The 50954-nt window shown below is 41.5% G+C and overlaps 1 protein-coding gene across 1 annotated transcript; it reads left to right on the top strand.

Annotated features, from left to right (window-relative positions):
• Positions 1-21587: 21587 nt before the first annotated feature.
• Positions 21588-42934, top strand: LOC135526106 (uncharacterized). The gene is made up of 3 exons (XM_064954211.1): positions 21588-21927; positions 35334-35469; positions 41229-42934. Exons 1-3 carry the CDS (start codon positions 21721-21723, stop codon positions 42350-42352), a joined length of 1467 nt encoding a protein of 488 aa, XP_064810283.1. The 5' UTR covers positions 21588-21720; the 3' UTR covers positions 42353-42934.
• Positions 42935-50954: the final 8020 nt, after the last annotated feature.

Here is a 50954-nt window from a genome sequence, read left to right as displayed (position 1 = left end):
AAGACTCTGGACTGCAGATCCTCGCCGTAGGCCCCGGGCTGGGAACCCTCGCTGCGTGGATCGTCGCTGGATGTTCTGGACTGTGGCCCGTCGCTGGAGGCCCCGGACTGTGGCCCGTCGCTGGAGGCCCCGGACTGTGGCCCGTCGCTGGATGTTCCGGACTGTGGCCCGTCGCTGGATGTTCCGGACTGTGACCTGTCGTTGGCGGTTCCAGACTGTGGCCCGTCGTTGGAGGTTCCGGACTGTGAACTGTCACCGGACGCTCAGGACTGGGTACTGTCGCCGGACGTTCCGGACTGGGTACTGTCGCCGGACGCTCCGGACTGGGTACTGTCGCCGGACGCTCTGGACTGCCGAGGTGCACAGTAGGCCTGGTGCGTGGTGCTGGCACTGCTGGTACCGGACTGGGGACACGCACATCAGGGTGGGTGCGAGGAGCAGGAACAGGGCGTACTGGACCTTGGAGGCGCACTGGAGGCCTGATGCGTGGTGCCGGTACTGTTGGTACCGGGCTGGGGAAACGCACCTCAGAGGGAGTGCGGGGAAGAGGGACAGGGAGTGCTGGACCCTGGAGGCACACAGGAAGCCTGGTGCTTGGTGTTGGCACTGGTGGTACTGGGCTGGTGACACGCACCTCAGGGTGAGTGCGGGGAGGAGGCACAGGATACACTGGACCGTGGAGACGCATTGGAGATCCATAACATAGAGCTCGCTCAATACGTCCTGGCTGGATGCCCATTCTGGATACACCATGCACATCTCTGCATAACACAGTGCCTGACCATTTACACGCTCCCAACAGTAAGCATGAGGAGTTGGCTCAGGTCTCCTACTTGACTCATGCAATCTCCTCGTGTGCCACCCCCAAAAAATGTCTTGGGGCTGCCTCTCGAACTTCCATGCTAGCCGTGTACCTTCATAACATTGCTGTTCCTCTATTCTCCTGTATTTATCCTCGTAGTATCGCCGTTCCACTTTTGCCGCCTCTAACTCCTCCTTAGGACGGTGATACTCCCACGGCTGTGTCCAGGGTCCTGCTCTATCTAATATCTCCTCCCAGGTCCATTTCCCCAATTAAGTACTGTTCCTTCTTTTCACGCTGCTTGGTCCTGGTTTGGTGGGTTATTCTGTTACGTTCGTCATAACGAGGAGACCAAGGCGCAGCGTGAGATGAATACATTGTTCTTTATTTAAACAAAGAACACTAAAACAAACTAACAAAATAACAACACAAACGTGAAGCTATAAACACGAGTGCTGACATGCAACTAGACAATAACCCACAAAACCAAAATGGAAATTTCAACCTAAATAGGATCCCCAATCAGAGACAACGATAAACAGATAAACAGTTTTGTCAGAGTGGTCATTGGGTTCTTGGTCACCTACCTAACCAAGGTCCTTCCAGCCTGGTTGCTCAGTTTGGCCGGACGACCAGCACCAGGCACCAGAGTCTGGGTAGTTCCATATTTTTTCCATTTCCCAATGATGGAGACCATTATGTTCTAGGAAACGTTCAACACTAGAAATGATTTTATACCCTTCCTCAGATATATGCCTCATCACAATTCCATCTCGGAAATATACAGACAGTTCCTTGGATTTCATGGTATGGTGATGCCAAAACATTGGTAAATACCCATTCAATTGCTGGAGGATTATACATGGGGTGTGCGACTTTCTTTGTTTTGATAGTTTATAGTTTATTCGCCGTTGGACAGCACCTCCACACAAACTATTGTTCTGGGTGTGCGCCAGCTCATGTTTTTTTATGCTTTCTGCCCTAACATGCATTGTCAACTGTGGAACCTTATCTAGAAAGGTGTCTTTCTTTCTAAATCATGTCCAAATAATTGAATTGGCCACATGTGGACTCCAATCAAGTTGTAGTCACATCTTAAGGATGACCAAAGGAAATTTGGTGCAACTGAACTCAATTTGAAGTGCCAAAGCTAAGGGATGTGAATACTTGAGGTTGAAGTCAGAAGTTTACATACACTTAGGTTGGAGTCAATAAAACCTTTCAACCACTCCACAAATTTCTTGTTAACAAACTATTGTTTTGGCAAGTCGGTTAGGATATCTACTTTGTACATGACAAGTCATTTTTCCCACAATTGTTTACTAACTCACTGTATCACAATTCCAGTGGGTCAGAAGTTTACAAACACTAAGTTAAACAGCTTTGAAAATTCCAGAAAATTATGTCATGGCTTTACAAGCTTCTGACAGGCTAATTGACATAATTTGAGTCAATTGGAGGTGTACCTGTGGATGTATTTCAAGGCCTACCTTCAAACCCAATGCCTCTTTGCTTGACATCATGGGAAAAGACCTCAGGAAAAATAATTGTAGATCTCCACAAGTCTGGTTCATCCTTGGGAGCAATTTCCAAACACCTGAAGATTCCACGTTCATCTGTACAAACCATAGTACGCAAGTATAAGCACCAAGGGATAATGCAGCCGTCATACCGCTCAGGAAGGAGACACGTTCTGTCTCCTAGAGATAAATGTACTTTGGTGCGAAAGTGCAAATCAATCCCAGAACAACAGCAAAGGCCCTTGGGAAGAAGCTGGAGGAAACGGGTACAAAATTATCTAAATGCACAATAAAACGAGTCCTATATCGACATAACCTGAAAGGCCGCTCAGCAAGGAAGAAGACACTGCTCCAAAACTGTCATAAAAAAGCCAGACTATGGTATGCAACTGCACATGGGAACAAAGATCGTACTTTTTGGAGAAATGTCTTCTGGTCTGATGAAACAAAAATAGAACTGTTTGGCCATAATTACCATCCTTATGTTTGGAGGAAAAAGGGGGATGCTTGCAAGCCGAAGAACACCATCCCAACCATGAAGCACGGGGGTGGCCGCATCATGATGTGGGGGTGCTTTTTTGCAGGAAGGACTGGGGAACTTCACAACATAGATGGCATCATGAGGTAGGAAAATTATGTGGATATATTGAAGCAACATCTCAAGACATCAGTCAGGAAGTTAAAGCTTGGTCGCACATGAGTCTTCCAAATGGACAATGACCCCAAACACACTTCCAAAGTTGTGGCAAAATGGCTTAAGGACAACAAAGTCAAGGTATTGGGGTGGCCATCACAAAGCCCCTCAATCAAATAGAAAATCTGTGGGCAGAACTGAAAAAGCATGTGCCAGCAAGGAGGCCTACAAACCTGACTCAGTCACATCAGCTCTTTCAGGAGGAATGGGCCAAAATTCACCTATCTTATTGTGGGAAGGTTGTGGAAGGTTACCCGAAACATTTGACCCAAGTTAAATAATTGTAAGGGAACACCCCCCCCCCTGAAATGGACAAAAATGAATGGGAAGTCATTGGCACTGGACAAACCATATACACGGTGTCCAATACCACTCAATCCGGCGTCGTTTCGTTCAAAGTTGATTGCAAATGCCATATGGCAAATGCCAGGTGTAACACTTTAAAAATCCAACCGGTGGCGAGTGCGATCCACCTTGGTTTTTCATATTGCAAATGTAACACAAGTCAAAATCCAAAAGTAAAACTTTGAAAAAGTGAAGAAAAAAAAATCTAAAACTTTTTACCCCCTTAAAAAAGTGCTTTCTGGACCGTTTTTCGAAATTCTTTCGATTTTTTGTCAATTACACATGTGTAAGAACTGTATGAATATACTTTTGTCCAATTTTATTATCATTATTTTTTATATTTTTTTTTACTTGTGCATAAGGCATATGTTTTGTCCATTTGCAATATGATTTCATAGGAAGTAAAAAGTTGAAAATGTGAACTTTTTTTCAAAACATTTACATTTACATTTAAGTCATTTAGCAGACGCTCTTATCCAGAGCGACTTACAAAACCTTATCACCCCTTAAATCATTTACCTTTGAAGAACTATTTTTTTCACTCAGGAGACTCCCAGTTAGATAGCAAATGTTCTAATAATCTGTAACTATAGCTGTTTTCATAACCCATCGCCTCACTTTCAAGTGTCTGTAATTCATGCCAGCAGCAAGGCAATTTATTACTTTCCCAAACAACTATTGTTTTGACCACTAAACAAGCAGTTGCACAAACATAGTTTGGCATAAAATCTTCCTCTACTTCTCTGCTTCTCAAGGGCAGAAACGCCTTTAAAATTGGGTCTACCGTTCTCGAGGGAGAGCGATTTAAGAAACCCCTCACCTGCTCTTCACTAACAGCTCTCTGTGTCAATTCTGATATTCCAAAAAGGAACAGTTGGCTAGGATACTCGCAGACGCTGCAGGGCCAAAATCATGAGGAGACACTCCTCCTACACCTTTTAAGCTAGAAATGCCGTTCCAATATCAACAAATTCGCAACGGTCTCGATCAAGTTGTTTGTATAGAATTTTTGATATCTGTTATACTGTTTACGTTTTTCACTTTCTTGTCCTCTTTATGTCCTCCTTCCACTTTCATTGGCTCTCTCAAGAAAATCAGGTGCCCCATTGTGACATCTTCACTTCAAATTGACATTATTTGTAAGTGAAAACAAGCAATTTTTGACACAAATCAGTTAATGAATCCACTTTTCAACCACTTAGACAAGACTTGTCAAGTGTTCCAGCTTCGTCTACTTCTCTGCTACTCAAATCTGGAGTTTGGAGGCAAAAATGATATTCGCATCAAAAGTTACAGGAGTTTAAGTAACAGCACCAACATCAGTTTCTGTAACAGTTTGGCAAGCAGTGTCTATTTTGACCAATACTGCAACAAGTTAGACAAGACGATAGAGTGAATGGGATATTCGTCTACTTCTCTGCTATTCATAGCTGTGTGCAGAATCAAAATATTCCATACGGAACTTACGGTACAGCTGTTTTTGTAACTACAAACGCACTTGTTCTTCAACCTTCCCAAACAACGGTCTTCCCCTGCTTCTCTGCTCTTCATAGAAAAAGGCGGATTTCAAATCGGGGCTACCAATCTGTAACTATAGACGTTTTCGTAACCCATCGCCTCACTTTCAAGTGTCTGTAAATCATGCCACAGCACTATGCACCCGCACTGGGGACATCGTGCGCTCCACCACATAACACGGCGCCTGCCCGGTCTCTCTCGGCCCCCGGTAAGCACAGGAAGTTGGCGCAGGTCTCCTACCTGGCTTCGCCACACTTCCTGTGTGCCCCCTCCAATAAATTTTTGGGGCTGACTCTCGGGCTTCCTACCGCGCCGCCGTGCTTGTCTCTCCAACTCCATTCTCCTATACCCCTCTTCGCACTGCTCCTGCGAATCCCAGGCGGGCTCCGGCGTTCTTCCTGGGTCGACCGCCCACCTGTCTATTTCCTCACAAGTTGTATAGTCCATACTCTTGCCGTCCAAAACGTCCTCCCATGTCCATTCCTCTTTTCGCTGCTCCTGCTGCCACTGCCTGTCACCACGCCGCTTGGTCCTGTTGTGGTGGGTGATTCTGTAACGGTTTTCTTTACTTGAAGGAGAGGCGGACCAAAACGCAGCGTGGTGGTTATTCATGTTTAATTTATAAAGAAACTATACATGAATAAACTAACAAAACAAGAAATGTGAAAAAAACAAAACAGCCCTATCTGGTGCAAACACAGAGACATGAACAATCACCCACAAACACACAGTGAAACCCAGGCTACCTAAGTATGATTCTCAATCAGAGAAAAACTAATGACACCTCTCTGATTGAGAACCATACTAAGCCAAAACATAGAAATACCCAAATCATAGAAAAACAAACATAGACTGCCCACCCCAACTCACGCCCTGACCATACTAAATAATGACAAAACAAGAGAAATAAAGGTCAGAACGTGACAATAATGTTGAAGAGTTTGAGTATAGCCCATATGAATTTCTGGTTGTTTTTTTTTAAATATTTTTTGAAATATTTTATCATTTCAAAAAAATACCATCAGCACCACAGGCCTTTTTGGGTTGGAGAGTGCGTAGTTTTCCAATAATTTTTCTTCTGTAATTGGGGTATCCATAGGATTCTGATAGTGTTTGACTACTGATTCAAGGATTTGTAATGTTTCTTGTATATCTTTTTGTTCTGGGCTCTTAGTTATATTGCTGTAGAGGTTTGCAACTTGATTTATCCACATATCCCCATTTTGGATAGCCAATTCCTCCTGATGAGGTTTGTTTAATTTATTCCAATTCTCCCAAAAGTGATTTGATTCTATGGATTCCTCATTTCCATCCAGCTGTTTTCTAATGTGCTGTTCCTTTTTTGTTCTTAGGGTGTGTTTGTATTGCTTCAGTGTTTCCCCATATTGAAGGCGTATATTTTTGTTGTCTGGTTCTCTGTGTTTTTGATTAGATATATTTCTCAATGACTTTCTTAGATTTTTGCAATCATTATCAAACCATTTTTCATTTTCTGTCATTTCTGGTTTGCTCTTATATTTCTTTAGATTAGCCAAGGAGCCGAATTTGTCAAATATAAAGTTTATGTTCCAAACGGCCAAATTTACACCTTCGTTGCTGTATGCGAATGTTAAGGCTAAAAAGTTGTCCAGTAGAGATTGTATTTTTTGGCTACTAAATGCTTTTTGGTAGATGTCTGTACTGTTTGCACTCCATCCTTAGGCCTGTTCAGTACCATGCTTCATTGTTGGGTTCCGCTCTTCTCAGATACACTGTGATTTTACTGTGGTCTGAGAGAGGTGTTAGTGGGCTGACTTTGAAAGCTCTGAGAGACTCTGGGTTTACGTCGGTGAGGAAGTAGTCTACAGTGCTGCTGCCAAGGGATGAGCTGTAGGTGTACCTACCAAAAGAGTACCCTCTCAGCCTACCATTGACTATGTACAGACTCAGTGTTCGACAGAGCTTCATGAGCTGTACTCCATTTTTGTTTTTCACTTTGTCATAGTTGTTTCTGTGGGGGTATGTGGGGAGGGAAAGGTTGTTGCTTCCTGGTAGTTGTTTATCTCCATGACTGTTAATAGTGTCTAGTTCTTCTGCTGTTCTAGCATTCAGGTCTCCACAGACCAGTGCATTGCCTTGAGCCTGAAAGTGACTAATTTCCCCCTCTAGAATGGAGGAACTCTCTTCATTGAAGTAGGGTGATTCTGGGGGGAATGTATGTGGCACAGAGGAATACGTTTTTATCTGTCAAGATAGTCTCCTTGTTGATTTTTAACCAGATAAAGAATTCTCCTGTTTTGATCAATTCAATTGAATTAATTAGTTCAGATTTAAACCATTTAAGCATTCCACCTGAGTCTCTGCACTGTCGGATTCCTTTTAATTTAGTGGATGGTAGGATTATCTCCCTATAATCTTGTGGACAGCCAGTGGAAACATCACCTCTGCACCATGTTTCCTGTAGTAATACCTTATCAACATCATCAATTTCTTTCAGGAAGTCTGGGTTCCTGCTCTTTAGCCCAAAAGCAGAGGACTTCAATCCTTGTAAATTCCAACATGCAATGTAAAAAGATTTCATAACTTAATTTTTTTCTTTACCTTCAAAAACACTCACAATCCAACAAGAACTATTAAAATAGATGTTTTCAATTAAAGTAAACTTGTATTATGCAAATGTGATTTGTTTATCATTTAAGATAGCATTTGTGTCATGCCACTTGGGTGGATGTAGTGTGAAGATGGTGGAGTTATTGTGCTCATCTTACCATGACCCTCGGCCTATCCGCTCTCTCCTTAATGGTCTGAAAGTCTGTTTCAAACAGCCTAATGTTACCTTACACCATGACAGTCCCAGTATTGTAGAGGTTGATTGTCATCATGGTGCTGTCAGGGTCGTCTGTCTCTTTGATTTTCAGCTTCCACCCATTACAGATTCCCTCTTTCTTTATGGATGGGTAGTGAGAGCAGACTGCTGAGTGCCATGCATTTGGCTGGTCAGTGAGGAAGATGTGATTGCTCACATCACTGTTTTTGTAGAGGTCTGCAAAAATGGTTTCTGGCCTCCCCTATAGTAGTGTCTGTTTAAAAGCTTTCCTCGTTGTGTCACTTTTTGCTTCTGGAGGGTAGAGAAGGGATTCAGTGCTGAGGGGGAGTAGCTCTGCTACTGCTGCTGCTGCTGCTCTGTTCTGCTGCTCCGTTGCCATAGCAACCAATTTGTTTGTCTGCTGCGGTTGCTAGCTAGCACTAATTTAGTTCAAAAACCAGCAAAAAGAGGGACAAATCTTCACACAAAAAAACAGAAGATATGTTTAAAATTAGTTCGTTCTCCTTTTTGGTTTACTCACTCAGTTTGGTCATTTGATGTAGTTGTATTAACTCCCCTTGTTAGGTTTGTTCTAGCTCGTTTCTTCTGGCTAGCTTGTTAGTCTGCAGGCTAGGTCTTTGTTGTGTAGCTAGCTAGAGTCAAAACTTCTTAATTGGAGGTGCAAAGTTACTTTTTTTCTATTCTGAATTAATTGAGTTGTTGTTCATCACTTCTTGTCTGGAATTTTCTTTTCGATTAGAGTGTTTATCTCATTAAAAAAAATCTCTCTCACTCTCTCATTGCTATGAGGTTTCTGCGTTATGCACTATAGCCCATTACCATATATATGATTGAATATTATCTGCCGTTGGCTTGTGTGGATGTATGTATGTGTTATGCAACATAGCTGACTTGAAACATTGTTAAAAGTATCAGGGCCATGGGACTTTCTCATGATGGAAAAATATAGAGAAGCATGAAGACAGGAACTGTTCAAATTAGTTGGGGGGTGGGGTGTTGCGAGAACAAGCGGTCTTTTGCTAGATAACAGGAGCCAGGTGCGAGATAACGGTATGGAGCATGAGAACCTGGATGTTCTTCACAAGCAAGTTACATCTATCAACAGAAGCGCCAAGAGGCGGGGAACCGCCTGAGCTCCTGCAATAGGCGGGACAAGTTTAAACCACGCCCAGTCTCTACTGTGATAGACACTTCCAACCAGTCTGTTGGCCTATCACAGTATAAATAATACTGTTTTACATACGTCTTGTCAGTTCTCTGTTCTGCCCTGCGTGGTATTACAGTGAGCCCGTATATATACGAAAGTTGCATTTGCCACTTATTGCTTAGCTAATAAAAAATACATAGTATACAATCGGTGACTCATTGTCATATTTATCCTGATACCAGATTCGAATTGACGCAATTCTAACATTGCGGCCAAGTCAAAGTCTAGACCTGAATCCAATCGAGAATCTGTGGAAAGAACTGAAAACTGCTGTTCACAAATGCTCTCCATCCAACGTCACTGAGCTCGAGCTGTTTTGCAAGGAGGAATGGGAAAAAATTTCAGTCTCTCGATGTTCAAAACTGATAGAGACATACCCCAAGCGACTTACAGCTGTAATCGCAGCAAAAGGTGGCGCTACAAAGTATTAACTTAAGGGGGCTGAATAATTTTGCACGCCCAATTTTTCAGTTTTTGATTTGTTAAAAAAGTTTGAAATATCCAATAAATGTCATTCCACTTCATGATTGTGTCCCACTTGTTGTTGATTCTTCACACAAAAAATACAGTTTTATATCTTTATGTTTGAAGCCTGAAATGTGGCAAAAGGTTGCAAAGTTCAAGGGGGCTGAATACTTTCGCAAGGCACTGTATATCTATATTCATGAAATCACAAGTTCAATATAGCAAAACACAGCTTAGCTTTTTGTTAATTAATCTACCTGTCGTGTTAGATTTTGAAAATATTTTACAGCGAAAGCAATCCAAACGTTTGTTTAAGTTTATCGTTCACTAGACAAAACATTATGAACACCTAGCATCAAAGTAGCTTGGTGCCGAAAATCAGAAAAGCAAATTAAATCGCTTACCTTTGATGATCTTCGGATGTTTTCACTCACGAGACTCCCAGTTACACAATAAATGTTCCTTTTGATCCATAAAGATTATTTTTTATATCCAAAATAACTCCATTTGTTTGGTGCATTATGTTCAGAAATCCACAGGCACGAGCGGTCACGAAATTGCAGATGAAAATTCCAAATAGTATCCGTAATGTCCACAGAAACATGTCAAATGTTTTTTTTTTGATAAATAATCCTGTTTTTAAAATATATAAATCAATAATATATCAACCGCGACTGTCTCTTTTTCAGTAAGAGGGTGAGAGACAATGGCAGTCCTCCCTGGTCAAATAAAGGTGGAATAAAACATATATAAAAAATACACAATGTAGGTTTCCACCACAAACTGGAGCTTAGATTAAAAAAGGATAAAAATGCAGCATATGTGACTCGTTTCTGTAAGTATCGATGCTGGAGATGAGAAGACGGTACCGGGAGTGAACATTTTATAACCATGGACAGGAACAGAATACGGACAGCGTCTGGACAGGGGAAACGGACACTACAATAGTGGTGACACAGAGAGGAAACAGACAGATATAGGGAAGGCAATCAAAACGTGAAGGAATCCAGGTGAGTCCAATGAGCGCTGATGTGCGTAATGATGGTGACAGGTGTGCGTAATGAAAGGCAGCCTGGCACCCTCCAGTGCCAGAGAGGGAGAGCAGGAGCAGGCGTGACAGTATCTCCCCTAGAGGCGCTACCCGGTGTCCCACCTGGGTGAGCCTGATGGGCCGGCCGAGGCATGGGCGCTAGACAAGCCGGCTGGGGCGTAGAAGCCAGATGAGCCGGCAGAGGCGTGGGAGCCTGGCGAGCCGGCTGAGGTGTGGGAGCGTGATAGGCCGGCTGAGGCATAATGTGGGATGGGAGCCCATTGAGCTGGCTGAGGCGTAGGAGCCCGACGAGCCGGCTGATGCATGACGTGGGATGGGAGTCTGCCGACCCAACAGGGGCAAGCAAACCTCTCGAGCCAGCTAAGGCATGAAAGCCCTACAAGCCAGCTGAGACACTCACTGGACAGAGTAGGGAGATTTTACTTGCTAAAAAATATTAATTTCCCCTGGGCTGTGCATTAAACCCGGAGCGATACAGACCAACATGAAAGTCCTATGTTTTATTGATATCTGTTGTTCTGCTCAGCAGTGAACAGCCTGATCCCTAGCTGCAGGTACAGATGAAGTCAGAAGTTTACAAACACTTAGGTTGGAGTCATTAAAACTCATTTTCAACCACTCCACAAATTCCTTGTTAACAAACTGTAGTTTTAGCAAGTCTGTTAGGACATCTACTTTGTGCATGACACAAGTAATTTTTCCAACAACTTTTTACAGACAGATCATTTCACTGTATCACAATTCCAGTGGGTCAATGTTTACATACACTAAGTTGACTGTGCCTTTAAACAGCTTGGACAATTCCAGAAAATTATGTCATGGCATTAGAAGCTTCTGTTAGGCTATTTGATGCCATTTGAGTCAATTGGAGCTGTACCTGTGGATGTATTTCAAGACCTACCTTCAAACTCAGTGCCTCTCTGCTTGACATTATGGGAAAATCTAAAGAAATCAAAAGAAAAAAGACCTCAGAAAAAAATTGTAGACCTCCACAGGTCTGGTTCATCCTTGAGAGCAATTTCCATATGCTTGAAGGTAACACGTTCATCTGTACAAACAATAGTATGCAAATATAAACACCATGGGACCACAAAGCCGTCATATCACTCAGGAAGGAGACGTGTTCTGTCGCCTAGAGATGAATGTACTTTGGTGCGAAAAGTGAAAATCAATCGCAGAACAACAGCAAACGACCTTGTGAAGATGCTGGAGGAAACAGGTACAAAAGTATCTACAGTGGGGCAAAAAATTATTTAGTCAGCCACCAATTGTGCAAGTTCTCCCACTTAAAAAGATGAGAGAGGCCTGTAAGTTTCATCATAGGTACACTTCAACTATGGCAGACAAAATGAGAAAAGAAAATCCAGAAAAGCACATTCTGGGATTTTTAATGAATTTATTTGCAAATAATGGTGGAAAATAAGTATTTGGTCAATAACAAAAGTTTATCTCAATACTTTGTTATATACCCTTTGTTGGCAATGACAGAGGTCAAACGTTTTCTGTAAGTCTTCACAAGGTTTTCACACACTGTTGCTGGTGTTTTGGCCCATTCCTCCATGCAGATCTCCTCTAGAGTAGTGATGTTTTGGGGCTGTTGCTGGGCAACACGGACTTTCAACTCCCTCCAAAGATGTTCTATGGGGTTGAGATCTGGAGACTGGATCGGCCACTCCAGGACCTTGAAATGCTTCTCACGAAGCCACTCCGTTGCCTGGGTGGTGTGTTTGGGATGATTGTCATGCTGAAAGACCCAGCCACGTTTCATCTTCAATGCCCTTGCTGATGGAAGGAGGTTTTCACTCAAAATCTCACGATGCATGGCCCCATTCATTCTTTCCTTTACACGGATCAGTCGTCCTGGTCCTTTTGCAGAAAAACAGCCCCAAAGCATGATGTTTCCACCCCCATGCTTCACAGTAGGTATGGTGTTCTTTGGATGCAACTCAGCATTATTTGTCCTCCAAACACAATGAGTTGAGTTTTTACCAAAAAGTTATATTTTGGTTTCATCTGACCATATGACATTCTCCCAATCTTCTTCTGGATCATCCAAATGCTTTCTAGCAAACTTCATACGGGCCTGGACATGTACTGGCTTAAGCAGGGGGACACATCTGGCACTGCAGGATTTGAGTCCCTGGGGGCGTAGTTACTGATGGTAGGCTTTGTTACTTTGGTGCCAGCTCTCTGCAGGTCATTCACTAGGTCCCCCCGTGTGGCTCTGGGATTTTTGCTCACCGTTCTTGTGATCATTTTGATCTTGCGTGGAGCCCCAGATCGAGGGAGATTATCAGTGGTCTTGTATGTCTTCCATTTCCTAATAATTGCTCCCACAGTTGATTTCTTCAAACCAAGTTGCTTACCTATTGTAGATTCATCTTCCCAGCCTGGTGCAGGTCTACAATATTGTTTCTGGTGTCCTTTGACAGCTATTTGGTCTTGGCCATAGTGGAGTTTGGAGTGAGACTGTTTGAGGTTGTAGACAGGTGTCTTTTATGCTGATAACAAGTTCAAACAGGTGCCATTAATACAGGTAACGAGTAGAGGACAGAGGAGCCTCTTATAGAAGAAGTTACAGGTCTGTGAGAGCCAGAAATCTTGCTTGTTTGTAGGTGACCAAATACTTATTTTCCATCATAATTTGCAAATAAATCCATTAAAAATCCTACAATGTGATTTTCTGGATTTTTTTGTTCTCATTTTGTCTGTCATAGTTGAAGTGTACCTATGATAAATTAGGCCTCTCTCATCTTTTTAAGTGGGAGAACTTGCGCAATTGGTGGCTGACTAAATACTTTTTTGCCCCACTGTGTATCCACAGTCAAACGAGTCCTATATTGACATAACCTAAAAGGCTGCTCAGCATGGAAGAAGCCACTGCTCCAAAAGCACCATAAAAAGCCAGACCACAGATTGCAACTGCACATGGGGACAAAGATCATACTTTTTGGAGAAATGTCCTCTGGTCTGATGAAACAAAAATAGAACTGTTTGGCCATAATGACCATTGTTATGTTTGGAGGAAAAAGGGAGAGGATTGCAAGCCAAAAAACTCCATCACAACTGTGTGGGTGTGCTTCGCTGCAGGAGGGACTGGTACACTTCACAAAATAGATGGCCACATGAGGAAGGACAATTATGTGGATTAATTGAAGCAACATCTCAAGACATCAGTCACAAAGGTAAAGCTTGGTTGCAAATGGGTCTTCCAAATGGACAATGACCCCAAGCATACTTCCAAATTTGTGGCAAAATTGCTTCAGGACATCAAAGTCAAGGTTTTGGAGTGTCCATCTCAAAGCCCTGACCTCAATCCTATAGACATTTTTTAGGCACAACTGAAAAAGCATGTGTGAGCAGGTAGTCAGACAAACCTGACTCAGTTACACCAGCTCTGTCAGGAGGAATGGGCCAAAATTCACCCAACTTATTGTGGGAAGCTTGTGGAAGGCTACCCAAAATGTTTGACACAAGTTAAACAATTTAAAGGCAATGGTACCAATTACTGAGTGTATGTAAACTTCTGACCCAATGGGAATGTGATGAAAGAAATAAAAGCTGAAATAAACAATTCTCTCTAATATTATTCTGACATTTCACATTCTTAAAATAAATTGGTGATCCTAACTGACCTAAGACATGGCATTTTTACTAGGATTAAATGTCAGGAATTATGAAAAACTGAGTTTCAATGTATTTGGCTAAGGTTTATGTAAACTTCCGACTTCAACTGTATAGGGTTAAGCAATTACTTATGTTTGATGTAATTCAATAGTAATTTCCCTGCTTTATACCCTCTTCAAAATATTTCTGCCTGGCCCTGAATAGAAAGAATTCCACTTTGAGTGAGGAGGGTATTGAATTCGTATTTCAACTGTGTCAGTTGCCTAAGATTAATGCTGGACATATTCTGTCTGAAACCTGATTATGCCACATGTATCTGTATTCCAGTTCTTTGGTAGCACTCTCCTTTTTGTGTGAGGCATGCTGGATTATGTGGCCCCTAAGGAAAGCCTTTAGAACCTCCCACGTCTCCCCAGGTGATGGGCGGAGGGCAGATTAATGTATTTTTCAAGTCAATTTGAGCTTTAAGAAAACCTGCAGTCAACATCCAAAAGATACTAGAACTAAGCCTTAAGCCTCCACCCATGCGATTTACTTGATTTAATTAAGGGTACAAAGCAAAGATTCATATCAGCATGATCAGATACCAGAATATTCCCAATTGTGCAAGAGAGGCTGGAGGAGAGGAGATGGACAGAAATGAAGAAATAGTCAATACTAGAATAAACATGATGTTGGGGAGGAGAAAAATGTATAGTCTTTTGTTGTAGGACTGAACATTCTCCACAGATCAACCAAACCTAGGGCCTTACAGAGGCTAATACCCCAACTGACCTACGTTGGCGGGAGGAACATGAGCTACTGCGGTTCAGAATGGGATCAAGAACCTGATTAACGTCTCCTCCCATTAGAATTGGATAACAACCCATCCCAGCCAGTCTGCGTTCTAGGTCCCCCAAAAAGATGGATCATCTATTATTTGGGCATATACACTGAGTGTACAAAACATTAGGAATACCTGCTCTTAAATAAGCCCCTAAATAAGATCTGGTGCAACCAATTACCTTCAGCAGTCACATAATTAGTTAAATAAAGTCCACCTGTGTGCAATCTAAGTGTCACATGATCTCAGTATATATACACATATTCTGAAAGGCCCCACACAACTAAGCAAAGGGCACCACCAAGCAACTGCACTATGAAGACCAAGGAGCTCTACAAACAGGTCAGGGACAAAGTTGTGGAGAAGTACAGATCAGGGTTGTGTTATAAAAAATCATTAACTTTGAACACCCCACGGCGCACCATTAAATCCATTATTAAATAATGGAAATAATATAGCACCCCAACAAAACTTCCAAGAGAGGGCTGCCCACCAAAACTCACAGAACATAGGAGGGCATTAATCAGAGAGGCAACAAAGAGACCAAAGATAAGACTGAAGGAGCTCCACACTCCACAGAGCTGGGCTTTACGGAAGAGTGGACAGAAAAAAAGCCATTGCTTAAAGAAGACAATAAGCAAACACATTTGGTGTTTGTCAAAAGACATTGTGGGAGGCTCCCAAAAACATATTGAAGAAGGTACTCTGGTCAGATGAGACTAAAATTGAGCTTTTGGCCATCAAGGAAAACGCTATGTATGGCGCAAACCCAACACATCACCCCCTACCCATTGTGGTGGCAGCATCATTCTGTGGGGATGTTGTTGTTTTTTTAAATCGGCAGGAACTGGGAAACTGATCAGAATTGAAGGATGCCACTAAATACAGGGAAAATCTTGAGGGAAACCTGTTTGTCTTCCAGAGATTTGAGACTGGGACAGAGGTTCACCTTCCAGCAGAACAATGACCCGAAGCATACTGCTAAAGCAACACTCAAGTGGTTTAAGGGGAAACATTTAAATGTATTGGAATGGCCAAGTCAAAGCCCAGATCTCAACCCAATTGAGAATCTGTGGTATGACTTAAAGATTTCTGTACACTAGTGGAACCCATCCAACTTGAAGGAGCTGGAGCAGGTTTGCCTTGAAGAATGGGCAAAAATGCCAGTGGCTAGATGTGCCAAGCTTATAGAGACATACCCCAAGAGACATGCAGCTGTAATTGCTGCAAAATGTGGCTCTACAAAGTATTGACTTGGGGGGGGGAGTGAATAGTTATGCACGCTCAGGCATATTGTGTAACTCAAATGATACAAACCCCCCCAAAAATCCATTTTAATTCCTGATTGTAAGGCAACAAAATAGGAAAAATGCCAAGGGGGTGAATGCTTTTGCAAGCCACTGCAAGTAGCATAGTTTTAATATTTTATTCCAAGAAACACTACATTTCTATATAAAAAGGAGTCTAGTTGAGGCCTACTTACAGCAAATATGTTCTTGGGCAAAACATGGACATCTATAAATTCTCTGTTCTTCCATGTGGAGTCCATGTGGTTCCTTCTTCCAGCCACTTGCTTTTTTATGGAACTACAACTTCCGTTTAAGAACTAAACGGATTCAAACCTTGATTTTCAAGCAGATTTAAGACCGGACTGAGAAAGACCCCTTAGGAACACTCATCGTCATTCTGGTGTGTCTTTGGCATTACAATGTGTGTACAGTCTGGACAAGACTCAGTTTGTTAATGCAATATCCGCCCAGAAATTGATCGAGCTTTGATTGGTTCTGTCACATGTTTTTTTTTTCTTCTGGCGGTTGCAACCTCTTTTTCTTTGAATTTGAAAATCCAACAGTTGTAATGGAAGGGGGCAGCACTCAGACCCTGTGTGTGGGTGTTTGAGTGAGAAAGACACAGAGGCTAATCAACCATTAAAAGCGGAGCCCCCTTCACTAACGAGACATCATGCCGACAATATTAAAGAGCCTTTCCAGACTATGAATTCAGGAAGACTAGGAGTTGTGTCAGCCAGACTAAATGCCATCTACTACACTGAAAACCTGACCATGTTGTATGCAATACCAGAAGTTTCAACTAGATGACACCATTCTCACAAAAGATAGAGGTGCAGTGTTACTGACACACATAGTGTCAATGCTTCAACAATAGATAATGTGTACGAATCAAATAATAACCGTTTCTATTTAATTGTGAATCTCCACTGAAGATGTGTCCTAGACAATAAAGGGCGGTAGACATTGTTTTGTGCTATATACATGGGATGTATACTTTGTGTGGGCTGCTCCTCTATGTGCATTTGAGCACGTACCCTACATTTTAATCTCATTCTTTTTCGAGAATATAATTTACATTCCCCTTACATATTTTAATTGTTTATATGAATAGAAAGTATTGAAATTGAGGCGTGAGAGGAATACATATTTTGTTGTGTTACCTATTAACTCAAACCCTAGCAACCTTGCTATGTAAATTACCAGTGGCCTGGCCTTGGTCTCAAATCAGAGCAGGTCCACTGTGAGACACAGGTGCCGTGCAGTGGAGGTGAAAACACAAAGTCTAAGCCTTTTTGGTAAAACAACGTGATGAGTCTCAGGTGGAAATTTGCCATTAGCTGTAGCAAGTGAGTGGTAGTGTATTGGTGAGAAGAATTTCACCAAATACAGTCAAACTCCAAAATCACAGTACAACTCCTTTAGCAGCGTCATCGGTCTACATTCATGAATCGTTGACAACCTCCTGAGGCTAGTTTGTAGCAGATTCTATAGCTGTGTATTCTTTACAACCTTTTGGGACTTTGCCACTGATAAATTAGGCCAATAAGTGAAAATATACATCTATAGGTAGAGCATTATTGGATGAACTGAGGACACATTTACATTATAACATGAAAGAAGTAGACAAAGTTTACAGCATTTGAAACATAATATATTATTTAGCATTTGTAACCACAGTGAGTGAGGTTAGGATTTGGAGGAATGTGAGTAATTAATGCATTAGTGTTCCTGCTTCACCCACTAGGAGTGTATCTTTGTATAGTATTTCTCTAGTTGTTTAATGGAGATTTAAGTGACACAAACATCAGCACGGGTCATCGTTAAACTTAATTATTGTTTACATAATAGGCTACAAGAGGACCACAATGACTTCTTGACCATAATAAGTCAAGAGGAAACAAGTCTTCTGACATTTTTGTGGACAGTAATATTTGTATATGTTGCCTGGTGTAACATTTTTATGTATTTTAAATTGTCAAATCAAATACAAAACCCTGATTGGTCAGCTGATTTTGAATTACAGTTGATATGGAGAGGGGTGGCTAAAGGTACTCACTGAGATATAGTAGGTGGTGGTGATAGTTTTATTTTTTTATTTTTTTACAACTTCTTCAAAAAGACCCATTCCCCCCATGGAGGTTCAAACACAAAACAGTATGTTACCAAAGGGTGATTTCCCTGCCCTATGCCTACCCCTTGTATATTTATTTTACATCACTGAATCTACAGAAAGACTCAGCAAAAACATGTAGCCCTGAACAGTAGCAGCATGATAGAACAAGTGTTGTCCTTGTTTGTTAGGGCTTGTTGTCACAATTCATAAAAAAGTAAGTACCTCAGTTACATTTTTCCAGCACCATTGTTAGATTATCTTGACTTCCAGACTGCCCATCCCAAATGCTTTCAATTCACAGTCAATTATTGTCTCAAATCGTTTTTGAAGGCTCCTCTTGTCATTTCCATGTAGGCTACCAATGAATTACACAAATGCTCTCAAATCAGACTTCATGATGTTTGTACTGACTTGTATGTTATTCTATGTTATTCTAATGTCACTAGCTATGTTTCCATTAACTTAGGTAGCCTAGTGGTTAGAGCGTTGTGCCAGTAACCGAAAGGTTGCTGGAATGAATCTGCAAGCTGACAATGTAAATATCTGTTGTTCTGCCCCTGAACAAGGCAGTTAACCCACTGTTCCCCGTAGCCCATCATTGTAAATAAGAATGTGTCTTAACTAACTTGCCTAGTTAAATTTAAAAATCCAGTGATTTCTTGTGGACATTACACAAGTTTGCTTAGACAAAAGATGTGACAATTGCCTGCTACGGTGTGTTTCCATTGAACTGTCTTGTGTCGATAAAAACAGCTGGACGTCACACCTATAGAAAAAAAAACTTTTTTGCAAAAACCTAGTGTTGAATAAAAATTAAGTGGTTGAAGTGTTTACATTATCCATAGCAAATCTGAAATAATTGGATGGTGAAACAACCAGAAAGCAAGTCGAAGCAATTCAGGCATTCTTGAAAGACAGGACAATCCTTCTCCTGCAATGAAACATTATTTGTGACCCGATTCAGGAAACTAGGCATATGTCGCAAGTCAGGACTTCACAGGAGCACCGTTTGAACGTAAAAAATATTTTTTTAATCAATATGCGTTTTTTGGGGGGCAGAAATGCCTTCTCGAACATGTGACCTTTCGTGTGCCTTAATTTCAAACTTGTATGCCATCTGTAAATACAATTGTTAAATTACGAGCCTAATTGGTTAAGCCACAGAAAAAGTGAGCAACCTTCCAGCTAGCCATGATTGCCTGAGATAATGAGTGGGCTGGACATGCCGAGAGATGAGTTTGGATTGGACTACCACCAAGCACACGTCTGTCTATTGGAGCTGGTGATTATGTTTACGTAATCGAGTCGAACGCGGCTTTAACTTTTTTTTATTGCGTAGTAAAACTGCATGAACCTAATGTTGAGTTAAAGTGTACAGTTGGCTGGCTGACTCGCTAGCTAACGTTATGTGAATGCTCTCCACTTTCTGGAGGACCGAGTTTTGAAATCAGTGGAATTCGAGTATTATAGCTAAGGAGATGGAGAAAATACCAGATTACATCTGGATTACATCGTCAAACTAAGGCAACCCTGCATGGCATCAGACAGGAGACACGTCCAATTATGATGTATACTACTGGTAAGATTCAGATATTACACGTTTCTAATTTTGACCAGAAGTGGTTTCATTACAAGTGTACTGTTAGCTCGCTAACATTAGCTGGCTAGGTCGCGAGCTAACGGTATGTGTATGAGCTTATTCTTCGTATCTCAGACACATTTACTTGACTAGTTATAGCCATAGAACCTGCTTGGTTTGCTGCCTGCATATTCACTCAGGGTAGTAACGTCATGAGATATTATTATGATTATGGTCCATTGTTTAGCTAGCTAACTAGCTACATGTCTTAACAAAAGACTCCACTCTAATTTTGACAAAGTATTTTAATTTCAAGTGTACTGTTAGCTAGCTAACGTTAGCTGGCTGTCTCGCTAACTAACGTTAACGTAAACTCACCCCATTCCGTACAAATGTGCGCAATATTCAAAAGAGGCTACAAAGAAAACTAATGGGACTGTAGCGAATTCAAAATCGGGGGTGTGAACTAGGTTTCTATTCAAGCGTTGATCGACATGGTAATGGCTCCATCATGGTCTGGGATGGTGTGTCACAGCATCATTGGACTGAGCTTGTTGTCGTTGCAGGCAATCTCAACGCTGTGCGTTACAGGGAAGACATCCTCCTCCCTCATGTGGTACCCTTCCTGCAGGCTCATCCTGACATGACCTTCCAGCATGACAATGCCACCGGCCATACTGCTCGTTCTGTGCGTGATTTCCTGCATGACAGGAATGTTAGTGTTCTGCCATGGCCAGCAAAGAGCCCGGATCTCAATCCCATTGAGCATGTCTGGGACCTTTTGGATCGGAGGGTGAGGGCTAGGGCCCTTCCCCCCAGAAATGTCTGGGGACTTGCAGGTGCCTTGGTGGGCAACAACATTTCCTCAGAGTTTCCCACTTGTAATTCTGATTTGGAGGGTCGTTCCAAGTCAAACTTCCCAGTCGGAACTAGGAACTTCCAATAACTCCGATAGCATGTGAACACAGCATGAGCTCCCACATGCTGACCTCTGACACCACCTACTAAGGAAATTATCTCGGTAACATCATTTTCGGCAGTTAAATGCAACAATAATTTGTCTATAATTAATTAATCACTATAATTAGTCTAAAGGCATGATAGCTGTACTTTAGTTTATGGTTTCCATAGCTTGTTGGTCATTAGCCAATCAGCGTTTCTCAACGAGTTCAAAGCATCTGAATGCATCCATCTGGTATTTAGGACTTCACAACTGGTAAATTCCCACGAAATGACGGATTGCCTCATCAGCTTGTCGTCCCCTAATGCCATAGTTTGTACATCTTAAATGTCATTAGAAACCACATTTTTTAAGTCAGTAAATGTGGCTGAATGAACTGTTTTGATGCTAGACAAGGCTGATAGCCAGATGTAGCAGTAGCATTATAGTTAAGCTATGTAATGACCTAACATGCCCTGCATACCTTCAACATTTTTGGGCAAATATAATTTCTTAAAAAAAAAAAAAACTTTCCATCATAATTTGTAGCAGGAAAGAAAGTTAGACAAAAGAAAAATCCACCTCTGTAGAACGGATAAAGATTTTGTAGATCTTTAGAAGAGTTCTCCTATAGTTGCCGTTTCCATTACCCACTGTTCACATGTCGCAATGTTGCTTGTTTTTGGCTAGTTGCTTTTGTGGAATAAACAATATCAATGGAAGGAAACCTGTCTATGGTAAAACTACACTTACCAGACGGCAAGAAAATCGAGGTTTCAGATGATTGGCTGAAGCTACCCACTCCCCCTCGAATATGGCTGCAGTGACCCTGAAGACGTTATGCGATTATCTGACATCACTATTGGATGCGAAGTGTCTTCCTTTGATACTTTTAAGTCGATAAACATCGATTTCCACAGCTACATTTAATTTATGCGATGGCTTTTCATGCCAGCAAGTGCTGCCGCATTGTACTGTGCAACCATTACGTTGTCAAGGCCCTGTCAACGCAGCACATGGAACTATTTGCGCCAAGCTCAACAGCCAAAATGCTGCGGTTCTATTCCAGTGATACGCAAGAGGAAAATGAACTTCAACTCGTAACTCTTGCACACTCAATTGCAGCTGTCACCGTAACGACACAGGTAAGAAAGTACACATACCGGCTGCCCAGGCTAGTAAGAAAGGCTTTACCAACATTTCAAACTATTTAAGTTATAACTCATTTCTTGCTAGCTGTCAAATTTACCAGTGGCGATTTCAGCATATACATATTGGTGGGGCAACAACAACAAAGTGGGATGCATGCCAGCAATGCCACTACACTAAACCACACATGAATTGTCACCATTATAGTGCAAACGGTGCCTACATAAAGCTGTCCCAAAATCTTAGCACTGCTCCATCTGGCCATCAGCTTTGTCTAGCATCAAAACAGTTCATTCAGCCACATTTACGGACTTAAAAAACATGGCTGACTTGCTTAAGCATGTGGTTTCGAATGACATTTAAGATGTACAAACTATGGCATTAGGGGACGACAAGCTGATGAGGCAATCCGTCATTTCGATTAAAAGACATTAATTACTGAGTTAGAACGGACGTAGTCAATATAACTTTGATTACGCACAATAGACTGACTTGGTAGGTGATTTCCAACAGTGAAAAGTCCAGCAATAAGATGTTCATATTTCTGTAAACTACATAAATACGGGGTTCCATGCGAACGTCGTCATATTCAACAGCGTTTAAGAATTATTACCATCAAGTGTCATCTTGTGATCAAGCCATCAATGTTTTGTGATTATTGATATCGTAAAAATATTAGCTTATGGGTCAGAAATGAACATGTTTGACATTTCAGTGGAAATACTCATAACAGCTTTTTGATAAAAGCCTTAGCAAAAATAAATAAAAAATACGTCCCGTATTATCGGCATACGGTCCCCAGTTATCGGCCACCTTACTATTTTGCTCAATTACAAGATATCTGTTTAATTTTGTTAAAAAATGATAAACCAACCTCGTATCCGAAGTGTTTATTAGATAGTTGGCTAGCTTTCCGGCTTGCATTGTCAACTTTGAATTAATTGCGTAGCCCAGTGCGCCCTCCTCTGGACTCTTAAATGGTTCTTCACCAACATATTGCTTACAACACAACATATTGTGTTGTTACAAAATAATGTCTCATTTGTTTTACATATTAATCTTGGTTTCAGAAAGTAGATAAGTTTAATACTAAAATAAACACGAGTTTAAAATAAATACAACTTCAGTCGTGCATTGACAAACAATTAAACCTCGGTTGGAGTTTGTTGCAGAGATGCACTTGGAAAGTAAAGGAAGAAATACACAAGATGGGTTGAATAAATATATTATTTTAGACATGTATTTTTTAAACAGACATTTCATATGAAAACAAACAATTACATCTTGACCTCCATCCCTTTATTGTCACAAAAATCCAGCTCCACCTCTAGATCCCACAGCACACACCTGTAGTGGAACCAGTACTGGCAGAAGTCACAGCACACCCATGGAACCTCGGACTTACACTCTTGCGGGGTGTTTGTAGGTGGATCACGCTCACCGCAGTGAGCACAGCAGGTGGTGTATTCTTTAATTTGGAGGGGAAAAACATTAAATTGATTGGTTCTGGAAAATGTAGAAGTACTACAGCAACAATAGTAATTGATATACAGTGGGGCAAAAAAGTATTTAGTCAGCCACCAATTGTGCAAGTTATCCCACTTAAAAATATGAGAGGCCTGTAATTTTCATCAAAGGTACACTTCAACTATGACAGACAAAATTAGAAAAGAAAATCACATTGTAGGAATTTTAATTAATTTATTTGCAAATTATGGTGGCAAATAAGTATTTGGTCACCTACAAACAAGCAAGATTTCTGGCTCTCACAGACCTGTAACTTCTTCTTTAAGAGGCTCCTCTGTCCTCCACTCGTTACCTGTATTAATGGCACTTGTTTGAACTTTTACATCACACACATTGAGAACAGTCAGTCCAGCATTCTACATACATAAACACGTAGAACACCAACTACCTGTGTATTTTGTATTTCATCAGCCTCTGTCTGGTGAAGGGGAACCCATGGCTGACGCAGTACTGCACCAGAGAATTTTCATCCTCTGGTGCAAGCAATCTGGGTGGTCCACTGTGACAACCATGGGTCACCCGGCCGCTCAGCCAGTCCACCAGGGTCTGACGAGGTACACCATGCACCTTGGTAGAAAATAACTGTTACTAGCAGATACAATTCACATACACGTGGTAATCTCCTAAAAACAAAAGATGCATAACCTTGGTAGCCTGGCAGATAGCCATCCCATGACCTGCCGTCCTCCGTGGCATGGTACATGTCCACCTCGCTCCACTGCTTCGTCTTGACATTCTCCATGCAGTGGTGGTAAACACGTCGCTAAATAACTTGGCAAACTATACACATTTTTAGAAAGATTAACTCAATCTGAATATGTATAAACATTTTACATTTCAGAGCTACGGCATTGAAAGGTGAACATTTTCACAATAACTGAAAGTGTACCCACTTTTTTTTATATCTGTATGAAAATTAGTGTACCAATAAGTTTAATATTGATGTAACATTTGACTCAGTACTGCCTCTTTGTAGCTGTTGTAAGATTGACACCTATCACCGTAGGCTATGTTTAACCTCTTACACCTATGGTGGCGCTATTTCATTTTTGGAAGAAAAACGTTCCCGTTTTAAACAAGATATTTTGTCACAAAAAGATGCTCGACTATGCATATAATTGCTACTGTTCGAAAGAAAACACTCTGACGTGTCCAGAAATACAAATATCTTCTCTGTGCGTGCCCTTTAACGTGAGCTTCAGGCAAAACCAAGATGACTTGGCATCCAGGAAATGACAAGGATTTTTGAGGCTCTGTCTTTCATGATCTCCTTATATGGCTGTGAACGCAAGAGGAATGAGTCTGCCCTTTCTGTCGTTTCCCCAAGGTGTCTGCAGCATTGTGACGTATTTGTAGGCAGATCATTGGAAGATTGACCATAAGAGACCACATTTACCACGTGTCCGCCCGGTGTCCTGCGCCGAAATTGGTGCGCAAAAGTCACCTGCCAGTATTTTTCCATGGGAGAAAAGAGAGAGAAGCAAGCTTCCACGAACTGCATGTCAATGAAGAGATATGTGAAAAAACACCTTGAGGATTGATTCCAAACAACGTTTGCCATGTTTCGGTCGATATTATGTAGTTAATCCGGAAAAAGTTTCACGTTGTAGGTGACTGCATATTTCGGTTCGTTTCGGTAGCCAGGCGCAATGTAGAAAACGGAACGATTTCTCCTACACACAGACGCTTTCAGGAAACACTGCGCATCTGGTATGTGGCTGGGAGTCTCCTCATTGAAAACATCAGAAGCTCTTCAAAGGTAAATTATTTTATTTATTTGGTTATCTGGCTTTTGTGAAAATGTTGCGTGCTACATGCTACACAAAATGCTATGCTAGCTTTACTCTTACACAAATTAGTCAATTTCTATGGTTCAAAAGCATATTTTGAAAATCTGAGATGACAGTGTTGTTAAGAAAAGGCTAAGCTTGAGAGCAAACGCATTATTTTAATTTTATTTGCGATTTTCAGAAATCGTTAACGTTGCGTTATGCTAATGAGCCTGAGGCTTAGTCACAATCCCGGATCCGGGATGGGGAGTTTCAAGAGGTTAAAGTTAATGGTTCAAAATTCCAAATACTTTTTTGCAGATTGTGCAAAACGCCCAGGTCAGAGGACTCCAATTTTGATACGGTAATGCTTGACAACATTCAGTTGTTTTCGTGATATGTATTATCTAACGCTTACAATTTATTTCCTTTTTGCTTACTATATGAACATTTAGCAACCAAGCTAGCAACATTAGCAAATCCGTTAGCTATATTTCAGAGGTAAAAAGTTGATGTTAAATGATGTGTGGTCTGTCGCGCAGTCGAATTTTACGATATACAGCGTGTCCTGCAAAATGCATGTTACTTTTTTGAAAACTCTATTGAAAACTTACATGAATTGCAATAAGTCGCAGAACTTTTACCGTTATTTTCCAGTCCATTTAAATGTTGAGCTCGGTGATTTTGTCTGAAGTTAGGGGGTGGCTGATTTTGGGGGGAAATTAGCTATGTTCTGCGGGTGTTACCCCAATTCATGTGTTCACAATTCAGAGGCAAGGCAGCGTGGTGCATATAAGCCTGCAATTATAATCATGCAATATGCAGTCTAATAGATCCACAGTGGGATATAAACAGTTTTTCTGTTTGTCAAATAAGTAAATCTTTTAATTTTAAATTCATTAACATTCCAACATGGTTTTGCATTATCTAGTCCAAATATGTCTTGATTCCACTTTGTTTGTGTAGCCTTCTGATTTTAACTCCTTTTCGAGGCAACTATGGACATGACTGGAGCATATGCAAAAAAATAAAATATTTTGGGGACAGACAATACACCGCAGTGCTAGTTGACTTATGGCTTTTCTCACCTCCATTAATTCCATCAGCATGAAACAGTCTTATATTATTCTTGTTTTGATCGTATAGTATTTTTACTTTGTTGAAAACAAGCTAGCTAACAGTGTACATGGGTAACGGGATGAGAGCTAGTATAGCTAACAAGTTAAAACTTGGTTAAAACAACAAAATACACTTCACATTATGGCAAACTACATGTTATTACATTGTATCTTAGTTCTTACATATTCTGTGACAACTTGGAACGCAATTATAGAGAAAGTGTCTTTTAACTGAGAAAGGAGTGGAGAAGCATTCCCTACCTACCATTAATACCGTCAGCATGATACAGTCTAAATAATACAGCAGCTAGGATGCATTACCGTCAACCATCCACACGATGTCCGTCAAATAACCATGAATGAAACCTATCAATAGGAATAATTGAAACTATGACATGTTCAAGCATGAATTCAATGCATATGAAACAAATGTTGGCGAACTTCACAAATAAAACAGGATATATTTCTTACTCTGTTACGTTTGACTCACTTTCAATTAGGGACTTTTAGCTTGAAGGCAAACCGCAAACTCCACCATTGTGGCTAATTGCTATTGTGGCTAGTGTCACATACAGTGCCTTACGAAAGTATTCGGCCCCCTTGAACTTTGCGACCTTTTGCCACATTTCAGGCTTCAAACATAAAGATATAAAACTATTTTTTTGTGAAGAATCAACAACAAGTGGGACACAATCATGAAGTGGAACGACATTTATTGGATATTTCAAACTTTTTTAACAAATCAAAAACTGAAAAATTGGGCGTGCAAAATTATTCAGCCCCCTTAAGTTAATACTTTGTAGCGCCACCTTTTGCTGCGATTACAGCTGTAAGTCGCTTGGGGTATGTCTCTATCAGTTTTGCACATCGAGAGACTGAAATGTTTTCCCATTCCTCCTTGCAAAACAGCTCTAGGTCAGTGAGGTTGGATGGAGAGCATTTGTGAACAGCAGTTTTCAGTTCTTTCCACAGATTCTCGATTGGATTCAGGTCTGGACTTTGACTTGGCCATTCTAACACCTGGATATGTTTATTTTTGAACCATTCCATTGTAGATTTTGCTTTATGTTTTGGCTCCATCCATCTTCCCATCATCCCATCAATTCATCCCATCAATTTTAACCATCTTCCCTGTCCCTGCTGAAGAAAAGCAGGCCCAAACCATGATGCTGCCACCACCATGTTTGACAGTGGGTATGGTGTGTTCAGGGTGATGAGCTGTGTTGCTTTTACGCCAAACATAACGTTTTGCATTGAAACCAAAATTGAACTTTTTGGCAACATCTGACCAGAGCACCTTCTTCCACATGTTTGGTGTGTCTCCCAGGTGGCTTGTGGCAAACTTTAAACAACACTTTTTATGGATATCTTTAAGAAATGGCTTTCTTCTTGCCACTCTTCCATAAAGGCCAGATTTGTGCAATATACGACTGATTGTTGTCCTATTGACAGAGTCTCCCACCTCAGCTGTAGATCTCTGCAGTTCATCCAGAGCGATCATGGGCCTCTTGGCTGCATCTCTGATCACTCTTCTCCTTGTATGAGCTGAAAGTTTAGAGGGACGGCCAGGTCTTGGTAGATTTGCAGTGGTCTGATACTCCTTCCATTTCAATATTATCGCTTGCACAGTGCTCCTTGGGATGTTTAAAGCTTGGGAAATCTTTTTGTATCCAAATCCGGCTTTAAACTTCTTCACAACAGTATCTTGGACCTGCCTGGTGTGTTCCTTGTTCTTCATGATGCTCTCTGCGCTTTTAACGGACCTCTGAGACTATCACAGTGCAGGTGCATTTATACGGAGACTTGATTACACACAGGTGGATTGTATTTATCATCATTAGTCATTTAGGTCAACATTGGATCATTCAGAGGTCCTCACTGAACTTCTGGAGAGAGTTTGCTGCACTGGACTTTGTCTACACCCATTCAGCATCGTTCACACCCTCTTAAGCTTTAGCCCCACACATCTCTTTAAGGATTCACATGTGAGGCCATGTGCTAAACAGTGAGTAGTGTAGTAAACAACCATAGATTTCAAGACTAAAAGTGGTAAAAGTAGTAGCCTACAATAAGGAAAAACTCCAGGTAAAAATACACTAGCTAGCCCTTGGCCTATATTCTAATCTGACTTTTGTGCAGGTCATGTTGTTCTTCACATTACCATCTTTGGTAAACACACACTATATCAAGTAAAAAGTGTCAATGCCAGTAGAGAAATAACAAAATAATATATAGTATGCACAAGAAGAATATCAGTGATACTGGTGATAGACGAGGTAGTTATATGTATACAATATGGGGTAAAGTGGCTGAGCAGCAGCAAAATAAAATTGTAGCTGCAATATGTGTGTGAATGTGCATAGAGGCGCTGCAGATAGTCCGGATGACTGGGAACTTGCCCCAAGTGATCAACTGGTCCTTCCACACCGAGGATGAATAAGGGAATCTATATTCGGAGAGCCTGTTTTTGTCTTCCACATGACTTTGGTCAAGGCCATGTAATGTCCATGGGCTCTTTGTCGCAAAACTACCTGATCTTCTCAAAACGATACTTTGTCAGGATGTGTCCAGTCCAGGTGGTGCTTGTACAGGCAGACCATCTAAACTTGAGTCAAATGTTTCGGGTAGCCTTCGACAAGCTTCCCACAATAAGTTGGGTGAATTTTGGTCCATTCCGCTGGTGTAACTGAGCCTCCTTGCTCGTACACGCTTTTTCAGTTCTGCCCACAAATGTTCTATAGGATTGAGGTCAGGGCTTTGTGATGACCACTCCAATACCTTGACTTTGTTGTCCTTAAGCCATTTTGCCACAACTTTGGAAGTTTGCTTGGGGTCATCGTCCATTTGGAAGACCCATTTGCGACCAAGCTTTAACTTCCTCACTGATGTCTTGAGATGTTGCTTTAATATATCCACATAACCTTCTTGCCTCATGATGCCATCTATTTTGAGAAGTGCACCAGTCCCTCCTGCAGCAAAGCACCCCCACAACATGATTCTGCTACCTCAGTGCTTCACGGTTGGGATGGTGTTCTTCGACTTGCAATCCTCCCCCTTTTTCTCCCAAACATAACAATGGTCATTATGGCCAAACAGTAAACTCTTTGTTTTATCAGACCAGAGGACATTTCTCCAAAAAGTATGATCTTTGTCCCCATGTGCAGTTGCAATCAGGCTTTTTTCTGGCGGTTTTCGAGCATTGGCTTCTTCCTTGCTGAGCGGCCTTTCAGGTTATGTCGATATAGGACTAATGTTTGCTGTGGATATAGATACTTTTGTACCGGTTTCCTTCAGCATCTTCAGAAGGTCCTTTGCTGCTGTTCTGGGATTGTTTTGCACTTTTTACACCAAAGTACATCCATCTCTAGGAGACAGAACGTGTTTCCTTCCTGAGCGGTATGACGGCTGTGTGGTCCCATGGTGTTTATACTTGCGCACTATTGTTTGTACAGATGAATATGGTACCTTCGGCCGTTTTGTAAATTGCTCCCAAGGACTCAAATGATGTCAATTAGTCTATCAGAAGCTTCTATTGCCATGACATAATTTTCTCAAATTTTCCAAGCTGTTTAAAGGCACAGTCAACTTAGTGTATGTTAACTTCTGACCCACTGGAATTGTGATACAGTGAATTATAAGTGAAACAATCTGTCTGTAAACAATTGTTGGAAAAATTACTTTTCATGTACAAAGTAGATGTCCTAACCGACTTGCCAAAACTACAGTTTGTTAACAAGAAATTTGTGGAGTGGTTGAAACACTTGGAGTCATTAAAACTAGTTCATGTAAATGTGGTATTTTTTTAAATTTTTTATATACAATTGCAAACATTTCTAGACCTATTTTTGCTTTGTAATTATCGGGTATTGTGTGGAGATTGAGGGGGGGGGGACCATGTGGAAAATGTCAAGGGGTCTGAATACTTTCTCCAATGCACTGTGTACAGGTAAGTCTAGCTACATTTTCTAATTTTGTCAGTTAGTTTTCATTGCAACTTAAAGTGTACTCTTAGCTAACTAGCAAACATTAGCTTGCTGACTCTCCAGCTAAAGTTACGTGTAGCAATATTGTTTGAATCAGAAAGCCATTTGCATTGCTAGTTATAGTTTGCTAACATTTAACCTTTTTGGGTAACTTTAGCTACCTGCATATTCATACTACAGCTATGGCAGTGTTTGTTTTGACAGTAGTATGATTTGGGATTATGTTGGTTCTTTGTTTAGCTAGCTAGATGTCTAAACAAAAGACTCCACTTCGCCAGATGACAACATGACCCATCAAGTTGCTCGATGTGTGTCTGGGGGTGATTACGGCCATCTATTGTATTTCATGACGTGTACATGTCTAAACAATAGTGACCCATCCACTTAGCTAGATGTGGCTGGGGGTTGGTTATAGCATTTCCTTCACATTACCCATCAATGTAAACAAGTGTGTCGGGTAAGCATCATCTAAAATGTTTTTATCTGGACACTTTTTGTTTTGTTTTTCATATTGCTACTATGCAAGTAACCATTTCACTGTACCGTTTACACATTCTGTATTGTGTGCATGTGACAAACTTAGCTTTTATTTGATATGTGTGTTTACCAGAGGTGGAAAAACAACATGACCTGTTCCAAAATCAGATTAGGATATATGCCAAGGACTAGATAAAGTGTATTTTTACCTGGAGTGCTACCACTTTTAGTCTTAATCTTTGGTTGTTTACGAAACTAATCGGCCTCACGTGAATCCTTAAAGAGATGGTTGGGGCTAAGGTTAATGCTGAATGGGTGTAGACAACGAAGAGCTCTCCAGTAGATGTACCAAAATATTCAAGGGCCATTTTTGTCAAAAGTGGGGTTGATCAACTTTCAAAGCAGAATTATATACCCATTACTTACTTACTTACTTACTTCTCTAATTTTATCCAATGTAAAAAAAAAAAACACTTTCAAATTTTGCTTCTGTGGTGGTCGGTCACAAATAGTGAAGAGAACAGGTCCAAAAATGGACCTCGGTAGTGCACTTCAAGAAATTCAGACTTAACCCCGTCCATCACGATGGCCTGAGTTCTGTCACTAAGATAATAATGAAACCAAGAACCGGTGTCAACTCAGACCTGTCGTGGATAATTCATTCAATCAACTAGCATGATCAAAAGCTTTTGACAGGTCCTCAAACAAAGCAGGACCTTTCATTTGAGTGTTTAAAGCATTGAAAAGAGCATTAACTACTAATGCGGGTTCTGTAATAGTGCTATGCCAAGGCCTAAACCCTGATTTTTGGTTTACATTCAAAATGCATTTCTCAGATAGAGAATCTTCGCTTGAGACGGAATACCTGAAATGGGGTGATAAGGATTACAATCACTACAGTCCCCGCTTCCAATGTGGCAGCACGAGCTAATTTCCATAATTTTGTAATATTTCCTGATAATAATGTTAAATAAAAAAGCAGACCAGGATCCCATTGTTCGGCCCCTGTGGATTTATTGTCTATTGCTAGCAATGCATTCAGGACTTTTTTTTTCTGTAAATAACTTTTTAAAGAAAAGCTGTGAATATAATTTCTGATCATTAAGCAAATTTCCCCTAACAGCTACCAGCCCAATCATTGTGAATAGGCTTAGTTATTAAAGTTATTTCAGAGAGAGCCTGCTGAAATAAAGTGGTGATTAAATGTATCAATGATGGCATTTTTTTCCATAATGAGGCCAGTGTCTGAGTTAATTTGCTGTGGCTAAGAGGAGGAAGTACATCCCTTCAGGGATTTGAGTTTTTTTCCTGAATTTAGTATGGTTCCCAATACAATCTGAAAGAGCAGTTACATAGTATTTAAATTTACATAAGCTAAATCAGGTTCAGGGATAGCTGAAATACAATTAAGGTCACTAAAATGTAAAATAAAAAATAACAGTTTGATTTAAAGGCTTAGATTTGTGTATTCTCACATCTCTAACAGAAGAACCTGGGCCATGGCTACTATTGCCTTGGGCGACGACACAAGTAGAAACATATTTTGTTAATATAAGATCTATCAGTGTTGACTTTGAAGGACCTCTAAGGTTGGAACTTGTAGGCTTAGTCACCAGCTGGGTTAGGTTTAGATCATTACACATGTGTTTTAGATTGTCTAAAGCCTGCATTTCCTAATCATATTTTAGGTCACCCAGGACAATAACTTCGGATTTAGTAAAATAACTTGTTTTTTAACTCCTCAAGTGCACAAAGGTTAGCCAAGGGAGGACGGTAAGACCCCAATAACAGTTATGGATACATGTTTCTCCAGACAAAGGCTTAAAGATAAGAGCTCAAAGTTTTGGGCAAGGGAAATGGATTTCAGCTATGAGACAGAAACTATTTTGTATAAAAATTGCCACTCCACCACCTCTCCTGTATGTCAGCTCTGAACACATGATAACCCTCAATATTGATATCGGAGTCCAGAATGTCCCCTGAGATCCAAGTTTCAGTCAATACCAGAATGTCTGGATTTGTCTGCATAGCCCAGATCTTGATGTAATTCAGTTTAGGAAGTAAACTCCTAATGTTCAGATGCATCAACACATCAACAAGTCTTCATGAAGTCCCATGGAAACTCCAACACAAACAAGCTATGTTCACTAAAAGGGCTTGACATGAACTGTTAGCCACTTGTCTTTTGGTGGGACAATATTAAGTCTCTTGTCCCAAAAGAAACACCATTTTTACATAATTTTGTAAAGATGCCACTTTACAAAATAAAATGAATTATTTCTTACCACTGAGAATGACAAAGATGTAGGCTACACTATGTCTATTGTCTTCTTTGCATATTCAAGCCTGTCTCTCCTTTTAAGGCTCTCCTGGAGGATGGTTGGCCATCCTTGGTAGCCTATAAAATATCACAACCTAAAAAAATATAACCGAATACTTTGTCATTATAAAATATTCCCTCCAGGGCTCGGAATTAAGGGTGTCATGTCATCCCTGGGACGATTAAAATACATGTCTATGGCGTAAAAAAAAATTGGGGGGCAGTTCTGGGATGACCGATCCAAAATTCATACAACCATTGTACATAATAATTTTAAAAAATCAATGAGGCTGATGCAACAGAAAATACCCATTAGAAATTAAGAGAAGGGAGATCTAAAGATGCATTAACTTCTTGCAGATTAGTGGGACGCTACTGTCCCATTTCGATAATATCCGGTGAAATTGCAGAGCGCCAAATTCAAATTCAAATTACTATAAATATTTAACTTTCATGAAATCACAAGTGCAATGCATCAAAGTAAAGCTTAACTTGTTGTTAATCCAGCCGCCGTGTCAGATTTCAAAAAGGCTTTACGGCGAAAGCAAACCATGCGATTATTTGAGGACAGCGCCCAGTACACACATGCATAACGAAAGTCAGAAATAGCTCTATAATATATGCCTTACCTTTTGAAGATCTTCTGTTGGCACTCCAAAAGGTCCCAGTAACATTACAAATGGTCCATAAAAACTCAGTTTAGCTGGTGCGCTTCAGTCAATAATCCACTCTGTTTCTCTCCTTCAAAATGCATACAAAATGAATCCCAAACGTTACCAATAAACTTATTCAAATAAGCCCAACAACGTTTATAATCAAATAGGTACCCTAATACGCAAATAAACTATAGAATTTAAGACGGAGATTCATTATTGTCTTTACTGGAGAAAAATACCGGAGAACGCGCTTGGAAACACTACAGCCAAAATGGGAACCACCTAGAAAAACTACAATTTCTGGCTCATTTTTCCAAAAACCAGCCTGAAACTCGTTCTAAAGACTGTTGCAACAACACATCATCAGTAGGGTAAAACTAGCCTGTCTCACGACGGACTAAACCCAGCTCACGTTCCCTATTATTGGGTGAACAATCCAACGCAATCCAGCCCTAGGAACTGCAATCGGGCACGATTTCGCCCTATTATAAAAGTGCCAGCCATTGAAATCAGTGGTAGGATACATTTTTCTGGGGGGGTTGGTTGTCCTCGGGGTTTCGCCTGCCATTTCAGTTCTGTTATACTCACAGACTTTATTTTAAGTTTTAGAAATTTGAGTTTTCTATCCAAATCTACCAATAATTATATACATATCCTAGCTTCTGGGCCTGAGTAGCAGGCAGATTTTTGGGGGCAGGCTTTTCATCTGGAAGTCAAAATACCGCCCCCTATCCCAACGAAGTTAACTGTTTTGGGTTACTAATATGACTGCCATGAATAGGATTATGCCTTTGGCTGCTGGACAATAAAGCATTATGTTGATGGTAACCAGTTTATAATAGCAATAAGGCACCTTGGGGGTTTGTGGTATAAAGCCAATATACCTCAACCCTCGGGCCTTATTGTTTAACAATAATAATAATGCACAGTGCTTTACAATTGAACCCTATACAATTGTCTTGTCAGTGAACGAATACTTGATGCAAAACCATTCCAGATGTATTTGTCCATGTAGTTATTGTAATTGATCACAAATTTGATGACACTTCACATTTTTGAAAAATATGTTTAGACTGGTATTCAGTATGAGTTGCATTTAGTTTCCTTTACAATTATGCAATCAAGGTTTTCATTGACAGACTCATCTGGAGAACATAGACATTCAGCCAGAGAGACTAGCTGAATCCCTGATTTTTGTATTATTGCTGCTTTGCTCCCTCCCACATGAAGAACATAGTGCCTCGACCATGTTGTTCCATACACACCTCTGCATTTTCACTTATTTTCTCCCCTATGAAAAATATGCTACCATCAACTTGTCAGGTTGTCATTGTAAATAAGATGTTGCTCTTAATTGACCTGCCAGGTTTACAATGTTGTATGTTTATTTCATTATCCTGTACGCAGTCACTAGGCAACCATGTTTTGTTTTTGTTTACCTGCATCTCCAAATGCTGTCTTTTTAGCATTTGTGGCCCAAAAATGCAATATTATATTAGCCTCCTTAAGGATGTTTGCTCACGGTTTCTTGTCTTTTATTGTCATTGTCCAGGGTGTGGCAGTCCCAGGGAGCCGGAGGCGAAGGTTAAACCAGGACGTTCTACCCTTCTCTGCCTTCCTGACAGGCGACTTTTGTCGAAGGCACAGCTACCTGCGCGTCTCCATGATGAAGGAATGCAACCTTCGCTGTAAGCATTTTGAACAATAGAGACATTTACAAAAATGATTCAATTTCTTGCCAATAGTGGTGATTCATCTCTGTCACATTAACTTTGGTCTTTCATTCATGAGAACTGTCCTGCATTTGTAATTCACCCCTTACCCCCTCAAAGAATCAGATAAACAAAATGCTAGCCTAATAGCTCCGTTTTGCCTTCCGATAGCCTAGGTCAGGGATAGGCAACTTTGATAGGGGTAGGGGACACAAAATCTGATCTCATCATGAGGGGCGCAGTTGCTCTGCTGATGCACAAGTAGGGCTGTGGCAGTCACGATATTTCGTCAACCAGTTGTCTTCGTAGTAATTGACTGTTAATTAACAAACTCATTTAGCACTTTCACACACAGTCCTACAAGCCACAGATGCTGACCTTTGGAACATCTACATTTTAAAATAAATCAATGTAATATAGACTACACAATAAATCCATTATTTATTTTGGACAGGTCTAAAGAAGCATGATATGAAGAAAATGTCTTATTTCAGAAGAACAGAAAAGCATACTCTGAGTTGTCCTTAACTGGCTCTATGCCATATGGCTGTGGGCTACACTAGTTCATTTAGTAGACAAGATTTGCTTAGAATTCCGTGGCAATATTTTATATTATGAAAAATGCAATTGATCAAAGCTGAATAAAATACAAAATATATTTTCTCCAATCGATCTGAGAGAGTGGGCACATGCTGCTATTCTTGAGTGGTTAATAAAAAAATGTATATTCCTATATGCTTAATTTGGAGTTAATGTAACTTTAGTTCTACAAACGTTGGGCTATATGTTTTGATTTTTAATACATTGTAAGGCTGCATGAAGGTTGCGACTTAAATGATGATTTGAAAAAGTCACTGTCTTGAAAGGCATGTGCCCTGCTTTGTTTTTGTGCGCAGGCTGTACACACACCATCAGTCACTCATTCACTCAATTTGACAAGCACTTGATAATGACAAGATTTTCACGGTGGCATCCCCTTTGTGTGCCATAATGCACCTCCAAAAAAATCCATGCCTTTTGTGGCCAGTGGATGTTGTGCACTTCTCCCTGAGTGCTGCGCTCCATCACGTGATCAGGCATTTCTCACAGGCTACAAGTGAAGACAGACCCATCGGGGACGCAACTGTGCGCGTCCTTATCCAATTCTGAGGTAGATATTGGAAGAACTGTCCACATTTTTGTCAGCCAACAATATGAGCAGGCCTAACGAATAGCAAAAGCACTAGCCTATGTCAATCTACTATCTCCATCTACTACAAAGGTCAACCTATTCTGTGTGATAAATAAATATTCCAAACAGTCTGGAACAGTTGTGGGATGCGATAGATTGCAAATTAATACAACCACTAGCACCAACAAACAAAAAAATTGTATGCAATGTGGCTGACGGCTATTTCTTCACATTAAAAGTGTTGCAATGCGCACATGGTAGTAGGCGATAAGCGCAAATGTTCTATTAGCGGAAAACACAATCAAAAGTGACAAATGCAATTATGCATGTAATATTTTATTATAAAGGTGCATTGTTATGGTGAAAATTGTCTTCCCCAAACTTGAAACTCGTGCTGCTTATATATGCCAGTTAGGCCCTACACCCCTTGTAAAGGGGATTAATATGCTTAATTTTAAGAAGTTATTTGGCCACTTTAGTGTCTATGGAATAGGCTACATGTGGTGTGTGTGACCATGATTTTTTTTAAAGGCATTGTTTCTTATGCTAGGCATCATTCACAAGTGATAATATATATTCACAAGTGATAGGCTAATATTATCAACAATCAGACTATTCTTGATTTAATCCTGTCTTTACGTATACTAAATAATGTGTGAAATTTGTTTTGATTTAGAATGGACCATTATCATGCACCTGTATCGAAACAGGGGCGCGGGAAAAAATACATGTCATCTATGCGAATGGAGGACCCTTTTCCTGCCAGTCAGGTAGTCTATACTCCTGTTTTTAAATATAAGCAATGTGCTTAATATTAGGAAAGTTTAGAAATAAATGTAGTAGGCCTTTAAAAAGCTGATCCTCCTCTTTTCAGTAGAGGCCATCATTGTTTTCTTGCACAATTGCATAGCCTGAAGTGATTGATTAGATTTTTGAACACATTTGCATCAACATCAGTGTGATTAGAGGGACAATAAAGTGCTGAGTACCAGGCAGTTAGCAAGTTTGGTAGACTAATGACCATCGGCAGCATCAGAGCTTGGAGAAGCCTAATTATTTGACTAAACGATCACATGGAATTTGACTGCCTTCATGACTTGTGGTGGTAGTACGGTCACCGCAACAGCCCTACGCACAACCCAATGTTTAAATTGCACCTTGTATATTCTAACTCGCAACAGTAAGTTGAGACCCCGATTCAGTTCCAAATTGTTTTTATTATTTTGGTGGAAATTCATTTGAGGGCCTTAAAGGGGCCAGGCCGCCAGTTGCTCATCCCTGGCCTAGGGTGACCTGTCCACTATATCCTTTCAGATCTATGCAAGTGCCTAGGCTAAGGTGTAGGGAAATGTTTGAAATTGGTTGCATTGTGAGGTAGTGGCAGTTTACGTTTTCCTTTGCGTAATATGTGACTGACTGGCTCAAGTCGGTCTTATGTAGCAAATTTGAAATAGTGTTTTTTGCATTGGATAAAAGTAGAGACTCCGAGCTAGAAAATTGTACTATATCATACACTACAGTTGGGAAAGTAATTCTGCTTTGAAAGTTGATAAACTGCAGAAAATGACGAATGTTTTGGTACACGTAATGGAGAACTCTTCTTTGTCTACACCCAGTCAGCATCGTTCACACGCTCTTAAGCCTTAGGCTCACCCTACTCTTTAAGCATTCATATGTGAGGCTGAACAGATTGAGTACAGTAAGAGTACTAAACCAAAGATTTTAAGACTCAAGGCTGGTTTATTATACTACGTGTATCAACCTGTCTGTATACAGTTGTCACAGTGGCATTATGACCATTCGTAATCCGACATCAAACTTGTCGTTATGAACAAGTAAACACAAAAACAACAGGCTGCGTGGCATCAGCACGCAGCCAACCCTGGGTGTACTGAAGATGGCCCTATTTGGTAAAAGACCAAGTCCATATTATGGTAAGAACAGCTCAAATAAGCAAAGAGAAATGACAGTCCATCATTACTTTAAGACATGAAGGTCAGTCAATACAGAAAATTTCAAGAACCTTCAAGATCGGTAGCAAAAACCATCAGCTGCTATGATGAAACTGGCTCTCATGAGGACTGCCACAAGAATGGAAGGCCCAGAGTTATCTCTGCTGAAGAGGATAAGTTAATTTGAGTTACCAGCCCAAATGAATGCTTCACAGAGTTCAAGTAACAGACACTGGACAGAGGAACTCTGCCTAGAAGGCCAGCATCCCGGAGTCGCCTCTTCACTGTAGAGGTTGAGACTGGTGTTTTGCGGGTACTATTTAATGAAGCTGCCAGTTGAGGACTTGTGAAGCATCTGTTTCTCAAACTAGACACTAATGTACTTGACCTCTTGCTCAGTTGTGCACCGGGGCCTCCCACTCCTCTTTCAATTCTGGTTAGACACAGTTTGCGCTGTTCTGTGAAGGGAGTGGTACACAGCATTGTATGAGATTTCTTGGCAATTTCTCACATGGAGTAGCCTTCATTTCTCAGAACAAGAATAGACTGAGTTTCAGAAGAAAGTACTTTGTTTCTGGCCATTTTGAGCCTGTAATCAAACCCACAAATGCTGATGCTCCAGATACTCAACTAGTCTAAGGAAGGCCAATTTTATTGCTTCTTTAAATCAGGACAACAGTTTCCAGCTACAATAGTCATTTACAACATTGTACGCTGCATTTCTGATCAATTGTATGTAATTTTAATGGACAAAAAATGTGCCTTTCTTTCAAAAATAAGGACATTTCTAAGTGACCCCAAATGTTTGTACGGTGGTGTATGTAAATAAGGTGTTTATTAATTTAATTCGTACTAATTAATGAATTGGTACTCATTTTAATTGGTACTGTGTGTAGATTGAGGGGGGGGGAAGTATAAGCGATTTTAGAATAGGGCTGTAACGTAACAAAATGTGGAAAATGTCAAGGGGTCTGAATAGTTTCCCGAATTCACTGTGCGTGAGAAGAGTCCAGTAGGAGGGAGTCGGTGTAAAACGGGGTAAATGCTAATAGTCCAGGTAGCCTTTTGATGAACTGTTTAGCAGTCTTATGCCTTGGGGGTAGAAACTGCTCAGGAAACTTTGTCCCAGACTTGGCGCTCCGGTACTGCTTGCCATGCTGTAGCAGACTGAATAGTCTATGGCTTGGGTGGCTGGGGTCTTTGACAATTTTCCTGGCCTTCCTCTGACACCGCCTGTTCGAGGTCCTGGATGGCAGGGAGCTCAGCCTCAGTTAATATAGTGGGCCATCCGCACCACCCTCTGTAGCACTTTGTCAAGCAGTCGCCATACCAAGTGTTGATGCAGCCAGTTCGAGATGCTCTCAATGGAAGTTCACTAGGCAGCATGACGTGTGCACAATTCCCGGACTGCTGCATCTGGCGGGGTCAAGTCTGGGTAGTCTGCCATGGTTTCATTTAATATCCGTTGGGATCGACTTGGGGTGTGATTTTATTCCCCATAGTTTATTGTACTGAAGTTGACTGACTGAAAGGGAACGTAATGTTTTGACTAACTACTGTTCCCTGAAGGAGGGAAACGAGGTACAACACCTATTTTGCCCCGCACCGCCCATTCCTGGGCTCGGTGAAGATTGGAATTAAATTGAGGAAATTAATCCGAGCCTCTCGCTTATCACCTGTGGAAGGCGGGGCTTCCAGGGAGGCTCAGATTTCATTGGTCTTGTCAGCTGTGGTCTTAGCTCCTTCAACCAAGTGTGTGACTCCCCATAGTATGTTGTACCTCTTTTCCCTCCTTCAGGGAACAGTAGTTAGTCATAAAGTTACGTTTTGATCACACACGGATTCAGATTTCAAACAAGGTGAAATTGATACCTCTTTCATTTCTCTCTATCCTGACTCATCTCGCCTTCCTTTAAAAAAAAAAAAAATCTCCAGACCCATGATCCTCATCGGTGGGTGGTGCGGCTGTACATAACACTCACGTACTCGCTTTCTCCCTCTCTCCTAAACTTGCCCCATCAGTCCATTTTGATTTGAATTTGATAAAGTGAACCAATAGAAATGTACCAGAGAGCTCATATAATGTATTTTTACTCCTATGAGTAAATTGGAAGTTTGTAAATTAACTGAAAAGGTGCATACCACCACCTATTGTGCTGGAGTGTGTAAAGTCTGAACAGGTATAAAGCCAAGGTAGGTGATTTACTGGCACCTGCAGTTTATGGAATGTCCAGGAGTATAGTTAATTGGCTAAACCATCCTGGTGACCTGGATAGAATTCGGTTATCCTTACTTAACTCATTAGCATGTCCCACCCAATTGACTACTTTAAAATGGTGCCTATGTTGTCAAAGAAGTGGAGATGTGCATCTCTATGAGTTGTGTTTTCAGCTACATTGTATTCTTCTGGCATGCAAAATGGGAAACATTGCTCTTCTGCTTGGATAGAGGCCTTTTTGACCTCTAAGTCATGTGGTAACTTTTAAAATAAAATCACTAACACTGATTTGAATTACAATAATGACAATGCTTTACCATATTACAATGCTGTTTGACTATATGTTAGAGTTGCCTTCCTAAACCTTCATCTTAATTTCTTCCCTGTCCCTCAGGCACCACAGCCAAAAGGCCTCTGTCCCTGCCCAAGACCAGAATCTTCCAGGGGTCCTCTCCCCCCCTCTCCTATGTCCTCACCTCAGCTATGACCCTCCAACAGTACCACTCCAGAAGCGGGGGTGGCCAACCCAGTAAGGATGTATCATGCCTTTCAGGCTACACTGTTTCAACAGTGCAGCCTGGTGTCAGCTGCTCGGGAACCCACCAGTGTGGAAGAATCCCTCAGTGGTCCCATTTTGTCAAAAGAAACCGTTACGGGGGTTACAGTGCCTCTAGTGTAGCCCCCCGTAGCAAATATGGGAACGGTGACTTACTGGCAACCCCCAGTTATCAAACCAAAGCTTCTGGTTCTGACACACACACACATGTATTGAGTCACAATGACAGCGATTGCCTCAGGTACACAGTTACCAGGGGTCCAAACTTGATAAAGAATTCCTCTACAAGGACCTCCGGGATTCCTTCCCTTTGCACACTACTGAGAAATGCCAAAACAGGTCCCCTCCTAGGCCAGCATAGCATAAGGCTGTGCCACAGACAAACCTCCAGAGATGTCCCCCAAGCCAAACTCAAACAACCCACACAGGAGCACTTGGTGGCGGATGCAAATTCCTCTCACTATCCTAAGCCAGACAACCCCACCATCGCCCAACTGACACACACTGACGCCCAAGGCCGGGCCTCCATGGTGGATGTGGGCAGCAAGTCTCCCACACGGCGAAGCGCCACAGCCACAGCTACCGTTCATCTGAGCCCCACCACTTTCGGCCTGCTCCGTGACAACCAGTTAGCTAAGGGCGACGCACTAGCCGTAGCGCAACTAGCGGGAATCATGGCCGCCAAGCAGACTGGCGCCCTCATCCCGCTCTGCCACCCGCTGCCCTTAGACCATATCTCCGTCACCTTCAACCTCGACGCCAGTCGACTCGCAGCCGTTGTCACGGCGACTGCCCACACCACAGGCCGCACCGGTGTGGAGATGGAGGCCCTGACGGCAGTCACGGTGGCAGCATTGACGCTTTACGACATGTGCAAGGCGGTGAGTCATGACATCACCGTTACGGACGTCAAGCTGGTCAGTAAGACAGGTGGGAAGAGGGACTTCCACCGTGAACCCTGACTTCTAACTGCTGCCCAAAACCTGATTTCCACACAGCACCAGGTTTGGGAGTCAATACTTTATTCAGATAAGTTTAACTCAGGAGACTTCCCGAATTGAAATTGGAATCGAGCTCCCAACCCTGCATGGTATATCTCCTTTCCGACCCCCTAATCTCTGATCACAGAGGATCAAGAAATGCCTCACTGTAAGTCCTCCACTGATGTAAGTTTCCATAACCCAAATCAAATGTATTCGTCACATACACATGGTTAACAGATGACCTATGTGAATCAAATCAGCGTGCCCATGGCACTGTTTGCCTGGTATTGGTCCTTCCATTGTACCAGATAACAGGGCATGGGTACGATCAGAAATGCTTACTCTGGCTATCTGTACATTTTGTTAAATATCAGTTGCACAGTCTCCCTTAACATATTAAATGTAGGAAATATAAAATTGCAGTTTTGCTTTTGCTTGATTTTATAGTGTGTTTTTTGTATTTATCTGGGGCATCATTTATGAAATGTTCTTACAAACAGATTGTGAATTGTTTGTACGTTGAAAGCCATGACAACATTGATTCATAAACCTTAAACTTGATGTGAAAATGATTCATTGGATTTTTTTATTCAAGGGTGATTTATTAATGAAAATGCTTGTGTGATTCCCACACCTTTAACAATGCTTATACATTTTATAAATTATCACTCCATACATTTTTTTATGATTGTGTGCTGAAATTTAGTATAAAACTTAGCTAACTTTGAGACCCCTTGTATGTACTAAGAAAGTGTTAAAATGGTAATTGCATAATAATGGCCTAGTAACACTGCACAATTCATATTGGATCAGTTATTTCAGGATACCAGAAATAACTAGTTTAGTTTGCTAGTGAATACCAGGTGGAAATGGCAACAATATCAACAACATGGTAAGTACAGTGCCTTCAGAAAGTATTCAGACCCCTTGACTTTTTCCACATTTTGTTAGGTTACAGCCTTGTAAAATCTATATTGTTTTTTTCCCCTCATTGATCGACACACAATACCCCATTATGACAAAGCAGAAACAGGTTTTTTGAATTTTAGGGAAAATGTATTAAACATAACACGGAAATATACATTTACATAAGTATTCAGACTCTTAACTCAGTACTTTGTTGAAGCAACTTCAGCAGTGATTATAGCCTCGAGTCTTCACGGAAACATGGCTCACTGGAGAGACGCTATCGGAGTCGGTGCAGCCAGCGGGTTTCTCCACGCATCGCGCCGACAGAAACAAACATCTTTCTGGTAAGAAGAGGAGCGGGGGGGTATGCCTTATGGCTAACGAGACGTGGTGTGATCACAGAAACATACAGGAACTCAAATCCTTCTGTTCACCTGATTTAGAATTCCTCACAATCAAATGTCGACCGCATTATCTACCAAGAGAATTCTCTTCGATTATAATCACAGCCGTATATATTCCCCCCCAAGCAGACACATCGATGGCCCTGAACGAACTTTATTTGACTCTTTGCAAACTGGAATCCATACATCCTGAGGCTGCATTCATTGTAGCTGGGGATTTTAACAAGGCTAATCTGAAAACAAGACTCCCTAAATTGTATCAGCATATCGATTGCGCAACCAGGGCTGGCAACCTTGGATTATTGTTATTCTAACTTCCACGACACATATAAGGCCCTTCCTAAGACTGCTTCCATCACGTGGACTGAGATATGTTTCGTATTGCGTCAGACAACAACATTGACGAATACGCTGATTCGGTGTGCGAGTTCATTAGAACGTGTGTTGAAGATGTCGTTCCCATAGCAACGATTAAAACATTCCCAAACCAGAAACTGTGGATTGATGGCAGCATTCGCGTGAAACTGAAAGCGCAAACCACTGCTTTTAATCAGGGCAAGGTGACTGGAAACATGACCGACTACAAACAGTGCAACTATTCCCTCCGCAAGGCTATCAAACAAGCTAAGCGTCAGTATAGAGACAAAGTAGAATCTCAATTCAACGGCTCAGACACGAGGTATGTGGCAGGGTCTACAGTCAATCACGGACTACAAAAAGAAAACCAGCCCAGTCACGTACCAGGATGTCTTGCTCCCAGGCAGACTAAATAACTTTTTTGCCCGCTTTGAGGACATCACAATGCCACTGACACGGCCTGCAACGAAAACATGCGGACTCTCCTTCACTGCAGCCGAGGTGAGTAAAACATTTAAATGTGTTAACCCTCGCAAGGCTGCAGGCCCAGACGGCATCCCCAGCCGCGCCCTCAGAGCATGCGCAGACCAGCTGGCTGGTGTGTTTACGGACATATTCAATCAATCCCTATACCAGTCTGCTGTTCCCACATGCTTCAAGAGGGCCACCATTGTTCCTGTTCCCAAGAAGGCTAAGGTAACTGAGCTAAACGACTACCGCCCCGTAGCACTCACTTCCGTCATCATGAAGTGCTTTGAGAGACTAGTCAAGGACCATATCACCTCCACCCTACCTGACACCCTAGACTCACTCCAATTTGCTTACCGCCCAAATAGGTCCACAGACGATGCAATCTCAACCACACTGCACACTGCCCTAACCCATCTGGACAAGAGTATATTAATGATGGGTCCCAATCCCAATTTAGAATTGCCCATTTTAACAGGTTATTTAGTAAAGATATGTTGACGCATTCCTGTATAGTTAAATGAGCCCCTAGTTAAGAAGACTACTATGTTTGTTATTCATGGGCCGCATCATTCTTGTTTCTCACTTCAGTCTTTCATCACACGTATCTTCAAAGATGGTGTTAAAGCACTCCGTACCAGTGATAGTGGTCCAGAGCCACTGTTCCTGTGCTGCAGGAAGTGCTCTGTGCATTCATCCGGTGGCCCTTCTTTACCAGACAGCGCACTACTCTCAACTAAACATTCCTGCTGCACAGACACAGAACAGCGTTGGTACAAGCCAATAATACTTGTGAGTCTATCAATATCCATAAAAAATGCACCTGAAAAGTATTCAGCCTATGTAACAGTAAATCCTTGTTAATTAGGGTGTGAAGCCAGGTCTGGTTGATGGGATAGATTTATGTTGGAGGTTCAGTTTGCACTGGCAGTGTGATGAACTTCCACAGCCATAGACCTGTGAAATTGTGAAGATAGCCCCTTCTCCACCAATACTTCCATTAGATGGCTACATGCTACAGGCTTCTCAGTGTGCTCATGTCCTTAGCCATCAGGAGCAGTTCCACGTCAAGGCATTAGAGACAACTTATGAGATCTCACACAAAGTCGAGGGTGCTACAACGGAGCAGAGCAGCAGCCCAGAATTGCATCAGCTCAGGAAAATGAGAATAACATCCTGTCGTTTCCGAGAGGTTTTCCATGTCCGAGGAGAGACCTCAGCTGACTGCCTAGCTGAGCGGATGTTAAAGGGATCTGGTATTCAGACCACGGAGGTGAAGAGGGAGCTACCCATGGAGCCACTGGCTGTACAGGAGTACTGCACACTGAATAATGTTAACTTCTTTCTGTGAGGCTTCGTAGTGCACTCAGATGCCCCGTGGTTAGGATCCTCTCCAGATGGCATCATATTTGATCCCAGTGTGAGACCACTCTTTGGAATCTTAGAGGTCAAGTCCCCAAATTTACCAAGTTATGTTGACTGCCCTTACCTGAAGATGCATAATGGAGAGCTGAAGTTGAAGAGATCTCATGCTTACTATTGGCAGGTGCAAGGTCAAATCTTTCTCACAGGTTGTAGCTGGTGTGACTCATCTGTGCACAGGAGGACATCCTAGTTGAAAGTATATATAAAGATATACAAGTTTCAAAAAAACATAAAAGAGAAGGTTGACCACTTATTTTTACTACTACTTGCAGAAGTGTCTCTCGCACCTGATTGGATCCCCTGCATGGGTGCCAAGTTTATTGGTATCATGAAAAATAAGTTTTGACGTTATTGTGAAAACTACAGTAGAATAGATTTGTTTAAAAACATGTATTTCTGCGAATGTTCAACAGTTCAGTTATTCAATCTTGCATTCTGGCTATTCTGTGTTAACTTGATTTCGTTCCCCCACCCCTAAACTCATTGCCTAATCAAAGACAATACAAGCTCCACACAAACTGATATTCACTACAACACAAATGATTGATACATGTCATAGATAAACAAATAATGATTTTGCTGCTAGCAAATAAACACATGTACATTTACACTGGTTTGGCCCATGCTCTGACCAAAGGTCCGTTTTGATAGTTGACCAACAGGCACAAATAATTGGTTGATGCTGCCTGAGATGGTCAGGGCGATGACTGTGTCAAACAGCTTGTGCTCCTTTACTCTGCGGATCATTCTTTCAACATGCACTCTCAGCCTGGCAATGGATTGGGTCTCCCTAACCTCATGCGCTGGTAGCTGTGTGCGTCTTGACAGAAAGGCTGGCCGGTGGACCTTGCCTGGAACAATGTCATCTACGGGAAAGCCCTTATCCACCATAATGGCCATGTCAGGGATGAGTAAGGAAAGACTGCTTGAAGATCACCTTGTCACTCACAGATCCAGAATACAACGACAACACAACAGTGACAGCTCCATGTGATAACATTACCAACATGCTCTTAAAGGTAAAGTGTGACTTGTAGGAATAATACACCTCACACTGCAGTATTAGTGAAGATGGTGTCTGGCTGCGGAGTTCAGTGCAGTTGATCACTACCTGGGTGTCTGGATAGTCCTTGAACTCAGGTGGCAGGTGGGATTTGATCGTTTCCTTGGGGATCCATATCCGTACGGATTTATTTTTATTTCACCTTTATTTAACCAGGTAGGCCAGTTGAGAACAAGTTCTCATTTACAGCTGAAACCTGGCCAAAATGAAGCAAACAAGTGTGACAAAAACAACACAGATTTACACATGGATTAACAAACGTACAGTCAATAACACTATAGAAAAATCTATATACAGTCTGTGCAAATGTAGTAAGATTAGGGAGGTAAAGGCAATAAATAGTCCATAGTGGCGAAATAATTACAATTTAGCATTAACACTGGAGTGATGTGCAAGTAGAGATACTGGGGTGAAAAAGGGCAAAAATAAATAACAATATGGGGATAGGGTAGTTGGGTGGGTTACTTACAGATGTACAGGTGCAGTGATTCAGTAAGCTGCTCTGACAGCTCATTCTTAAAGTCAGTGAGGGAGATATACAGTTGAAGTCGGATGTTTACATACACCTTAGCCAAATACATTTAAACTCAGTTTTTCACAATTCCTGACATTTAATCCTGGTAAACAATTTCCGGTCTTAGGTCAGTTAGGATCCCCACTTTATTTTAAGAATATGAGATGGCAGAATAATAGTAGAGTGATTTTTATTTATTTCATCACATTCCCAGTGTGTCAGAAGTTTACATGCACTCAATTAGTATTTGGTAGAATTGCCTTTTAAATTGTTTAACTTGGGTCAAACGTTCCGGGTAGCCTTCCACAAGCTTACCACAATAAGTTGGGTGAATGTTTGGCCCATTCCTCCTGACAGAGCTGGTGTAACTGAGTCAGGTTTGTAGGCCTCCTTGCTCGCAAACACTTTTTCATTTCTGCCCACAAAATTTCTATGGGATTGAGGTCAGGGCTTTGTGATGGTCACTCCAATACCTTGACTTTGTTGTTCTTAAGCCATTTTGCCACAACTTTGGAAGTATGCTTGGGGTCATTGTCCATTTGGAAGACCCATTAGCATCCCATCTTTAACTTCCTGACTGATGTCTTGAGATGTTGCATCAATATATCCACATAATTGCCATTCCTCCCCCTTTTTCCTCTATCATTATGATGGTCATTATGGCCAAACAGTTCTATTTTTGTTTCATCAGACCAGAGGACATTTCCATGTGCAGTTGTAAACCGTAGTCTGGCTTTTTTATGGCGGTTTTGCCTTCTTTCATGCTGAGCGACCTTGTCGATATAGGACTTATTTTACTGTGGCTATAGATACTTTTGTACCTGTTTCCTCCAGCACTTTTTGCACCGAAGTACGTTCATCTCTAGGAGACAGCACAGCAGTGATATGACGGCTGCGTGGTCCCATGGTGTTTATACTTGCGTACTATTGTTTGTACAGGTGAACGTGGTACCTTTAGGCGTTTGGAAATTGCTCCCAAGGATGAACCAGACTTGTGGAGATCTCCACAATCTCCACATCTTGGCTGATTTCTTTTGATTTTCCCATGATGACAAGCAAAGAGGCACTGAGTTTGAAGGTAGGCCTTGAAACACATCCACAGGTATACCTCCAATTGACTCAAATGATGTCAATTAGCCTATCAGAAGCTTCTAAAACCATGATGTAATTTTCTGGAATTTTCCAAGCTGTTTAAATGCACAGTCAACTTAGTGTATCTAAACTACTGCCCCACTGAAATTGTGATAAAGTGAATTATAAGTGAAATAATCTGTCTAACAATTGTTTGAAACATTACTTGTGTCATGCACAAAGTAGATGTCCTAAACGACTTGCCAAAACTATAGTTTGTTAACAAGATGTTTGTGGAGTGATTGAAAAACCAAGTTTTAATGACGGCAACCTAAGTGTATGTAAACTTCCAACTTCAACTGTGAGTCCCCAGCTAAAATTATTTTTTGCAATTAGTTCCAGTCATTAGCAACAGAGAACTGGAAGGGAAGGTGGCCAAAGTAGGAGTTGGCCTTGGGGATGATCAGTGAAATATACCTGCTGAGGTAAGTGCTATGGGTGGGTGTTGTTATGGTGACAAATGAGCTGAGATAAGGCGGGGCTTTACCTATCAAAGACTTATAGATGACCTGGAGCCAGTGGGTTTGGCGATGAATATGAAGCGAGAGCCAGCCAACGAGAGCATACAGATCGCAGTGGTGGGTAGTCACTTTGGTGACAAAACGGATGGCACTGTGATGGACTACGTGTTGGAGGCTATTTTGTAAATGACATCACCGAAGTCAAGGATCAGTAGGATAGTCAGTTTTACTAGGATATGTTTAGCAGCATGAGTGAAGGAGGCTTTGTTGCAAGATAGGAAGCCGATTCTAGATTTAATTTTGGATTGGAGATGCTTAATGTTCGTCTGGAAGGAGAGTTTACAGTCTAACCAAACACCTAGGTATTTGTAGTCCATATATTCAGAACCGTCCAGAGTAATGATGCTAGGGTGCGGGCAGCAAACGGTTGAAAAGCATGCATTAAGTTTTACTAGCGTTGAAGAGCAGTTGGAGGCCATGGAAGGAGTGTTGTATGGCATTGAAGCTCGTCTAGAGGTTAGTTAACACAGTGTCCAAAGAAGGGCCAGAAGTATACAGAATTGTGTCGTATGCGTAGAGGTGGATCAGAGAGTCACCAGCAGCAAGAGCGACATCATTGATGTATACAGAGAGGAGAGTTGGCCCGAGAATTGAACCCTGTGGCACCCCCATAGAGACTGCCAGCGGTCCGAACAACAGACCCTCCGATTTGACACACTTAACTCTGTCTGAGAAGTAGTTGGTGAACCAGGCGAGGCAGTCATTAGAGAACACAAGGCTGTTGAGTCTGCCGATAAGAATGCGGTGATTGACAGTCGAAAGCCTTAGCCAGGTCGATGAAGACTGCTGCACAGTAATGTCTTTTATCAATGGCCGTTATGATATCGTTTAGGACCTTGAGCGTGGCTGAGGTGCACCCATGACCAGCTCGGAAACCAGATTGCATAGCGGAGAAGGTATGGTGGGATTCGAAATAGTCGGTTATCTGTTTTGTTAACTTGGCTTTCGAAGACTTTAGAAATGCAGGGAAGGATAGATATACAGTGGGGCAAAAAAGTATTTAGTCAGCCACCAATTGTGCAAGTTCTCCCACTTAAAAAGATGAGAGGCCTGTAATTTTCATCATAGGTACACTTCAACTATGACAGACAAAATGAGGAGAAAAAATCCAGAAAATCACATTGTAGGATTTTTAATGAATTTATTTGCAAATTATGGTGGAAAATAAGTATTTGGTCACCTACAAACAAGCAGGATTTCTGGCTCTCACAGACCTGTAACTTCTTTTTTAAGGGGCTCCTCTGTCCTTCACTCATTACCTGTATTAATGGCACCTGTTTCAACTTGTTATCAGTATAAAAAACACCTGTCCACAACCTCACAGTCACACTCCAAACTCCACTATGGCCAAGACCAAAGAGCTGTCAAAGGACACCAGAAACAATATTGTAGACTTGCACCAGGCTGGGAAGACTGAATCTGCAATAGGTAAGCAGCTTGGTTTGAAGAAATCAACTGTGGGAGCAATTATTAGAAAATGGAAGACATACAAGACCACTGATAATCTCCCTCGATCTGGGGCTCCACGCAAGATCTCACCCCGTGGGGTCAAAATTATCACAAGAACGGTGAGCAAAAATCCCAGAACCACATGGGGGGACCTAGTGAATGACCTGCAGAGAGCTGGGACCAAAGTAACAAAGCCTACCATCAGTAACACACTACGCCACCAGGGACTCAAATCCTGCAGTGCCAGACGTGTCCCCCTGCTTAAGCCAGTACATGTCCAGGCCCGTCTGAAGTTTGCAAGAGAGCAACCTTGTGTGAAAACCTTGTGAAGACTTACAGA

This window comes from Oncorhynchus masou, chromosome 32, assembly GCF_036934945.1.
Source record: "Oncorhynchus masou masou isolate Uvic2021 chromosome 32, UVic_Omas_1.1, whole genome shotgun sequence".
Taxonomy (NCBI): domain Eukaryota; kingdom Metazoa; phylum Chordata; class Actinopteri; order Salmoniformes; family Salmonidae; genus Oncorhynchus; species Oncorhynchus masou.
The sequence above is the reverse complement of the archived record's forward strand: the minus strand, read 5'-3'. Positions and strand labels throughout refer to the sequence as shown.

What these genes read in the sequence shown, in the direction of transcription:
- LOC135526106 (XM_064954211.1), top strand. Translation starts at nt 21,721, where the DNA reads ATGGCTTTTCATGCCAGCAAGTGCTGCCGCATTGTACTGTGCAACCAT. An exon ending in CTGTCACCGTAACGACACAG is followed by an intron (nt 21,928 to 35,333) that starts GTAAGAAAGTAC and finishes GTCATTGTCCAG; the next exon opens with GGTGTGGCAGTCCCAGGGAG. An exon ending in GAAGGAATGCAACCTTCGCT is followed by an intron (nt 35,470 to 41,228) that starts GTAAGCATTTTG and finishes CCTGTCCCTCAG; the next exon opens with GCACCACAGCCAAAAGGCCT.